This window comes from Podarcis vaucheri (genome assembly GCF_965113315.1).
Source record: "Podarcis vaucheri genome assembly, chromosome: 8".
NCBI classification, from domain to species: Eukaryota; Metazoa; Chordata; class Lepidosauria; order Squamata; family Lacertidae; genus Podarcis; species Podarcis vaucheri.
The window spans coordinates 71,266,401-71,337,395 of record NC_138766.1 but is presented as its reverse complement, the minus strand read 5'-3'; the positions used below and the strand labels follow the sequence as shown (position 1 = coordinate 71,337,395).

Below are 70,995 nucleotides of genomic sequence, written 5' to 3'. Positions count from 1 at the left end.
TAAAAAAGTTAGGAAAAGAAACCTTCCAGATTTATTGAACATGTTTTCTGTACCCCCTCCCCCTGACAAAAAAGGAAAAGCTGCTCTCTTCTCTTTTTTTGCCCTTTTTTTTTTTTTTTGGCTTTGCATGTCACACCCAAACTCCAGTGCTAAATTACAGCTGTTAGAAAGGAATCTTTGTTATTCAGCTTTGCCCCCATACTGTGCCTGAACTATTAGCATTTCCATTTCTGTACCCTGACGTGTGCCATGCCGCAGTCTGCAGCCTCCCCACTCCCAAATTTTCAAAGGCACCGCACAGCTTTGGGCTCATGGCTTCCATTAAAGAAAATCAGCAGGAGACAGAAAAATAAAATTCCAGGCTCCTCCGCCCCTCACTGCCTACAAGAAGCCCACAGGGAAATAACAGGAAATTCTCCTGTTAGAGATGCCCTGACACTCTTTCGCTGCTGAGTCAGATACTTGATTCCCTTTCCACTAAGATGCTCCCATCTTCTGCCATGACCACCAGAAAAGGGACATAATACTAAGAAGGCCCCAAGTGACTCTCAGAGGGTTGTAGCTGATGCCGGCAGACCCACTAAAACTAATGGCCATGATGACCTTGGGTTCATTCATTTCAATGGGTCTACTCTGAGTAGGACCAGCACTGGCTAGTCCCAACCCTAGGCCACATGCACACCACACATTTAAAGTGTGTGTGCAAACCCTAATTATTATTTTTTAAATCATGGGAACTGTAGCTTATCCCTCAGAGCTACAATTCCCAGCACTGTTAGCAAACTAAAGCTCCCAGGGTTTTTTCATTTGGGAGGGCTGCTTTAAATGTATGGTGTGTACAGCTCTCGTCTCCTTCCCCCCGGCAATCAAGTTAGGACCCCAAATCTGTTTTTTAATGGAGGGTTTCCTTGTCCTTATCTGCCCCCCACCCTGGTCCCTTTAGGCCACGGGTGTCAAACACAAGACCCGTGGGCCGAATCCGGCCCGCCAGACCTCGTCATGTGGCCCGTGTAGCTACCGCCGGCCGCCAGCCTTCACTTTTTATTCTCGCTTTTTTTTTTTTTTACACAAGAAAGCCGCCTCTTCAGCGCATGCACGGCAGCCTAAAAGCCAGAGAACGTCTGCCCTCTAGCAGCGCCGGCCGTTCTACACAGGAAACCTCCACTTTACATGCATTCATGTAAAGTCCTACAGATACAACAGGCCCTTTGAGGGTGACCAAACTGCTGATGCGGCCCCCGATAAATTTGAGTTTGACACCCCTGCTTTAGGCTGAGGTCTAGTCTGAGGCCACACAACACTGAAGGCTGGTTTGAGTGGACTCTACGACTTCAGACTGCAGGTGTGTGTGAGGTTATATTTTTGAACGCTTCCCCATATATAAGCTCTCTCAACAAGCAGAAATCTGCCACATCAAGGAGGAAGTCTCTGGCCCAGCCCTCTCCTCAGGGTGCTGCTTGTTGTTTAAACTGACAGGAAGTTGTTAGGTTTTTTAAGAGAGCCCTCAGAAATTGCATTTGCAGCCCCACCCACAATCTGAAGTAGTGCAGTTAGAGCCTTAGGAACCTGCTGTGTGCGTTTGCCCCACATGAGCAAGCAATCTGGCTCCACCACTGCCTTTTCATTTCATTTCATTTTTAACTTCTCCAATCACTCGATTCTGAGGCCCTGGCTCTCCGAGCCAAATGATAGTTTAATTGCACTCGATTGCACCCACTCATTTTACCACCACCGTCTGGAGCAGAGTGCCAGCACACATTTTAGTGGTGGAGAAGAACGAATACCACCATGCGTTAACATGCTTTAAAAATTTCAGAACCCTTTTTTGAGGAGAGGACTGTGTTTTCAGAATGCAGTCAGTGGAGGTGGGAACAATACTCACATTTTTCAAAAAGCGACAGCCACCATTAGGGCAGCTCTCCACTGAGGAAAATAAACAAGAGGACCCAAAACCACCCAAACCCTCCAAGTGTCTATTAAATAAGACACCCCTATTTTCATCAGAGAAATATTGGAGGGTATGCATGACAAGGCTGGCTGAACATATTTTGAAGGGACATAATGCAATTACCATCTGAAGCAGAGGCAGGGAGATCTTACGCCATTAATTCCAGAGTTTGGAGAAGGTAGGGGGAAGCTCTGGCCCTCCAGTTGCTGCTGAACTGTTGGGTCCCATCAGCCCCAGCAATTGCAGCTGGTGGCTAGAATGGATGGGAGTTGGAGGAACAACCTGGTCCACACCTGGTCTAAAGTTACCTCGCTGCACAACCAACCCAACAGTGACATCTGCACAGAAAGCTTAATTCCAGAAATGTGTTGGCAAAAAGCTTCCGTTCCTCACTGACGAGAGGAAACCACTCACTTTGTTCTCACTGGTACTATTTTTATTTGATGGCCATGTCTTTAAAATAAGAGGTGAGGTCATAGAAATGAGTGATGAAGCTAAATGGCCGTGGTCAAAAGTGTGTGTGTGACATTTATTTATTTGTTTTTACAGACTGATCAGCCAAAAGCTATCGAAGCAGTGTGCCATAAGGTAAAGCACGAAAGATACAGACACTCAGAATTGTAAAACTACTTGTACAATTACATAGTCAACATTCCGTAAAATAACTGGGTCATGTTTCAGGGAAAAGCCTGAAACAAAAACTTATTTAGCAGCTGCCTAAATATCAAGATATGAGGTGCTTGTCTCATTTGTGTTGGCGACTGATTCCAGAGCGCTGGAGCCCTCTGTTTTTAGAAAGACCAGACAATACCTACAGGAGATTCCCTCTCCCAACTTTATGCCACATGCAGCAGTACTACATTATAGCTTACAGCTTACAGCTATATTTTTTCATGAGGCTAAGGGTTAGGGAGCTGATCCTCTCTGGTGCTCCCGTTCCATTACTCGCTTGTGCTTCTCTATCCAATCAGCATCTTCTTTTCCTCCCCTCAAGTCATGCATACTCCCACCTGAAGCTGAGTGACCGGCATCTCAGGAAGGATGTGATGGTTGGTGACATCCTGTCAGCTCTATAGCCATGCTTTCGCATCAAAACCAGCAGCAATAATCTTCAGCCTCAGTCGCTGTGCATCTATTGCCTTCATCATTCATATATATATGTGTAGATATGTATGCTGGATGGTTTACAAACTTATTTTAAAAATTAAAAATGCAATCATATTTTTTTTAATAGTATAAATCAAAGCAGCACAAAATATCTCATTCTAAAAGCCAGAATAAGGACCAGCAGTATACACTCACTATAAAAACCAGCAAGAGGGAAAGAAATTCATGCAAGAATTGATAAAAGCGCACACACAAATATTTGTTATTAAAAGTAAAAGGGCTGGTGTATACAAAGACACACAACCCAGCAAAAAAAACAGTGGAGCTGCTCTTTAATTCTGAATTAAATGTCAGTCTGACCCTGCTCCAGGGTCACAGTCACAACTTGTGACCCACCAAGCCAAACATGGTCCCGCTATGGTCCTCTAGGGGTTGATGTTTTGGGGGTTTTTTGCCTGCCAGGAATTGCAATAGTGGGTCCCATCAAACACCTAGCAAGCTGGAATATTTGACTGTCAGGCTGTATTGGGTTTGATGGATCACAAGTTGCTTCAGCACAACAACTTGCCTGCCTACTAGTTTTTTTGTGTGAGAGAGTTTTCCCTTTTGGCAGATACATCTGCGGAATGCCTAAACTGCTTTAAATTCTCCTGGGTCTATCTGTCTATAACACTCGCTTCTTGCATTTCCTCCAGAGGAGGCTCAAAGAGGCCTGGGCGAGGTTTTCGTTTATCTTCACAGCGAACTTCTGAGGCAGGGCGGACTGAGCTACAGGGGTGTGCTGAAAATCGCCAAGGAAGTTTCATAGTGAAGATTTTGTACCCTCCTTTCCTTGAGTGGAAATCTATCCATTACACCCAGAAGAGGTTCAGGGGGTAGTAGTGAGAGCTGTTGGAAGAGGATGTTAAGGATGTGGACTACTACTAATGTATAATTTTTTAAAAGCCAAAAAAGTTCCTACATATCTACTTCAGTCTAAGTGTGCTGGTCCCGGGGGATAAAGGTACTAATACCGTATCCGAAGTTCAGTCCAGAGTCACTAGCCGGGTAGACGAACACTAGATGAGACGCGAGGTCCGAAACAGGGAGCCGGGTGGGGGAGCAGGAACGCTGGTAGGGCAGCAGCAGGAAGCCAGGCGGGTAACAGGAACACTGGTAGAGCAGAAGCAGGGAGCCAGGCGGGTAACAGGAACACTGGTAGAGCAGAAGCAGGGAGCCAGGCGGGGAACAGGAACACTGGTGGGTCAGCAGCGGGCAGCTGGGCGAGGAACAGGAACACCGGAGAGTCAGGAGCAGGAAGCCGGGCGAGGAACAGGCACACTGGGAGTGCAGATCTAGGTCTGGGTAAAGCAGGTACTCCACAACGACGTTGCTCCCGCAACCTGGGACCGGGCTGCCTGACCTTTATCTTCTTCTAAGGCCGGGGGCGGTCCCGGCCCCCAGGAGCCCCGCCTCTCCTGGCCTTAAGGCGAGCACTCCTCCTGGGAGAGACCAGTTCCCTTCGCCTCTCTGTCCTAAGCCTCTGCAGTTCAGGAGAGGCCGAAGGGTTACTGGGCCCCGGGGGAGGCTCACCTGTAGCCACTGAGTCCTCCAGCACCTCTGGGGCCAGAATGGTCTCACCTGGTGCCTGCCCCTGAGGATCTGGCACAGGTGCAGGCTCCTCAGCATCTAGGCCTTGCCCCAGTTCAGCCGGCCCTGGAGGCGGGGACTCCTGTGCCGGCTGGGATTCCTCCGGTTCACTCTCAGACTCGGAATCCCAGGCCATCACACTAAGGCACAGATGCAGAACCGGCGGCCCTGCAGATGTTGTTGGGACTACCAACTCTCCTCATCCCTGGCTACTGAACTGGTTTGCACGTCTCTTCCCTCACTTGCTGGGCACAACATCCAGTGAAGGTTTGCATGCGTGAAAATACCACAGGCAGAATTGCTTTTCAGAAGAGTCATTTCAATTCACACATTTGGCTGTGAATCATCAGTTCATGTGAAACTGAATGGTACAAGTGAACCCGCACTTTGAGTGTCAAGGTGCCCACTGGAATCGTTAAGCACAAGACTGACACTCTGTTGGGTGACAGCCACATAATTGCTGGTTTCGATGAGATACACAGTCATACCTCATGTTATGTCTGCTTCATGTTATGTTCTTTCAGGTTACATCCCGCGGCGACCCAGAAGTACCAAAAAGGGTTACCTCTAGGTTTCGCCGCTCACGCATGCGCAGAAGCGCAAAATGATGTCACACGCTTGTGCAGAAGCGATGAATCACAACCCGCATGTGCGTAGACACACCTCTGTGGGTTGTGCTCGTTTCATGTTGCGAATGGGCCTCCGGAACGGATCCCGTTCGCAACCAGAGGTACCACTGTATAGGGACTACAGATAGAATAATCTGTCAGTTTTGGTTATCTAAGTTTCTTCTTCCAATCTTAAATTCAGCTCTCCACCTTTCTGCAGCAATTTGCAATTTTTAAAAAATCCAAATTAAATTGACTGGCAATGAGAATTTCTCCAAGTAAACACATGTGTGTATGCAGTTTTGACCAAAGTACACATTTTTGCAAGAAATTTCCCCTAACATAATGTGCTTTTGTATGCTATTTTCACTAAAATACTCATTTTTACGCACACTTTCCGCTAATAAGTGCATTTTTGTAAACACTGGTTGGTTGGTGAACTGCATCGCAAAATTCAGATAAGAGCAAAGTTCAAACGATGGCTGCGTTTCAGCTCTCACATTGTTTCAGAAACCACAAACTTGATAAATTTGCCTTTAAATGTGAACCGAATCGAATTTCTCACCCATCACTAATTGGGACTAACAGGGTTGTATCAAATGCTGCCACTGTGCAATTCTGCTTGCTCAGTGGAGCTTCCCTTTTCTCCCCCTCCCCAAGTGTTATGGGGGCCTTCTGAAACAGGTGGGGGGCACAGAGAACAGGGGGGGAGAGGGAGGGGATTCCTGTTGTCTGAGCAGAATGCCTCTTGCATTGCACTGCATACAACCCAACGTGCAACTGCAGTTGCTCTCTAGTTCACTTAGAAAAATTTCCCACTTAACAACCTAACTCACAATCCTTTCCTAGCCATAACATCCTTTTGTTATATAACTAAAGTTTTTTTTTAAAAAAAGAAAGGAATACATGTTAATGATTTATTTGTTTTACATTTGCGCACTGCCCACATAACTCAGGTCTCTGGACGGTTTACAGACAGTTAAAAATACAAAAACCCAATCCAAAATTTAAGCAATTAAAAAACCCCACTAAAGCCAATTAAATTGGGAAACAATTACCACACAGCAGAAGAGGGGGAGGAGGGATATTAGCTTTGCATAGCCAAACAGCAATGCTATTATCTCATCAGCATAGCACAGGCTGAGGCAGAATTATAAATAGCAGCAGCAGTAATGCTTGGGAGTTGCAACTTGGCAGTGCCGCTGCCGGCCACTTCGCTCTGGCTCTTGTTCAAGGAGCTGAAAAAAAGGGCTGGGATCACACCAGCCAGCCGGCCGGCCAGCCAGCCAGCCAGCAACGGAAAATATCCATCAGTTCATTGATTCTCTTGCTCCTGTCGCATGGGATGCAGACTGGCGAGCATCACACCTAAAACGAACAATCCGACTGACTGGGGATCAGTTAATATACTTGTTCTACTGCATTGCTTTCTAAAGAAAGCATAAGGAAGATGGGGACGGGGAACACAAACTGCCAAGGGCAAGAGCAGGAGTGGGGGACCTGTAGCCTTCCAGATGCAGTTGAACTCCAACTCCCATCAGCCCCAGCCAGCAGATACATTTGTTGTGGGTGATGGGATTCGAAGTCCAAAGACGTCTGAGAGGCCACAGGTCCCCCACCTCTGGATTAGATAAATCTGTCTGCAGATCCATGAAAGGACTCCCTGGGCATAATGAGACCTTTTACCATCAGCAGGCCTCTCAGTCTATCTGCAGCTCCTATCCTATCCTGGAGGCAAGAGCCAGAAACCAAAGCTGGGCCGCCAATGTTCTTTGTACATTGTTCCATTTTGTCTGCACTTTGATTCTTGTAAGCTGGTTTCGAACTGAAAAGGGAGGGGATCAACATAAGAAGGGCCCATGCACCCTAAACAATACATACAGGAGGCGAAAGGTATATATCATTGTCAAATTGATTAGTCCCTAAAGCTCCATCTCATTTGCCCAAAGTTATTGAACTTTTTTCCCCCAAAATCTCCAACAAAAAAAAATTTTTTTGAGCTTTTTTTAAGGAAAATTGCCAAGAAATCAACACTTCCAATATGGGCTTCCACTTTTGATATGGGCTTTCCTAAACATTTTAACCAGTTAAAGGAATTTCCGCCCAGACACTGTTTTCAACAGATGAATCCCAGATATATCTGGGAAATTCCAGACGTGTGGTAGCCTAGACCATGGGTAGGCAAACTAAGGCCCGGGGGCCGGATCCGTCCCAATCGCCTTTTAAATCTGGCCCACAGACGGTCCAGGAATCAGCGTGTTTTTACATAAGTAGAATGTGTTCTTTTATTTAAAATGCATCTCTGGGTTATTTGTGGGGCATAGGAATTTGTTCATTTTTTTCTTCTTCTTCAAAATATAGTCCGGCCCTCCACAAGGTCTGAGGGACAGTGGACCGGTCCCCTGCTGAAAAGTTTGCTGACCCCTGCCCTAGACTCTATTCCTGCGCTGGAGTGTCAGGAATAAGACTGCAGAGATTCCTATTCAGCCATGCAGCTCACTGGGTAACCTTGGGCCGGTCACATTCTCTCAGCCTAACCTACCTCACAAAGCTGTTGTAAGAATATGATGTGTGTCTACTGGGGGGGGGGGAGAGAGAGCAGAACCTTGTATGTGGCCTCAAGCTCTTTCAGTGAAAGATACAAATGTAATAAATAAATGCTGGCTTTTTGTAATGGCAGACCCTCCAAGTGTCCCTATTTTCGAGGGACAGTCCCAGATTCACAGAAGTCATCTTAGTTTAATGTTTTATTATGTTTTTATAGATAGCTGGACCATAAACAAGGCTGATCACCAAAGAATTGATGCTTTTGAATTTTGGTGCTGGAGGAGACTCTTGAGAGTCCCATGGACTGCAAGAAGAACAAACTTCTCCATTCTTAAGGAAATCAGCCCTGAGTGCTCACTAGAAGGACAGATCCTGAAGCTGAGGCTCCAATACTTTGGCCACCACATGAGAAGAGAAGACTCCCTGGAAAAGATCCTGATGTTGGGAAAGATGGAGGGCACAAGGAGAAGGGGACGACAGAGGACGAGATGGTTGGACAGTGTTCTCGAGGCTACCAGCATGAGTTTGACCAAGCTGCAGGAGGCAGTGGATGCCAGGAGTGCCTGGCATGCTCTGGTCCATGGGGTCACAAAGAGTCAGACACGACTAAACAACTAAACAACAACAACATGTTTTTATACAGTGGTACCTCTGAATGTGAACAGGATCTGTTCTGAAGCCCCGTTCGCATCCTGAAGCGAACGCAACCCGCGTCTGCGCGTCTGCAGGTTGCGATCTGCCGCTTCCGGGCATGCGTGTGATGTCATTTTGAGTGTCTGCGCATGTGCAAACGGTGAAACCCGGAAGTAACACGTTCCGTTATTTCCGGGTCGCCACGGAGCGTAACCTGAAAACACTCAACCTGAAGCATATTTAACCCGAGGTGTGACTGTACATGTTGGAAGCTGCTCAAAGTGGCTGGGGCAACCCAGTCAGATAGTAAGAGAGAGAGAGAGAGAGAGAGAAGGAGGAGGAGGAGGAGGAGGAGGAGGAAGAGTAATAAAATTATTTATTGCTATTATTATTATTATTGAATAGGATGCCCCTATTTTCATTGGAGAAATGTTGGAAGGTATGTCATATTTGGTTTATTTCTGTGTATATAATAAAAATGCCAGGATGTCGTCGTGTAGCTCCCATTGGAGGATTTGTGGTGCTGCATCACAGTCCTGGATTTGCACAAAGCCAGGGGGGAAAAAGCAAAGACAGGTTAAACAGCAGCAGAGACTAAGACATTGACAGTGGCGTAGCGTGGGGGGTGCAAGGGGGGCCGGCCGCACAGGGCGCAACATCTGGGGGTTAGGGTTAGGGGGCGCAAATCCACGGGTTAGGGGGCACAAATTACTTGCCTTGCCCCGGGTGCTGACAACCCACGCTACGCCACTGGACATTGAATTGAGAAGGAGGGAGCGATGAGAGGGGAAAGTGGTGGTTTAAAACTATGGCAGAGTAAAGCAGGGGTGGGGGAAATTGAGAGGAAAATAGCTGTTTTAAACAACAGCAGAGGTCTGAGTAAAGCAGCACACATATCAGTCTGTTTCCTTAGCTGCAGAGGAAAGGGTGTGTCACTCTCCAAACTTTGAAAGCTCACCCATTCAAATACTCAAGAGAGATCTGCCGACTATTGCCTAACCATTAGCTCCAGTTGAGAAAGCATCTATCAACCAACCTAGACCATTCATCAGTAGTTTGCATAACGAAATGAATAGTTTGCCAACAGCCGTAACAGGATCTAGATGGGGTGGTGCAGAGCCCTACATGGAAGCGCAGGGAAAGAGGCAGCGCATCAAACAACAAAGCGCCCCCACTTTTATTGCTAAATTCAGGCTAAGTGATCCTGTGAGGTTAGGCTAACAATAGCTGTCCCCAAGTCACCCTGAGTTTTTCATGGCACTACAGTTCATGAGGGATGCGGGTGGTGCCGTGGGTTAAAGCACAGAGCCTAGGACTTGCCGATTAGAAGGTCAGCGGTTCGAATCCCCGCAGCGGGGTGAGCTCCCGTTGCTCGGTCCCTGCTCCTGCCAACCTAGCAGTTCGAAAGCATGTCAAAGTGCAAGTAGATAAATAGGTACCGCTCCGGCAGGAAGGTAAATGGCGTGTCCGTGCGCTGCTCTGGTTCGCCAGAAGTGGCTTAGTCATGCTGGCCACATGACCCGGAAGCTGTAAACCAACTACCTCAGCCAATAAAGCGAGATGAGCGCCGCAACCCCAGAGTCGGCCATGACTGGACCTAATGGTCAGGGTTCCCTTTACCTTTACTTTTTACAGTTCATGAATGCTAGGAGCTTGTGTTTGTCTGCTGCAAATCTTTGATGTTTTGTGGTAGAGCAGGGATTTTAACTCAGAATTCTCTACTCCAAATCCAGCGTTCTGGCTATTCCACACACCGGTTGCCACATGCTTCCTTGCTTGATTTAACAGGATGGTCCAGACTAAAAGCCTGTTTTTACTGTCACTTGTAAAAATGTTAAAGTTTCCCTGCTGGAAGGGAAAGGGACAACAAGATACACTCTTCAGAATGTCACAGTTAGATAAGCAGTAGGCAAGAGGTTAAAATCTAAGGGGTTCTTTATGGGAGCCACCTGTATAAATGCATTAAGAAAACAAGCTGTTGGATGTTTTTATGATGGACTTTGGCCCCTAGAATGAAGAGCCCTGCTATTGCTTTGATCAGAGGCCTAAATAAATCTGGCTGATATATTTTTTTACAAGTTTTTACAAATTATTTTTCTCTGATAAGCACTTGAGATGTTCACCCAGTCTACTTATTTACCGTATTTCTCGCTCTATAAGACGCACCAGACCACAAGACGCACCTAGTTTTTGGAGGAGGAAAACAAGAAAAAAAAAAATCTGAATCTCAGAAGCCAGAACAGCAAGAGGGATCTCTGCGCAGTGAAAGCAGCAATCCCTCTTGCTGTTCTGGCTTCTGGGATAGCTGCGCAGCCTGCATTCGCTCCATAAGACGCACACACATTTCCCCTTACTTTTTAGGAGGGAAAAAGTGAGTCATATAGAGCAAAAATTACGGTATTTATTTTTATTTCATAAAAATATTCCACGAGTGTAAAAACCTCGAAGCGTCTAACAGAGGGAATGAAACAATAAAATTAGCAGTAAAAACAGTTAAAAGCAACGATTTAAAACATTTTTTTAAAAAATCAGCAGTAAACTAAAAACGAATTAAAACACACACCAGCATTCTACGTATCTGGGGAGGATTGTCTAAACAAAAATGTTTTTAGCAGGCACTGAAAACAGTACAGCAAAGGCATCTGCTTTCTGTCATTAGGAGGGGAGTTCCAAAGTTTACATGCTGCCACATGAAAAGATTGCTTTGTCTCAAATGCAGAATGGGTATTACGTGGCACCTCTAATGGTCTGTCATACTCTTGCAAAAATAAAAAATAAAAATTGGAAGATGGTGTCCCAGATTTTGGCTTCAAAATTTTGCCAGGTATGCCCCCAGAGAATGCTTTTTCCTAGGTCACACACATACTCCAAATCTCTGAAAATGATGGAAGTAGGAAGAGGGCCCCCTCTGCTGATCTGAAGATTTTGCTTTGTCTCTGCACTGGATTTACATCTTTTTACTTGTAAAAGTGTGGAGTCCTGCAATTCAGGGGGTGAGGGGAAAACCCTACAGCTATCAAGACATTTTTGAAGACTTGCCCCAGTTCCTTTCTGGTCTGTATGGTGTGCCCTGCAGAAGAAAATTGCACAGGTACAGTATTTCTTCAAGCCAATGCAGAAAAGGCAGCCAACCCAGTGACTTAATGGCTCTAAATAGCCTTTGGCTTGAAATGCAGTAGTTAACTTTGGCAGCTAGTCAAGAAAAACATAGCCCAATAAGAAGAATATTTTAGCAGGCTGCTTAGGGAGAGGGTTTTTCCAAAATGCAAGCAGAACGCTCTGGTTTCATCAACAGGAGGAAAGAGGACTGCCTGTCGATATGTACAGAGCAGAGCAGTCGATAAAAAAAAAACATGGAGAAGGTTCCTAATCAATTTTTTAAACAAAATAAATTACAGGGGACGTCACACAAAGAGCAGAGCACGATTCTAGAGGCCCACTAGTCTCTGCACCCGAATGTATGGGAAATGTAATGTTTCTACAGAAGTGCTTAATGTTCAAGGCATTACTCGGTGAATTATGCAGTCCTCACAGATCCCCCTGTGGGACTGGCAACAAGAGAACAGTCTGAGAATTCGAGGAATGACAACATTTTATTTTGCTGCTTTTCTTCTTTGTGTTCATCAGCTCTGAACTAGAGGGCTGCTCTCTGGTGGCCAAGTGAGGGATGTGCAACGTTAACCGGGGGGGGCTGTGCGCTGGGAAGGAGGTTTGGTTTTTAACTTCCTCTTAGCCTCACCACAGAAAGCTAAAGGCCTGCAAGCAGCCAGAGACTGGGTTTGTTACCTCATATAAAATGCCTTCTTTTGCAGATCCTAGCACAGTGCCCCTTTCCGCTCTTAGAATCCTCCTTTCGGCCTCCTCGTTCCTCCACAAACCCTCCAATGTGGACAGCTGAATGCAAAATAGGTCAGGGCTTCTGCACCTTTCGTTGTTTTCTTCATAACTATTAAAGGTGCAGAAGCCCCTGTCATCTTTTTCACTTGACCCCCTACCTGGAAATACACGTGGCTCTGTCCTCGTTATCACTATGTTTTAAAAGAAAACCACCTTTTTGACATTTCTATTTCAGCCCGAATGTTACTAACTGCGGTGCCACAGATTAATTGGTACAATTCGTTTCCAAGGATTGTTGTCATAATTAAACACATCCTGCATTTTTAAACATGCTTTTGGTAAATCTGCAACCCCAATAAAGAAGAAACGCTAGAACTTGCTTCATTCTCACAGGCCACTTATATGTTAATTTAACATGCTGGAATAGCACTAATTATTACAGCCTCCTGAATGTGTGGACCATACAGTGTGAATGCTCGTTCAGTGTCATGTGCGAACAGGTCTTTTATCTCCTCCTTTCTGAGGATCCTGGTATATCTGCCCCACTTCTACATGATTCTTCCTACCCAGGGGTGCCAACTTAAATAAAATATTGGGGGGCCACACCCCACATAATCTCTCACAAAACACAGCATGCACACACCATTTGAATGGCAAGGCCCATCAACTTGGGGAGTGGCAGCCCCCTCAAATATTTTATTGGGGCCCCAAAAAGACCTCAGCCCCTAGGAGTTGGCTCCTATGTTCCTACCCCTCTCTTAGGGCTAGCCTTACCAATAGGTAACAAAAGGCAGCTCTCTGAGGGGTGAGGGAAGACGTGTCGAATGACACAGCCCACTCCATACCTCCAAAGCTAGGCTGCTGCTCTGAGGTATTGTGGAGGATGCTGTCCTGTTGCCAGGATTTTAAGGAAGGTCCTATCTGCACTATGCGTACATTTAATGCAGTGGCATGCCAGTCATGGCTTCCCCCAATGAATCCTGGGAACTGTAGTTTGCTAAGGGGTGATGGGAGTTGTTAAGAGACCTCAATTCCCTTTCAGTGAGCTACAATTCCCAGAGTTCCATGGGAAGAGGGATTTATCGTTAAACCACTCTGGGAATTGTTGCTGTCCGAGTGAGGCATCATAGGCCAGACACAAAAGGAAAAGGGAATGGGGAGGGAAGCAAGCATTCTGGCTATGCACCCAGCATACATTCCCCCTCTTCAAAGCATTCCAAGAACTGTCATTTACCCTTCACAGAGCTACAGTTCCCAGCATGCTTAAACTACAGTTCACATGGTAGACTCTGCTTTAAACGTATGGTATAAGCAGCTGACGAGTAAAGTCCTTTGGGCATTAGAGAAGCAAATTCCCTGCAGCGGCTGCTTCTCTGGCCAGCGCATTGGACTAGGCTGGTTTTTCCCTTGTCTACTATGTTCTCGGTGGGAGGCAGGGGGGCAGCTTAAGAGGTGCATGACTCACTTGCCTGCTTAACTTTTTCACCATGACACTTTGTCAGCCGAAACTCCCTGGGGGTTCATAGAGTGCATTACAGTAATCCACTCTAGGTGGGTTAACACTGAACTGAAAGTTTCATCTTGAAACCACCCCAACCCCCCACAAAAAAGCCCCAGGATTTTGGGGACCAAAGGGAGGGGGAAAATGTTGAATATTTCATGGGTAAGAGGTAGAAAAACCTGAGAAACATACAGGGGTGTTATTGAGGCAGCTTTTCTTTTAAAGGGTCGCTTGGCGGCTGCTCCGAGCAGCGACAGCCATACTTATCAGCAGTCCAGCCATGTTCTCCCCCAAAGCCTTGTGTACAGTGACACTCCTCATCCATTCCTGATTTAAAGGCTGTAAAGTTGTGCAAGCAGAAGGTTTCACTAACTGAGTAATTCCAAGCCAATTCAGCATGATGCTGCAATGCTGTAGTTTCTGTAACGTTGCATCACTGTAATAAAATTTCAGGTGCTGATGCAACATTGCAAGGCTATACTGTACATGATGCATACATGAAATGTGAACACATGAAGTGCTGTCTCATTCTGTTGGCCCATCTAACCTAGTCCTGCCTGCTCCAGTTGGCTCCGTTGTCCATTTTTCGGGCAGTGGTCCTTCCCAGTCCAGCTTCCTGAAATTCCTTAGCTAGAGATGTGACGGACTGAACTGGAGACCTTCTGAAGAGCAAATCTGTTTGCTGATAACCATGAAGATTTTCACAGCAAACCATCAAGCCCTACAGCAAACACCTACATGTTTAAGCCTGGGAATTCTCCCTTCCATATTGAGATTTCCTTCCTTCTGTTGACATCCTTCCCTCTTCTGATGAAGCAACAGACATTAGCACACCATCTACACACAAGCAGCCAACAGGCTGCAGCTACAGGGCAAGGCATTTCTTAAATCGGTGGTGGTAGGAAACTCACAGCCCCACAGGCCTGATTAGGCTACACTGGCTCCCAGTACGTTTCTGAGCACAGTTCAAAGTGTTGGTGCTGACCTTTAAAGCCCTAAACGCCCTCGGTCCAGTATACTTAAAGGAGCGTCTCCACCTCCATCGTTCTGCCCGCACACTGAGGTCCAGCGCCGAGGGCCTTCTGGTGGTTCTCTTGCTACGAGAAGCCAAGTTCCAGGGAACCAGGCAAAGGGCCTTCTCGGTAGTGGCACCCACCCTGTGGAACACCCTCCCACCAGATGTCAAAGAGAAAAATAGCAACCAAACTTTTAGAAGACATCTGAAGGCAGCCCTGTTTAGGGAAGCTTTTAATGTTTAATAGGTTATTGTATTTTAGTATTCTGTTGGAATCCGCCCAGAGTGGCTGGGGAAAGCCGCCCAGAGTGGCTGGGGTATAAATAAATTATTATTATTATTATTATTATTATTATTATTATTATTATTATTAGGCTTCCCAGGCCTCCTCATTTGGCCCTCAAGACAATTTTGGCAAAGCCACGCCTACCTGCCCTACTTCTGACATCAATATGGTGTCACCTGACATCATATATGCCACCGTATACTATCAGTGGCAGGGGTGCCAACTTGAATAAAATACTGTATTGTGGGGGCTACATAATTGATCACATGATCCAGTGCCCATCAACTTTGTGGGGCCTCCCCCCCAAAAAAAAATATTTTATTGTGGGAGCCAAAGCTTCCATGGCCCTAGGAGTTGGCTCCTATGATCAGTGGTGCCAGCAAAGCACTGTGTCTGATTTGAAGCCTGGCAGACAAAACCAAGTCATCTGACATCAGGAGATTGGCGGGGGGCAGGGGGGGGCTCGCCAGCCTGACTCAGTTCCCCAGTCCTGTCTTAAATTAAGTGTAGAGAAAAAGTTGAAAACAATACTGAGGTCCTCTTGTAGCTTGTGATTGGTGTGCATCCTTCTTCCCCAGACAGGGACTTCCTTCAGGGGAGCAGTGGCATTTGTTTACCTCAGATCTTTGCCATGACACACCTGTCACTGTTCACCTTCCAAAATTTAATGCTACTTTGCTACTTCTGTGATCGCAGTGTGTGGGGGCGGAGGGGAACCCACTTTGTTCTAACATAACATGGAAGCTGGCTCCTTTCTTTAAAAAAAAGAACGCCTGGACATGTCAGTGACTGTCGCTGCTTGCCGGCTCACTTTACAAAGACTGGCTTTGAAGTACTCTCACAAATCGAAAGAGCTATGTCTTTTAAATGAGAAAGTACGAACTGAACCAAAAAAGGAATGATCAAAACCTTTTGTCCTCACAGCCTGCTGGCAGCTTCTCGAGGGATGTGGTGTCAGCCTAGCGTACCCAGCAGAACACTTGTTCATTGCAGGAAAACTTCATGGAAATATTGTTTGCATTCCGTTGCAAAAGGAGTTTCTTCGATAGAAATGGTTTGCTGGGGTCAGCTATGAGATAAAACCTCTGGTATGGTGCCCTCTGGTGGGTCCTCTCCTATGTCAATCAGCGGACATGAATGCACGCACCACGTGGGCCTTCTTGCCAGCAAGCAGCCACAGTAGCAGCCCCATCAGTACTGTGGCATTTTGGAGTTACCTTTTACATTTCCCACAATGCCCTGGAGTGACGCTACATTGGGGAAAGACTCCAGAATATTGTAGGAAAGGTAAATGGTGCCGTACTCCTCCGAGTTTCACAAAAAAGGGCCCCCATCAGCAATGGGCCTAGGCAGCTGCCCAGAAATGCCTATTGCGGTTTCTGATCTTGATGTGGAATTGCAGGTAAGCGAACTTTCTCTTAATCTAACCTCCGGTCAGTGTGGGAAGACAGGAGATTGCCTAATCTGACAAGGCAGTGGATGAGACACCAGCCACCTTAGCACCAGAGCAGAGGGCTAACATTTCAGATTTAAAAGTATAGTGGACAATGAGTAAGGAAAAATAAAAATGAAATGTTGGTTGCTGTGCCAGCATTTGCCTCTGCCACCTCCAAATGGGATGTAGATCCTGAAATGTTGCCCAGAAAGGATTGTGACTTTGAGCTGATGAACATGAGCAAACACGTCAAATGACCAAGCTATTGTTATCAGCTGCGGGCAACAAGGAATTTGGTGACGTACACCTGCTGAAGTATTATTTATTTACTGAGTTTATATCTCGCCTTCCCTCCTTCGAGGAGCCCAGGGAGGCAAATAGATACACAAGTTAAAAAGTTTTGTATTCACGCAGTTAATATCATGGCTAGTTTACCCTTTCCTTTTGTCCAGACGGGAGATATACTTCATTACTTTCTTACACTTGGTTCCTGTGGAATTATTGCCTTTTCTTTGTTCTATGCGCCATTATAAACCAACTTGTTTGCTTCCAACCTGACTGTTTAGACGTTATGCAAAGTGGGAATTGTCTTATTTGTTGCAAAAGGACTTCCTTGCATCCTTTCCCAGCTCAGCTGAAGAACTGGAAAAATACACACCCATATATTTCACCACAAGGGCAAAGAGTGATTTTCCCACCTCCGAAAAAGAGAGAAAGAATTCACACTATGTCCTTTGTTTCATAATATTCCTTCTTTAAAATTTACTTGGAGTTTGTACTGCCAAAGAGTATTACAGAACTATATGTCCAAACCGAGTAAAACATGGAGTGCTATCAAGAGCACACTATATCAGTCTGAAGAAATTGGCACTCCCTTGTGAAAGCTACGTGTTCCTTTCTTATCTTGCTGGTACAGATCTCAGGCTTTTTAGTTTCCACAATGACATTTAAGTACATGTCACAGCCCTGTGGATAGTTTAGAAACAGGGTGGGGGAAACAGGGCAAGAAGGATTCTGATGTACTGGAGTTCAAGAACAAGGCAATTTTGCCACACATGAACACCAGAATTTGCTGTTACTAAAGTATAACAGTATGTGGAATTCTTAAATAACAAAACTTATTTTTGAAGACAGGGGACAGAGAATCTACCATACCCAATTCGCAGGACTCCAGGTGGTTTACAGTATGCTTCAAAAAAATTACCATGTTTGTCCACCAACTTATGATACCACCATCCTTTTCATTGGACATACAGCCCTCCCCAGGTACTGACTGCCAGACCCAAACTAAAAAGTCTGGCAATGCTTCCATAAGATGCTCAACTCTGGCAAGCCTCTAAGGTTTCCATAACTGCGGGGTGCTCCCAATAATACTTCTCTGTGTATCCTCAACATTTGGGCAGCTCACGGGTGGCACGGTGAGATGTCTGGGCCACAGATGAGGAAGCTAGCCATTTTAGCATATTAGGCATTTAATGCTTTATAGAATACCGCCAGCACACTGATCAGACAAAGACAGAGAACAAGAACAGAACAGAACAGCACAAAACCCATGTGCTTGTAGCAGCCAAACTCTAGGGCCACATTCTGCACTAAAGGTAAAGGGACCCCTGACCATAAGATCCAGTCATGGCCGACTCTGGGGTTGCGGCACTCATCTCGCTTTATTGGCCGAGGGAGCCGGCGTACAGCTTCCGGGTCATGTGGCCAGCATGACTACGCCGCTTCTGGCGAACCAGAGCAGCGCACGGAAACGCCGTTTACCTTCCCGCCGGAGCGGCACCTATTTATCTACTTGCACTTTGATGTGCTTTTGAGCTGCTAGGTTGGCAGGAGCAGGGACCGAGCAACGGGAGCTCACCCCGTCACAGGGATTCGAACCGCCGACCTTCTGATCGGCAAGTCCTAGGCTCTGTGGTTTAACCCACAGCGCCACTTGCGTCCCTCACATTCTGCACTAGCTGCAGCTTTTAAACCAGGGGTTGCCAATGTGATACCTGGAGGCAGCAGTGTGCCTGCCGGAACTTTCTATGGTGCCTGCAAATTGTTGCTGGCATCTGCCTCAAGAGAAAATGGAGAAGTGCGGTTTTGGAGGCAAGATCAAGCTGTTGGACAGTTGCAGTACCTGCTGTGGCTGTAGATACCAATGTGGGAGAGACATGTTTTGTTGCAGCTGGGACAGAGGAAGGCATCTGGTTGTGCTGCTGCAGATGCACCGTGACATTTCTTATCTCTGCGCTCTTCCCAGCAGTCATTTCTCCTCTGTTCACTCCTATGGGTACACAACTTGACTGCCAGTCTCTAGGCACTTCAGTTGTCTGCAAGGGATTCCCACACGGTAGGGTTGATGTTGCCAGCCTTTACATTATGTTTGCAGACATATTTGTAGCTTACAGCTGGTCTGCCAATTGACCAGGTACCTGAAGCCAGCTCCCCATAGAGCAGGGGTCAGCAGCCTTTTTCAGCCGTGGGCCAGTCCACCGTCCCTCAGACCATGTGGTGGGCTGGACTAATTTTTTTTTGGGGGGGGGGGATGAACGAATTCCTATGCCCTACAAATAACCCAGAGATGCATTTTAAATAAAAGGGCACATTCTACTCATGTAAAAACACGCTGATTCCCAGACCGTCTGTGGGCCGGATTGAGAAGGCGATTGGGCCGCATCCGGCCCCCGGCCTTAGGTTGCCTACCCCTGCCATAGAGCATGTCTTTGGGGATCCTGCCATCTTCCATTCTGTGGACATGATCATGCCAGCGTAAACGTCACTGAGACAGGCTTCAGTAAATCTCCCCTCAAAAATCTGTAGTGAACAAGAGACTGTTTATTCTTGCTGTTCAGCTCCTCTTTGCACAGGCTCAGCCTCTCCTACATTGAATATGTCCCCTTAAACATGCCCACATTTCATTGGTTGCCAGGATCAGACACCCTTCCACCTCTTCTGAACAGAGTAGAAATGCAAAGAGCTTCTCTCTACAAATGATGGTGACTGATGTAGTTGCTTTTTCCTGCATCAATTGGGGCTGGGATGCTCACAGCATTTTGTGCTCATCTCTTTTTCTGTTCTTGTAGATATGGCCGCCATTTTGTTCATACCCCATGGCAGCCATTTTGTGGCTGCCACCCATTAAGCCTTCTCAAAAACCCAAATTTGTCCACTGGTCCAAAGAGATTTGCCACCTCTTATCTAAACATTCATGAAGGGTAGCACAATGTAGGAGTTCCCAGGACAGAAGGTAGATAAGCTCTCCATAAATTTCCTAGCTTTTGTCCAGGGTCTCAATATGGCATTCTTTGTACTATGAACACATAAACTTATTTTAAATCAAAATGATCTGAAATGTTCTTCAGTTAAATTGCTACCCACATAACACAATTATACATTTTGAGAGAAAGGGAGAATAAAATCTAAACTCCTACCCTTTAAATATGCTTCATTTTAGGTGCAGAAATGTGAGATAACTAAGCCAAGCAACACTGTCATGCTGCCTGCATGAACTGCACAAAATGTTCAGATCTATTACTTCTTTTCTTCTCCCCCTTCCTGACTAGTGGGATCCTCATGTGCTTGCTGTAGATCTGTGACAAAAGTCTAATAGAAAAGCGAAGATAAAGCCTGGACTTTTCAAGGTGAGACAAAACGACTCATGACCCACATCTTCAGAACCGCAGTTAATGGCGATAATGAACACTCCGTGGGACAGCAAGCATTTGAAACTGGATCAATTGCTAAGCAAACTGAACAGCCTAGCAAAAGGGGAAAAAAAATGTGAGCATAATACTGCAGAATCTTCAATAGCACAAAAGAAATCCACACGCTTTGACAGCAACCAAACAAGTTTCTGGATAATGAAATTGAACATTTGCAGATCTTATCAGTGCAGAAAATGGATTATTTGGTGCAGTGGGGAGGGGGCCTCTTCAGATTTTAATTAACTAAACAATTTGATTTGATTTGAAAAGCCTTATTGAAAATGGACATGAAGGTAGATAACAAAACAATGTTTCAATATTTATTTGCTAGGTTCAAATAGGCTGCTCGCTATCCTTAGTTTGTTGCAGCCCTGCTACAAACACTAAGATCATAAAATTGTAGAGTTGGAAGAGACCCTGAGGGTCATCTTGTTCAACCCCCTGCAATGCTGGACTACACATACACACGTTTGCAAAATGTGTACATCGGATCTAACTTAGATGTGAGGGAGGGCTACTCTTATTACTAAATGGAACTTATGGGTGAAGGGGAGTAAAACTCATCTCCATCCTGCCTTACCACCCTGTGCTGCACAGCTTTGATTACCCCCCACTCCCCACAAGCTCGGCTCTGGTGCCAGAAATGAATTGGTTTTGGGGGTAGAGTCTTCAATAAGCAGAGCTATGGGGAGATGTGGGGAGATAATCTACAAGCATATGTTTAGCAAGCACGAGTCCATCTGTTTGGGCTCTCAGAAGCAGGGCCAGGTGAAGGCCTTTAGAGTCTATATATATATATATATATATTTCAAAATATAAACAATAATAAACCATAAAATAAAAAAAAATCTTTCAAATGAAACAAAACCTACAGCAGGGTGGAAAATAATGTTGATGTTGTATACTTCCACTTTATATTTCAAATGCTGAGTTTGCAGTTTCTGCCAGGTTTTACTAAAGATTACTTAATCACTTCACTGAGTAGCGGGTTTGCAGCCGTGGTGAGCCACGGATCACAGTTCCACCAGACTGGCCACTACTCGTTATTGACAACCCATTTAGTGTGGTAAGTGCCCTTCTCTATACTATAATTAGCGTGATGGTTAATTCAGCTCTGGATTAACTATGAAAGTCCCACTGTGCCTAGCGTTCATAACTGGGTCTAGTGCATGGTGGTGAAAGCAGCAAAAAGAGCCTGCTTTGCTGCTTCCTTCATGTATTTGAGTAATCACCCAGCAGAGCTCTTCAAAGTGGTGTATAGGCTATTCACACCTGTCTTAGTGGAGAAATCTTAGAACACCTCAGAGACCTTCTGTGAGTAGCTTGCTGGACACTTTGAGGACAAAGTTGCTTGTCTCCATAGTAAGCTGGATGCCGCAACTGATGCAGTTCCAACTGAAGACTCCAATGATCCAACAAGCCATGCTTTGTTGGCATCAGTTGCAGTTTTTGCAACCTGCTGACGATGAGTAGGTGCCCTTCTTGACTGGGTTACCTGGTTGACACCAGAGGTGGTGAATATGTCTTTGCATGGGGTGATGGTGGCAGGGGCATGTGCCTGCCACTTATAAATACCTCCACTTACAGACTATTCAAGGAACCACAGAAACCTGCTTGTGTTTATTGTTGAAAGTGTCTTGCATTCCAGTGCTAGTTCTTGTTTCTGCTGGACCTTGATTTTTCCTGCTAGACTAGACTTCCTGCTTTGACCTTACTTGCACCCTAGGGTTACAGCTTCCATCTGCAGTTCAGAGTTTGCAAAGACTTCTCCACAGCACCACCTAACTTTGTTCTATTAAAGACCACTGAAAACAAAAACAAAAAAACCCTTCATTTTCCTTCTGTTAATTTTCTGTGGCATGAATTGCTAGTTGCCATGGTGAAGAGTTATCATCATTAGAAGAGAAAGTGTGATCTGCGATTTGCTAAGATGTTAAAAAAAAACAAAAAACCCTTGGAAATTCTGCTGCTATATCAGACAGAATCTGGATGGATAAAATCATAAACCATAACTGGTTATTTTGCTTGACGAAGCCAAATGAAAGAGAAATCCTTGCTTTCAGCATGCTACTGTAGAACCTCAGAGACACAAGCCAATTTAATGTGTCATCACTGCATTGCTTCCTCTTGCCACTGACTCCAGATGGAGCCCAAGAGGGGCTGAGGGAAGATACAAGTGGGTGAGGCAGAGCACAAGGAGAGTTAGGGGGAGAATGTGCGTCTCTGGAAAACCTTTCAATTATTTAGGGGTGAGGAACCTGTGGCCTTCCAAATGTTGGGACTCTCTCCCTTCAGCCACCATGGACAATGGTCAGGGATGGTGAGAGTCGGGAGTCAAAAAACATCTGCTGGGCTCCCAGCTCCAGGCCCGTGGCCTAGTTCCTGCACTTTATTGCAATTAAGCCAAAGTACATGTAATTAAAATCACCACATATTCTTCTCCTGCCTTCTCAGCTTCTATTTCCCCACTCCCTCTCTTGTTTCCCTGTGACTGTTTTACAGACTGTAAGCCCCTCAGGGAAAAGACCTGCCACACCTGTTCTTTGTAAAGTGCCGTGTATAATACTTTATAATAATATACTGGATCAACCCTTTTTGCTTACTATGAAGTACCTACTAACACGCTCCCCACTTCTCCAAGTAGCGAGATGTTCTAGAGGAAGCTAAATATCCTTTGGAAGCAGTGTATGGCACATTTGCAATATTTGGGCTTATTTACAGGAATATAAACAGCAGAGGTGGAGACGAACTGTAGAAGGCCCTGCACTCCCCAGAAAAAATGCAGGATGGCACAATGAGGATGCAATGGAGGTAACAAAGTATGCCTTCTTTGCACCACAACTTAAGAAGAATATTGACAAACTGGCACGTGTGCAGAGGAGGGTCTGGAAATCAAGCCTTATGAGGAACTGTTGAGGGAGCTGGGTATGTTTAGCCTGGATAAGAGGCAATTGAGTTATGGTAGCCATCTTCAAATATTTAAAGGGCTGTCACATGGAAGATGGAACAAGTTTTCTCCTGCTACAGAGGGTAAGACCCAAGCCAATAGTGTTAAGTTACAAGAAAGGAGATGCTGAACTTTATGACAGTCCATAGCTGTCAACTTTCAGTTTTGAAAATAAGGGATCAGCAGCATAGCTGTCAGCTTTCAGATTTGAAAATAAGGGATCAGCAGCCTCACCTGTCCCGGAGACAGTCTACGGGATATCTAACAATCCGGGATAGCAGCGGGAAGCAGTGGGAAACGGCACTGAAATAAGGGAATTTCCCGCAAAAGGAAGGTTGACAGTCAGAGCTGTTTGAGAGTGGAATGGACTCCCTCAAGAGGTTGTGGAGATTTTAAAGAAGAGGTTGGATGGCAGACTGCCATGGATGTTTTAGCTGAGATTCCTGCATTGAAAGAGGTTAGACTAGGTGATCCTTGGGGTCACTTCCCAATTTACAATTCTGTGATTTTATGATTCAGTGAGAAGAAGAAACAGAAGTAACTGGCAAACAGGACTGATGACTTCAGCAGTTTCTTCAGGATCAGTGCTCACTAATTTAAATAGTAACGAGAGGCAGAAGGCAAAGTTCAAGCCAGAGGAGGAAAAGGTGAATGAGGCTTCCTGATGCAAGAGAAATGATGAAGGAAAAGCAAGCTCAGAGGATGTAAGTTCTTCACATGATACAGAAATAATGTTTGACAAGTGGGAGGCAACACAAATCTCATTAACACCACAAACACAGGTTCATATTGTTGCATTTATTTATTTAAAACATTTAACTCCCTCCATTTAAAAAGAAAAAATCAAGGCATCTGAAAAATAAAGGAATATACAAACAGTATAAAAAATACAAAAAGTTAATTAAAAAAAAAACAACACTGAAAAGGACCATTGTTGAAAAGAAAGAGGTGGAAGCCCAGCAGATGAAAACAATGAGAATAGCAGTTTAACACAGCAAGTCTTCAGTGAAGATTCTCAACCATTAAAAGCCAAAAGCCATGCTGGAAAGGAAAGTTTCTGCATTGCCAAAGAAGAACATAAGGAAAGGGGTGAAGTGGACTTTTCTAGGCAGAGTGTTCCTAGCACTGCTTTCTTTGTCCCTCATCCCAGTCAGACATGAATTTTGGGCTTTCCGTGTTACTACATCTGGAATAACAAAATAACTCCTAGTTCACAGTGAGACTGCAAGTCGAGCAGGCTGTCTTGAAAGGCTGGTTGCCTCTCACTAAAGGTTTTTAAACAGAGGCTGGACAGTCACCTAGCATGAATCCTGGCATAGTGGGTCCCCTGTATTGGCAGGGGGTTGGAATAAATGACCTCTGAGGTTCCTTCCAACTTGATAGTTTTAAATGGGATTTACTGCTTGTGTACTCTTGCCAAGCTGCCTTGCAGGTTCTGTTGTTGGGACAGGAAGAGCAGAATAGACATACAGTATTTTAATAATGAAGGAATTGGGCTTTTAGTGCTGTGGCATCTACCCTTTAGAATTCCCTCCCGTTTAACATTAGACAGGCAGTGGAGCTCTTTCTCAGCCGGCATATGCACAGGAATTGTTTTCAGATGTTGTAATTGTTTTATTGTTTATGTGTTTGCTATCCTGGGCTTTTGTGGGAAGAAAGGTGGGGTACAAACTAATAATAATAATAATAATAATAAATTAAACAAGCATTTAAATAAATGTTTTGTGGCAGCAAAGTTGCTTAGGCCCCTCAGCCTGCTCCTAGTTGAAGGTGGAGGTAAAGGGGGAGGTGGGACATGTAAAAAATGCTGCATTTCCCTTCATACCTCAAAAGTCTTCCCTCTGCTTTGGGGGATCTGCTTCTGCTTGACTGCCTCCTGTTTTGGCACCCAGCAACCAGAAGCAGCATGCCCAATTTATTCACAACCTCCACCTTGCCCATAAGCATGCGCTACAAGAGTGGGCAGGAATTCTCCTGCTCTCTACAAGAGCCATGCAAATCTGAAAGTTTGTATCTCCCTAGATGAGCCTGCCTGGGCTTTGAGATCTTCTGGGCGAGACTCTCTCTCGGCCCAGTCACCTTCACATGCACACTTGTTAAGGATATGAGAAAGGGCCTTCTCGGCTACTGCTCCCAGACTGTGGAACTCCTCTCCACAAGAGGCTAGGCTGGCCCCCTCTGTTTTTCTTTCACTAGCTGATGACTATTTTATTTAGGACAGGCCTATGGCCACTAAAAGGCTATCGTGGCAGAATATTCTGAGTGTGGGTGATGTACATTTCCTTTTTGGTTTATTTTTAGATGGTTTTAGAATCAGTGTTGTTTTAATAGAGAACTGATTTGTGCGTGCTTTTAAATATTTATACTGATCGGTGTGATTTTAGCTTTAATACATCTAGTTTATAATTTCACGTTTTTTAATTCATGTTGTGAGCTATCCTGGGTCTTGTCCTGGTAGAAAGTCAGGATATGAAATAAGAAAGTAGAATTATGCTGAAGCCAAACAGATCAAGGTTTGGTCAGCGGCTAGATGGGAGCTCTCTGTTATTGTACCATATTGAATTCTTGGGATACAAATGTAATGAATTAATAGGTGTTCATCCAGTGTCTCATCCAGCCATAATGTCAGGATCCCATCACAAGCATCTGTTGGTGATGGTAAACTTCAGATACACAGAATTTCCTACTTCAGGGCAGAAAGATTTGGAGCTGATATTGGGGATGAGGGGCAGAAACAACCACAGCCCTGCCCTGTTCAACCCCCAGCAAGCAGGAATATGCACCTGTCCCATATGGAGATTGAAACTGCATGAACAGTTTTTTATTCTGAATTTTAACTGCTGCAAAGTCATTTTGGTAGCCAACCTTAGCTGAAAAGCTTAACTATGACAGCAACAAGGACAAATGATCTACATTTTAATGGTGGAAACAATGTCAGAGTCTAAACTATTAAGAGTAAGATTCCCACCTCGAGTTTACTTTTCAAGCTTGCAAAAATCTATCATTTGCCCGATAATAAATGTTGGAAATGTAAAGAAACTGAAGGTACATTCTTTCACCTTTGGTGGATGTGCCCAAGGATTAAGGCTTTCTGGGAGATGATTTATAATGAAATGAAAAAGGTATTTAAATATACCTTTCTGAAAAAACCAGAGGCCTTTCTCCTGGGCATGGTTGGCCAACTGGTGTTAAAGAAGGATAGAACTTTCTTTATGTATGCTGCAACAGCAACAAGGATACTTATTGCAAAATATTGGAAGACACAAGATTTACCCACTCTGGAAGAATGGCAGATGAAGGTGATGGACTACATGGAACTGGCGGAAATGACTGGCAGAATCTGAGACCAGGGAGAAGAGTCGGTGGAAGAAGATTGGAAGAAACTTAAAGATTTACAGAAATACTGCAAAATTATGAATGTTAGAATGATGTTGGATTGAAGTTAAGTCGTTTTTAGCAGCAATATTATAAAGGAATATGTAAAAATGGATTGTTAACAGGTGATAACCTAAAGTTATAATATATTAAGATAAAAGATTAAGATAAAATCAAAGAGGGAAAGGATTTGCTGAATTAACTAATTGAACTGGAATACAAAAAAGGGAGGTGTGAGGAGGTCAGGGAAACAAGCAAATGAAAGATAAGATATGGAAAGACTGATTTGTTTTTAACTGTTTTTACTTTGTATTTTTATTTTTGTATTTTTGTATTTTTTCTTTTACTTTTTCCTCTTATTTTTGTAATATGCTGAAATTTTAATAAATATCTTGGGGGGGGGAAGGGTTTACTTTTTTACCAGCAGCACAGTAAACAACCACCAGTTCTTCCCTCTCCCTACCAACTAAACAATTCTTTCTGTTAAAAAACACACACGCCCATCTCTGCGCATGCGTTCATGAAACCTGACTGTCATGCGCCCGTCTGAAGCGTTCTTTACGAAAACGCTTGCTATTCGTAGACCTGTAATAGCCTGCCACTCCCCTTGCGCATGCGTTTTGTACAAAGGTTAATGGCCTGCTTTTTAACCGCAAGGAAGCCAGCAGCGCATGCGCTCCTTCTTTCCTCCTTACTGCTGCCCTCCCCACCGCCACAATAGTCCTGTGATCTAGCCGCCTATTCTCTCGTGCGTCTTCCAACTGCCCATGCGCAACCTATTGCCCAACCCCGGGCACCTTTTCGTAAGCCATGGCGTCAGACGCAACCGCCACGCGCTTCTGCTCCGCCCCTTTCGTCCTTCCCTTTTTCTCCCTTTTGTGGCGGCGCGTGCGCGCCGAGCCCTTTCAGTGCGTGGCGAGCTGTATGGTAGAGGCGGCTGGGGGCGGGGCTTGTATATATAGTGCGCGGCCGGGGCGGCGGCCTCCCCCTTGTCCCCCGGCCGCTGAAGGTGCTGTTGTGCGTAGTGTGTGTGCTCCGGCCTTCCCCGGGCACACCAGCTCCGCCGCACCATTTATTACTAAAAGAAAAAAAACCTTTAAAAATCCAAAAAAAATCTTAAAAGCCCGAAAAAACCATTAAAAAAAAACCCCCTCGACTACCACCCGCCCCTATCTGAAACCGGCCGGTTTGGTATAAAATAACCCGGTGAAGCGAAGCGAAGTCCCAGACCCGGCGCAGCCGAGAGGAGACCCGCCCAAGCCACTACCAAGAGCAGCAGGAAGAAGAAAAAGAGCCGCCGCCGCCGCTTCCAGGAGCAGCAGCAGCAGCAGCAACCCGCTCCTCCTCCCGCCGGCAGCAACGAGCGCTCGAGCGGCCCGCCAACCGTCGCCAACCGCCTCCGCGGAGCCGTTGAGTTTCGAACCCGGCGGCCCGTCGCGGCCTACTCGGCGCTCGCGAGTCTGCCCTGCCTCCTCGCCCCCCCTCCCCGTCCCCCCGCCAGCATGAACCCCAGCGCCCCCAGCTACCCGATGGCCTCGCTCTACGTGGGGGACCTGCACCCCGATGTCACCGAGGCCATGCTCTACGAGAAGTTCAGCCCCGCCGGGCCCATCCTCTCCATCCGCGTCTGCAGGGACATGATCACCCGGCGCTCCCTGGGCTACGCCTATGTCAACTTCCAGCAGCCCGCCGACGGTGAGGAATGGGGAGAAGCGGGGGGGACGGGACGTGGGGAGGGCAGAGAAGCTGCCGTAGCTGGTCGGGCGATTGATTCCCTTCTCTTATTTTACCCCCCTCATTTCGAGGAGCGGGCACATGGGGAAGGAGCGGGTGGGACGGGGACACGTGCGGGGAGGCATTTCCAGGGACTTTCCGGGCGGAATTTGCCCGGTCTTGGGGGTGGGGGCTTGGGGGAGGCTGCCCTCCCGGCCTGCGGCTTCCTGTTCCCGGAGCCATATTCTCGCACCCCCACGAGGGCCGCCGCGCATTCCCCCTCTTCCGCTTCTCCCCGCCTCCTCCACGCGAGTCATCCCCGGAGCATCCATTTTACGGATTGAAGGCGGCCCCTCGGAGAGCCCTGGGCCTGCCTCGCGGCGGCGCTTCCCCCTCAGTCCTTTCTCTCAGAGCCCCCTTCTCCCCGACCCCGCAAGGACTCGCCCTCCTTCACGTGAAATTATCGAACATTTCTGTCCAGAGGGGGAAATAACTGAGGGGGGTGGTGGTGAGAGAAACACTCGTGTGAGGCCAGCTTTTGCCGCCGCTCGACCCCACCGCGTTGTGGAGGAGCCGGGAGAGGCCTCGTGGCGGGGAGGAGCCCCCGCGGCGCACGAGCGGGAGGGAGAAAAGGAGGCCTCGTCATCGGCTGGGCCTGCTTTTTTGCCGCGGGGCCTCCTTCCGCGAAAAGGCCTGGGTCGGCATCTCGGAACCGGCCCTAGTTTCTCGGATCACGAGGCAGGGCCCTTAAGGGGGGGGGGGAGTCAGCGACCAGGGCGGGCCTGTCGCCTCGCTTCCGCCGGCTCAATGAGGAAGTCCGAGATGAGAGGCGCCTTGAAGGAAATGCCTGGATAATTAGGGCCTTAAATGGCGACGGAGGAACGGGCGCAAGTGGGTCGTGTGCCCGCGCGAAATAAAACTAGGGCAAGCCACGCTTAATTAGAAGTTTCCGAATTGGGCTACTTGATGCCCTCTGGTCGCGGGTACTAATTTATCAACCTTGCATGTAATGAAAAATCCATCAAATTGATGTATGGGGAGGGGGGGAGTCGATTGTCCACAGACGGGACAGGAAGTTGCAACACCTATCCCTCTTGCTGGCAAACGGAGTTTTAAGAGGCCAATATTGTTGACCATTGCTGGTTGATGATGGGAAGGTGAGCCTTTGCTCAGTCAAGACACCAGAAACGGGAAGGGAGTGGGGTCTTTAAGACGCTCTTTCCAAAGCCCATCTGCTAGTCTTACCTTAAGGCTGACACTTTGAGAGCAGGTGGCCTGCAGTGATGCGTAGAGAAGATTTTTTTTTAAATATACCTTTGATGACTTGAACCAGTTTAGTTTCTATTAAATGTCAGACGGTTGTGATAATTTTTTGTGGACACATTGGTCCTACACCAAATAGTGTCTGTCTTGACAGCCTATTGCCAAGTTGTATTAGAGCTCTTATCTAAGTGAGAAAAATGGGAGAGTGCGTACTTTGGTCCTAAGTTTACACACTTGACAAGAGTAAGCCAATTCACATACATGCATCTAAACTGACCAGAAGTGAGCTTACCTGTAGGTATTTTTCTCTAAAGTATTTTATTATTTTTTTCTACCAGCTTCAAAATAATTTGTCCTTTCTTCTTCTGGGTGATCCATTCAACCAGAGTTCTAGTAAACTCAGTGTAAGAAGTATTCTACTGAGATGGAGCAGCATGTTTTCTCTTTGTGTAGACTCTAGTAAAAAAAAAATGACATTTGTAAATTCTTCAAGTGATGTGAAGAAGCATGTTTTCAATGACCAATGTTTCTGAGTTCACAGAAAACTTGTTTAAGCCAAATAAACCTCCTTTGGAGGGGAGAGCTCTTCAACAATTGTCACTTTATTCCAATATAAATGCTAGAAGGAACAAGAATAGGACACTGTCTAATAATTTGAATAAGCAATCCGGGGGGGGGGGTTACACTTTTATAGTGATACACACTTAAAGCAGTGTTGCAAACAGGATCACAAGGAATAGCCACCCATGCTTTGCTCTTTGCTGAATTCTAGCTCCTTATCCCTTCATTACGGGATGTAGGCATGGAAAGGGGCTGTGCTACAGCAGTGCTGTGCTGAGCTGGCAGTTCTCACAGTGCAATCTGTGCCTAGAGAGAGGCAAGCAGAGCTGTTGTCTCAGCGCTGCTTTGTACAAAACAGAGATGACAGCCTTGGCTGGCTCCGTGTCCTAAGGTGTACAGAAAGCTTTGCAGAGCCATTACCTTCGCATCCCTCTCTCCACCAGAGGAATAGCCAACTGTCAGAGACTGGCTATTTTTTCTAGTGGGTTGTTAGCTGGGGCTTGCTATCCGAGTTGAAGATTCTGCCTCTTTACAGAGCAATAAGCTTCTTAGGCAGAAATGCAACTTTTAGCTGGGAGTCTCCACTCAAGCTTTTTCAATCTGCACAGGTATTAGGTGGCACTGCTTGGCTAACTGAATTCATAGCTTGGGTAGTTTGCCATTCAGATGCTTACCTAGAGACAGTTGATTTACAGGATCATATCCAGGAATCATGACATAGGATTTGTGATTTAACTGCTTGCAGTAATTGTGGAAGGTCAGGAAATACAGGGAAAAGGTTGTAACAGCATGGACTTCTACAGATAGCTCCTCTTTAAATCTTAGCACAGCCAGTTCCTAAGGCTGCCAAAAGCTCCTGGTAATGCTTGAATGAGCTGCTGGGCAGAAAAGCAGCTTGGGAGTATGAGAAATGGTGGGTCTTCTCCAGTTGTTTCATTGCTCCCTAATTTCATTGCTCACTGAAGGGGCGCTGGGCAGAGAGGGGGAGATTTTTTTTCTTCTTGTTCTCCCCCCTCTAAAACAAAGTGCGTCCTATTGTCCGGTGCATCCTGTGGTGCGAAAAATACGGTAGTTTTCCTGTTCAAGTGACAGTTTGCCCCTTCCTTGCCAGGTTAATTTCTGAGTTTGGGTGGGGGGGGGTCAATGCATGCATGCATCTGATACATAACCCTATTGCTTGTTGGCAATCCTCATGCCATTAACAGACTTGGGAAGTAGCATTATACTGAATAGGACCATAGGGTGGTGCTGTCTACATTGACTAGCAGCAACTCACGCTGGGGCCATTCCCAGTTATAGCTGGGGCTTGAACCTGGGAATTTCTGTTTTCTATGGCTTTTCATCATAGTATTCTGTCTCAGGAACATTCTCATGGATAAGTTGAAATGTTGAGCTTCCACTCTGAAAAGTGCAGTATCATTTGGGATTGGGAGAAGTAACACACTTGAGGGTTGAGGATTTCTCTGCTAACATCATTTTGGCACCATGCAACAGAACCGCAGAAAGCCTAGAGGCACAAGAATAGAAAAAGAGGTTTGATGGCAGTGTGTATGGGACTGTGCTAAAATAGTGCTGAAATTCACATTGGTTTGAAATACATTTAAAAGTGAAAGCTTGCGGGAGAGAGGTTCTATTGTACAACCAAAAATCCTTGCACTAGCAAAACTGCTTTACTGAATATTGCCCATTATCTTCTCCTTGGAATGCTTACCCTGGGTCCAATTTTTACTCCGTCCATTGGAATTGTACTGCCTTTCCTGAACATCGCAAATTAGAACAGTGTTTGATTTTGGTGGTGATCCAGAAGGCAAGATAATGTACTGTATATTGTAAGTGGGTGCAAAGACATTAACAATTAATTTTCTTAGTGATATCTGTGTGATATTTGTGTCGCCTTAAAGATTTACATAATTTAACACTTTCTAACTTCTTTTGCAGCTGAGAGAGCCTTAGATACTATGAATTTTGATGTCATTAAAGGCAAGCCAGTGCGTATCATGTGGTCTCAGCGTGATCCATCTCTACGTAAGAGTGGTGTCGGAAACATCTTCATTAAAAACTTGGATAAGTCAATTGATAATAAAGCTTTGTATGATACATTTTCTGCTTTTGGAAACATCCTCTCTTGTAAGGTGAGTTGAAAGGAAAAAGAACCTAGAACAGTGATTCAGCCTTGAAATTAGCATAATTACATTCCAGTCATCTGACGTATCTTAATCATTTTCATAGGTTGTATGTGATGAAAATGGATCCAAAGGCTATGGGTTTGTACACTTCGAGACACAAGAAGCTGCAGAAAGAGCTATTGAAAAAATGAATGGAATGCTGCTTAATGATCGTAAAGTGTGAGTTTCCTTATCGCTTAAAAAAATTTTTTTTAATGCCAAAATGGGTTTAGAAGAGAGATTTTATCAATTATAGTTTCTTGCTTCTAGTGTTGGTTCAGTAATTGGAAATACATGTTCAGAAAACAAAAGGGAGGGAATTATTTCATTCATTGCACAGGAACTGTGAGAGCGACAGTATGTCACAATTGGGGGCAGTCATAGCACATTGCCATGTTTTTTCTGGCTGGGGAAGCACAGCAGAGTAGTATGGCTGCCCCATTCTGAACAATCTGTCTTCCATGACAGATAGAGAGGCTGGGAGTAGCTTACTCTGCTGTTTCCCTTACCGGGGGAATATTGCAGTGTGCTATGGCAGCAGCTCGCTTGCCAGGAGCTGACACAGGGTATGGGTAAGCACCAGGCTTTGACTATATAAAGTACCTCCTTAATGGAAAGAAAATAATGCCCTGAATCTTGTCAACTTTAAGCAACTTTTCACCTTGCTTTTTTAACTAGGTTTGTTGGAAGGTTTAAATCTCGTAAAGAACGTGAAGCAGAGCTTGGAGCTCGTGCCAAGGAGTTCACTAATGTTTACATCAAGAATTTTGGAGAGGACATGGATGATGAGAGACTTAAGGAACTCTTTGGCAAGTTTGGTAATGTCATTTCCTTTCCATGTATTTGAAAATGATTTAGGACCCAACTGCAGCTTGCCTACCCCAACTCCTGATAATAACCTGCTTTATACAGAGTCGGGATATTATGGTATTAACCTTTTAGCTGTAGATGGCAGGAAATGAGACAGACACCATCTGCAACCACTTGTTTGTGCCCTTCTGGAGTGCAGATTCCTGCCATTGATTTCAACCTATATGTGTTAGGTTGGCAGCACTATTGAACCAACCAGAGCTTCCACTTAAGGATTTGAAACCAAGGTTCCAAACTGGCTTCAGATCCTTGGAAATCTGAAGGTCTTGGCAATGTAACATGTAAGCTCTGATAAGGCCGAAAACAATAGTTTGCTCTCAAGAACAGAAGTATTAAGGAGAATATGTGTGATAACACAGCTGCTTGTTTGTTGTCATCTTAACAATTGGTAAGTTGAATAAAACAAGAAAAAACATTCCATTCTTCTATACTGAAAATAGCCAATACCAAAAGCAAGTTTACTGTTGGGTTAGTAATAATTGTAAATTACAGTCTGTTAAGTCCATGATTGCAATGTTAATTTTCTTCAATGAGTTAATATTGTAGTATGTCCAAGAAATCAAGGCATTCATTATAAAATGAGATCAACAAGGCCAACCAGAGTCTGACATGGCCATGTAATTTGTCAGACTACTAATTTATAACTAGTTGGGAAATTAGTCTCCCAAATGGGTTGCCTTGGCTACAGTTGTCAGTTTATAAATATTCTAAGTTATAAAGTGCTGTCTGCTGAAAACAAGCCTTTTTAGAGAATTAATTTGAATCGTTGGTCATTTGTGCTGTATTTTATTATTTAAAGCTTTTATTATACACTGCCATGATACCTTTTAATGATGTGGTATATTAAGATTATTATAAAGAAAATGTAAAATAAAATTTTTGTACTTTTTAGGGCCTGCCTTAAGTGTGAAAGTTATGACTGATGAGAGTGGGAAATCCAAAGGCTTTGGCTTTGTCAGTTTTGAAAGACATGAGGATGCTCAGAAAGTAAGTCTATACATTTTATAAGAATTTGTCAAGTGTTGTGAGTGGTCACTAATTAACTAAAACGAATGGTTTTGGACACTCTTATTTAGTGTAACCTGATCTAAAACAGAAGGTGCCTAATTTTAATTTTTATATATCTTTATATTAATTGATTCTCTTATAGATAGTAGGTTTTCTAAAATAGGTCTAATAGTGATCCAAGGAATATTAATCTGTCCTCTAAATCAAGCGAGGGAGCCTTTGGCCCATGGACTAAATTTGGTTTGCCAAGTTTCCTCATTTGACCGAACAGACCTTTCCCAAACTGCCCATCTACCCCACACCTGGTGTCAAATGTGATGTCAGGTGTAGGATAGGTGGAGACTGAGCTGGATCCAGTGATTGGAAAGCAGGACTGAACTGCCTTTGTTTCTCTGGAACCTGCTGATTCCCCTGAACCTAACAAAAAGCTGGATGGAACTCCATGTGCATCAGCAGGTCCGACCAATCTACTCACTCATTTGGGTCAAATTTGGGCATTATGACATCAGATGATAGATAAATAGTCCCGCCCACCTGTCAGAGTTGGCTAACAAGGGTGAGTGAGGTGCAGATCTGGCCTGCTGGACCAAAACATCTCCCCAGTCCTGCTGTAAAATCTGTTGCCAAGTTTACTTCTTCATATAGTGTTCTTACAGTGTGTTATTCCCTCTCATGTGCTAGGAAAATAGAACCACACTGCCTCAGTCTGTACCACCTAGTTTGTGTGTTTTTAGTTTCCTTGTGTTTTTTTTACTTGCTCTAGCTTTTTGATTAGGGAACCTGACTTAATGCTATGTGGAATCAACTATGACAAACAAGTTAAAGTACCTTTTTTATTTGTGAAGGCTGTAGATGAGATGAACGGAAAGGAACTCAATGGAAAACAAATATATGTTGGTCGAGCTCAGAAAAAAGTAGAAAGACAAACAGAGCTAAAGCGCAAATTTGAACAAATGAAGCAGGACAGGATCACCAGATACCAGGTAGGATTTTAACTGAATATTTGGGGGAGGAAAGGTTTATTGGTGTGGGGGGTGGTTCTTGTTTTTATTAAGCATTTTGTGGTTTTTATATGCTATTTTATGTTGTGAACTGCCCTGAAGTCTACAGGTGAGGAGTGGTATACAAATTAAATAAATACCAAAAAAAATAAAATTATTTTCACTGGGTTATATGTTCTGCATACTGATCACTTCACCTACTCAATATTTCAGGGTGTAAACCTTTATGTGAAAAACCTCGATGATGGAATTGATGATGAGCGCCTACGCAAAGAATTTTCACCATTTGGTACTATCACTAGTGCAAAGGTAAATGGCATTTTAATCGGCTTTTAGAGTGACTTTCGGGAGAGCAACTATCAAGAATTGTTTTTAGTGGTACTTTAAAATTACAAGCTCATTGCATCTACTTGAAAGTAGATGCAATACAGTAGGTACAATAAATTCTATATATACATACAGATTTGTCTGCTGCAGAACAAAAGCTACGCTGTTAGACTTTCAAAAGCTGTTGATCGGCATTTATTTTAAAACTTCAGAGAAATGAATGTAGAGCCAGGTTTCACTGTTGTGAACAAAAAGGCACATTCTGTCTACAGGAGGCTTTTGATTATTCCACTGTGGAAAAGTGGAAAGTGAGTTTTGTTGATTCTTCCCTCCTCTCTCAGCACCATATCCTAAACCTTAACCCTCCAAAGCGGGGGATTTTGAGGGGGATGGGGGAATCTGCAAAAGTTCCCTTAATTCTGCTGAGAGAGGCATCCCCTGAATGAAAATTCCTAGGTATGCTTCTGGCAGCAAAAAGAAACCTAACACATGATTAATTAGTTAGATTATGTTCAGTCACAAGCTGCAATAGAATATAATGAAATAACATTGTTCAGTGTTCTCTATGTTGCATTTTTACGGTTGCATTTTTATTTTATTTTTACAGGTTATGATGGAAGGGGGCCGCAGTAAAGGATTTGGGTTTGTCTGCTTTTCTTCACCAGAAGAAGCAACCAAAGCAGTCACAGAAATGAATGGTAGAATTGTGGCCACCAAACCACTTTATGTAGCCTTAGCCCAACGTAAAGAAGAACGCCAAGCTCACCTCACCAACCAGTACATGCAGAGAATGGCAAGTGTGAGAGCAGTGCCGAATCCAGTCATCAACCCGTACCAGCCAGCGCCTCCTTCAGGTTATGTCATGGCAGCTATTCCACAGGTATGACTTACACTGTGTTCCCTATTACATTTACTCTTATATTTACTGAGTACAAACGCATACGGTTGCAGTGGACTTACTAGACACATGGTGTGTATTAAATGAGCTTTGAGTGTAAAGATTGAAAAAGCCCAGATTCTTCTTCTATAATAAAGAATAATGAGGCATTTTAATTTGAATGGAATAACTGTTAATTTCCTAATGCATTTTTTTCTGGTACAGCAAAGCACTGAAGCTGACGAATGAAACAAATACATTATTATTTTTTGACAGATGCAAAACCGTGCTGCATACTATCCTACTAGCCAAATTGCTCAGCTCAGACAAAGTCCTCGCTGGACTACTCAGGGTGCCAGACCTCATCGTAAGTGACTTGCTTTTCTTAAGGATGGGGGGGGGGTTGGATTTGACCAAAGCTTGATTTGTGTTGGTTCAGAAATGCATACTTACCGTGAATTAATTTCAAATGCAGCTTTCCAGAACATGCCAAGTGCCATCCGCCCAGCAGCTCCCAGACCACCATTCAGTACCATGAGGCCAGCTTCATCACAGGTTCCACGAGTAATGTCAACACAGCGTGTTGGTGAGTTCTGGAGATCAGTTAATTTAAGTATACTGGCTTGATTTGGCATGCTATTAATTGTCTGAAAATTGAAATGTAATGTGTTTTTAAAAGAGTGTCTTAAGGTAGACTGTGAAAGGAGGTCTGCCAAAACAGTTTGAATAGAATATGCTGCTTGGCCTGAAAACAGTCTTTTTTTTCCCAGCAAACACATCAACACAGACAATGGGTCCACGTCCAGCTGCTGCTGCCGCCGCTGCTACTCCAGCCGTACGCACGGTTCCTCAGTACAAGTATGCAGCAGGTGTTCGCAATCCTCAACAACACCTTAATACACAACCTCAGGTTGCTATGCAGCAGGTAGGCGTAACAGTTACAGCATTTTTGTATGGGGTCAGTTATATTAATAACCTGAGCGCTTGCAGAGTTGGACATGCCCAAGCCTATTTAAACAATAGGGTTAGGTGGACTTGTATGGGGTTAGAAATAATTTTTCTGAGTGACATTCATGCGAATGTAACTTGGAACGTACTACGCAAATGATGTACTCCATTTTAATCCTGTTAAATCTTTTCAAATTCTAGCCTGCTGTCCATGTCCAAGGTCAAGAACCTTTGACTGCTTCCATGTTGGCTTCTGCCCCTCCACAGGAACAAAAGCAGATGCTGGGTAAGTCCGTATTTGGCGGAGAGGTGGGGCTCATGTGGTAAGAGTTGGGGTGTCCGTGAATGGGGGAGGACAGATAGCAGCAGCACCATTTGACATGTCTTCCTGAGAAGCCCAAAAAGTTAGGGCTGAGTCCAGTGACCCATGAGGGCTGGCGAAGTAGCTGCTGCTGCTGCTGCTTCCTCCAAATAGTTGTGCAGTAGCACACACAGTGATAGGTGGACTGTTCAGCAGTTCCTATTTTTCCACTTCTGCACAAGCAGAAATCATCTTTGGTTATAGTTTTGTTTTTCTTATGTATTTATCCCAGTGTAAGTGTGCTTTTGAATCCAACCCTGCAGGGCCAGGATTTCTAGAAATGTGGCTCCTACTGGGATTGCTTAGGAAAAGTGGGTCCACTACTGAGGGCCCAGTTAACTCTGAAGGGAAGTTGTGCAGAGAAAAGGGGGGATGGGAGTGGGAGAAAGAATAAATCTGAAGAGTTTAGAAGCTGGGTGAGTGAACTCCCTGAGTGTGTTAGGGTGGAAGAAGGTATAATTGGAGAAAGGGATGTGATTTCATAACCTTACAAATTGTTGATTTGATAATGGGCATCTACTATTAGGATCTGTGTTTTAACCATAAATGTCTGCTTGGCTAATTATTATAGTTTTCCAGTTCTAGTAACTTAGTTGGGTTTATTCTTTTAAAAAAACTAATGCCATTCTGCTAAAGGGGTAAAAAAATACTGATATGTAGATGGCTAACGTATTCATTTTGAGGCATGTTAAAAGGAAATCTATTTGGAATAGTATTAAGAGGCAAATATAAACCTTGCAAACTTGTCAACTGTTTTCTAGGAGAACGTCTTTTCCCTCTTATTCACGCCATGCACCCTACTCTGGCGGGTAAAATCACTGGTATGTTGTTAGAGATTGACAATTCTGAACTCCTCCATATGCTTGAGTCTCCTGAATCTCTCCGTTCGAAGGTAGGTAGATTCTTTTGTCAGCGGTATTTTTTTCCTTTAAGTGCAGCTTATCTTGTAAACTAGCTTGCCTTTACAGTAATGTTAATAACATTGTTTTTATCTTAACTAGGTTGATGAAGCTGTAGCCGTACTGCAAGCCCACCAAGCTAAGGAAGCTGCTCAAAAAGCAGTTAACAATCCAGCGGGTGTTCCAAGTGTCTAATGTAAGTATTCTGGAGAAATGGCTTCAAATGCAGGTATAGATGCACCTGTGTGTGTGAAATCATCTGTGACAGTCGTAGGGACTGGTAACTTAGCAAATGGAAAAGATGTTAGCTGAATTTTTGCCCTTGTGCAGCGTTATTGACTATAGGTTGGGCGATATCCATACCGAGTGTAAACCACTAAAATCCATGAACCTTAAGTCTGTTGATTTCAGCGGGCCTCGAGTACGACATTTTGGCAATTATCCTGGTGACACTTCACACCATACTGTACAAAAAATCAGGACTGTGGAAGTTACCTAGCATGCAAAAAAGAAGTAAAGGAATTTATTTCCGTTATTTTTCATATCTTTGTCCAAGTAACTTTGGTGCAAAAATGCAATTCTAATGCATGATGTCTGTGGGCTGACAGTTTTATCAGTTCCCTCTTGATAAAAAGATGAAGCAAGCTCATGGCATGTACCATATTACACCTGATCCCGGTCAGAGTATGCGGTTTGGTTTTAGTAATATTTAATATAATACAAATTGTTTTTCTAAAGGAAATATATTTCAGTATTAATATTTTAATTCTTTTGGTTACAGAAGATCCGGGACTACGCATTATAATTTCGCTTCACCGAAGAAAAATATCTAAACATGGAAAAACTACTAAATATTGAGAAAAACATTGCAAAATATAAAATAAATAAAAAAAGGAAAGGAAACTTTGAAGCTTATGTACACAACAAATGCCAGGACTAGCAAAACTGTTGGTCCTAGATTACCTATTGATTTAAAATACAAAAAAATAGCAAAAGTTAAAAAAACAAATTAATGTTTTATAAACCCAGGAAAAGAATTTTCAGCACAGTACAAAAATTTAAAGCATTCCTTTCTTTAATTTTGTAATTTACTGTGGAAAACGCTCAGAATATCACTACTGTTGTAGTTAACAGTAGGAATTGATAGCTGAGCAAAGAACCATAATTTGGATTATAAGATTCTTGCTTTAATAAAAATTCCTTAAACACTGATCTAATTGTGATTTTATTTCTACACTTCTAATGAGATGTCAACAATAGAGTTTGGATGTAGATACACAGCAAAATTCAGTTGTGGATGAGATTAACCTACATTGAGCCACCTGTTGATGGGGTATCTGTAAGAACTAAAATGGATGAACAACTGGATTCATCTCTTGTAGCTTAAAATTCTTGGCAGCATTTTCTAGAGCTAAATATGCAAAGTTTTTTTATTGTAGTGAAATTTAAATATAAATAATGTGTTTTTATGTATCTTTCTGTTGAGCTGGGGGCAAAATGAAGTTAATTAAATATGAATAGACTTGGATTAAGCTTGGAAATCAAAATGCATAATTTTAATGGTACAAAGGCCCAACAAAAAGGAGCAGAGTAGCTTTGGGGAGTAGGCGGACAAGATATGTTAACAATCAGTAATGGAGTGAATAGAACCGTGCTTGCGTTTTGTTGCAAATCAACATGGTCCAGCTGTCATATATTACTATTGGGTATGCAGTTTACATGTATGCTTCAGGACCCACATGCAATCCTGACACTCAGTTCTAGGGATCTTTTGATAGAGATTGACACACTCCAGTGTTCATCACCTATAAAATTAACAGGCAGCAGAAATTAGAAGGGAATTAAGCTTATTGTCTCAAGGGAAGTAGCACATTTACTAAAAAAAATATTAAGCAATAAAGCAGCACACTAAATATAGTCTGATCTTAGCAGAGTTAAAACCAGTACAAGTAATTGTTAGAAACATTCCTAGGAACACATGAGAAAAAACAATGTGGTCAGGGAAAGGGAGTGGAATTGAATGGGGTGGAAGGAGGTTTGGCTGAAGGGCAGAAAGTGGTATTGCAAGAGAAAAATGGATGCTGATAAGAACTGGTTGCTTTTAAAAAGAATTAAGAGTTTGCGGAGTAAGGTGTTGGCATATATGGCAGGCATGGCCAAACATGGCCCTCCAGGGGACTACAATTCCCATCATCCCTGACCACTGTTCCAGTTGTAGTCCCAAAGCAGCTGGAGGGCCAAGTTTGGCCGTGCCTGGCATATGGAGTTAAAATGCTGGCAATTCTGAATCACTGCTAGGAAGCTTGGAGGTTTCTCTGCCCTTCGCTTGCAGGTATATCTCTACAATGCAAGCTGAGTTGCAACCCAACTCTTGTAAAATAAGAAAGGTCTGGTTAGTAGGCTTTGGGGAAAGTTTTTAGCTGAAAATCAAAGGCTTTGGGGCAATGGTTGAAAGTAATGAGGTTAGGGAGATCTGAGATTTTGAGGTGAGAAAACAGGAATGAATGAGCACAACAAGGAAAAGAAAAGGAGTCTCTCCAAGAAAGGATCTGATTGAGTTTCAGACAAGTTGCGGATGTTGGACAGCTGGACCTGAGAGCAAGTGTAATACAATAAGCCTGTAACTTGCACACATTCAGCTTTATGTGCTTGTCCCAAAAATAAAAAGGGTGTGGGGGGGGATGACCTTTGTTCCAATGGTGGGTGGGACTGCCAGCGTGTTTTGACCATGTGCAATTTTGGCTTTAGGTGCGATCCCTGCAACATAACCCTCGCATAACTTAGGGGCTTACTGTACCTTATTCTGCAAGGCTGGGGTTGAGTGTGTTGGAGGTGAGAGTACCTATTGAACAAGAAAGGGGAGGCGCTTACAGGAAAGTTCATTGGTGCAGATGATATATTTTGATATCTGAAACTAGTGCTTATCTGTTAGTCGTTTTAAAAAACCCAACCCTAATAACAGGATGAGGAAGGAGTGATGTTTGGTGACCCTATTATGTGCTGTTCCTGAAGGAGTGTGACACAAAGGATTTCCAAGGGGGGGAGAGACAGGATTCATTTGGCTCCTTGACATAAATGCAGTCCTGCACGTGACTGACCTCTACAGACATTACTTTAGTTGCTACCACATGCCAGGATGGTTTTTCTGACCCACCACCTCAATTTTCAAGGTTCAGGAGCGAGTTCCATTGCTGAAATAGCCAGTGTGACACCGTCCATGCCTAAGAGGGAGATATTGATAGGTTTGAGAGGGAGGCCCCAAGGCTTGCAGATTAATAGGGGACCCTGCAAAAAAAAGAGCCCAGTGACGGCTGGGCGTGGTGAGGAATGATCAAATACAAAAGGGCTGCTCATTTCAGCAGCACAGTATGTAGTTAGCAGATTGAGAAGAAGATATATAACACTGAAACCTAAAATGGACTTCTAAGTGTTTACAGGGATAAAAACCATTTGCACAAACATTACAGTATAAATGTCCGTAATTAAAATACACAGGATAAGTGCATGCTCTTAGAATTCTAGACAGTAGGCATGGACATTTTATCCTTCAATAATGGCTAACAATGCCATCAATGCAGACCACATTTGTTAGGAAGCAATCCCCATTGAGCTCAAATGAACTTAAATCCCAGGTAAGTGCACACAAAATATATAGATTTTGAACTGGAGAGGGGGAGCATCTCAAAATGACTTAAAATCAACTGTAAGGGAAAGGACTATCTGAGGTTCCATTGTACTGTAATATACCATTCGTCCTGTAGTGATGAGTGATCACCAAAGAAGGAAAAAGTTTTTGCAACACTATCTTCTATACAACCTGTTAGAACATGTACCTTAATAACTTCAAGTTTGGTCCATTTTGCTGTAGGGTTCTATCCTGCGTCTTTTCCCCCTGTGTATATATTGACATCTGAATGAGTACAATTACTGTTTAGAGCAAGCTCAGGATCAGGATTCCATTTGGGCACAGGCTACCGTTAGAGAACTGTAGGGAGTAGAATGGTTGCAGTTAAACCCTGGGTTTTTGGCTTGTGCTGCTGTAAAAGCCAATCCCAGTTAGAGGCGAATGCCCCCCACTTTGCCCCACTTCCCAGTGCCATGCAAATAAAATAAGGCTGCTTTTCTGGTGAACATTCAATGTTTTCTAGATCAGTTTGCAGGGCTCGGGTAAACCATGGATATGAGATCGTTTCCTAGCTTAAGAGTAGCTGGCTCACAGGAGTATTCTTGTAAGTCATTTGTATGTCAAGGAACAAGGGTGCTGATCAAGCCTTCAGAATAATTCCTTTGAATTAGTCACATGAACAAACACACAATGTAGTGCAAATTTGAAGGTCCCAGGGTTGGCACGCAGGGCCTTGTACGAGAGTCTATCTGCCACTGGGTGGTGCTATCCCAGAAATTTCCATATAGGTATATTTGGGATTTTAAAAAAATAACTGCTGCTTTGTCACCTGTATGCTTCTACACTTGAGATTGTGCTTTTTAATTTATAGCGCAGAACTATCCCGAGCTGTCAGGAAGATCCTTGACAAGATCTACCTACACATGAAACCCTTGCTCAATTTTGAATCTGTCTGAGCTGAGCTCATTTCATATTCTTGCACTATTGTATGACATGGGCGGTTTGCACTATGCAATGGTATCTGTGGTTTTCCTTTCTCCTTTGTTTTCTTCCATCACCAAGGTGTGAGAATGCTGAGCTGAGAAAGAATTATGTAGCCTTGCTTGTTGCAAGTAGAAATCAGACTTTGAGGCCAATGGATATGGTTTGGCAGGGAGTTCAGATAAGAAAATGTGCCAAGACTTGGCCCTTGGGCTGGCTGGGAGCCGTGCATAATTTGCAGGGCAGATTGCTCGATCCAAAGAATGGAGTATAAGGAAAATAGCCAGCGATAGTATTCAACAAATGCTTGTGTAAGCAATAGTAGAACAGTTCATGCAATGTTGGAATAGGCAAAGCTCTGGCAGCTCTCCTGCTTCCCCTTGCACATGATTTTCAGAAACGCAATAATATATTTTGGATTTAGGCTGTGCACACACTATATATTTAAGGTGCATTCTTTGCCTCTAAAAATTCTGATCATTGTCGTTTGCAGGGAACTTGCAATTCTGTGAGGCGTAAACTAAGACACCCAGAATTCATTGAGGGAAATGTGTGTATACACAGCCTTAGTTTCCCTTTTGTCATACAACACTTAATTAAAAAAAATAAAATAAATATTTTTTAAAAATAAGTCCCTCTGTGATTCAGACACTGACATATAGAAAGGCTCCTCTGGATCCAACCCAGAGTGCTTTAAATCCAGTATATAAATCCTGCTAATAAACAGAAGTGACTAACAGTGTTTCTCTTCAGAAATACTTCTTTCTCCAATTATACCTTAGTTAGGATTTTGAAACAGGAGAGGATGGACTTACAATGTAAAGGTGGGGAAATTTTCTTAAGGTTTTAAGTTTAAGGCTGACAGGAGGGGGGGGGGACAACAGAGGGGGATGTTTGAAGAACTAAGACACATTTTTTAAGATAATAGTTTTGAATTCTACTTGGTCCAGCAAACCATAATTTGCTTTGCGGCTTTTAAAAAAATATGTCCTATTCATGTCCCATTATCTCTGCAGTCACATACACTATATGAGTTCTTGGCTTGCACCCCAGTGTAGATGCTGTTTATTGGCGCATCGCATTGCAAAAGCAATGAATGCACATTAAGATGAATGATAGAAACATAGAATCTAGTCCAACACCCTGCAAGGCAGGAATATGCAGCTGCCCCATACAGAGATCGAACTCTCAACCTTTGCATTATCAGCACCATGCTGTAACTAACAAGATGCATCTTCAGTTGCTGTGCATTCAGTGAGGCTTCTGATTCAACTCTCAAGTCCTTCACCATTCAAGGTGGTGTTGCCTTTTCTACTTTAAAGAATCTTTTGCACGAGGGAGAAACTGGGTTCAGAAATCCGCACAAGGACATGCAATTCTCCATGCGCAACCCCCTTCTTACTAAACTCCTAGTCAAGGAAGCGAGAGAACATGTAACCTTACATCAGCCATCTGCAAACCTGGCAGCATGTGAGTCCATGCTGCTCGGGGGCAGGTCTTTTAAAATAGAGATTTGTGGCATATAACACGGGTTCCTCCATCTATCCCTGTCCTTTCCTCTGGTTTGGTACCTAGTATGGCAAGGCAGTATGCCCACATTACAGAGTTATGTTGATGTATCAGCCTCACTTTCATTTAAAAAAATATTTTTTATTGTTTTCTGTTACAACAGCAAACACCAACAAACGGAACACTTGTGTTCTCGCATTCACAATATCAAATCAAGACAACCTTGCATTAAGGTTTTCTCCTTGTCTATGAATGTCTTGTTTTTTACACAGAGCATGTGAAAAATCTGCTGCAGCTCCCCTCACTGCTGCTTGTGTGTAACAGTCAGCATTTTCTTTTCTGGGTGTTATCCTGCTTGCTCAGCGGTTCTCTTCTGTCTCGTGTCTTTACTAACGTACATTTCATTCCTAAGTAAAAACTTGTGCCTGAGTTTGCTTATTTCCTCCTTCCTCCCAATCCATTTTCCTTTGCCATCTAACACTGTAGCCCTGAGGGTAGGCTCTTTTTAAAAATATATATCTGTAAGCCACTTTGGGAACCATTTTTAGTGGGATACATCTTTAAATAAATAGATTTTTCTAAGGCTCGTATTAGCCCAACTGGAAGAGAGCTTGACCCACTTACTAGTATGTGCACTTACACCAATTATGCTTGCTTTACTAGTCGTCCAGTTCTTTGACCACGGTGCATAATTTTTAAGAGATATGCTAGAGTTAAACTATACCTGGAAGTTTCATTTGCATATAGTGGAGGCCGGTCCACTGGGGGCAAGTGGGGCACTGCCCCACCCACCTCAGTCTGGATTCAGCCAGCCTGCCATCTTACTTACAACCAATGGGGGGGGGGTCTGCTTGTCATTGGCTCTGGCTCCACCAACTGTTGGTCTTCCAACTTTCTGCCCTAACACTGCCATTGGGCACACCAGCCCACAACTACATGCATAATTTGGAAGCTCTTCTCCCTAATCCCAGATATTCTGGATTAATCCTTGTTCTTTGTAAAACAGCCCTTTGTCTACACACTCAGAGGCAGTGAGAGGTTCTGTTTCCCACCTCCTTGCCCACTCTCCACAAATTGTGAAATGGTTTCAGGTAATTGAAAGCTGCGCTGAAAATAAACTAGCATTAGTCTATCGGTCTCATTTTACAACCTGCTGGGCATTTCTTCCATGTACTAAAGGGATGGGGAAATGTAGCCAACTCAAATTAAACCGGCTGAACAATGATAATTTAAGAACTGTTCAAAAATAGAGAGCTGCATCAGTCTGAAGGATGTCATTGTAATTAGAGAACAACACACTCTAACTCTTTTACAGTGGTACACTGCAGCAAAAAGACAAGAGTAACAAAATCTACCTGAAATTCTGCACCAAGAAGGTTTCATTCAAAAACCAAAACAAATTATGCATATTTCTCATATAGAATCATAGAATGGGAAGGGATCATAGCGTTGGAAGGGACCACAAGCACCTTCTAGTCTAGCCTTAATTTACATTGTTTGTTTATAAAGTATTTCTGTACCACCATATAATAAAATATCAGGGTGGTTGGTGTTCAACGATAAAGTGTAAAGCACCATAAAAAATAATGCAATGTAGCTTTTTTCATTCAGATAGCTGCACTATCTGGTCCAATTGGACCTTGGAAGTTAGAAATCCTGCTGAGTCTCTAATTATGGCAGTTTCACCAGGAATTCCTCATAAACTTGGAAGCCTAGCTGCTGAGCCTCTTGAGTTTTGTACCCAATGCTGCATTCCGCATTTCTTATGACTGCATGGAACTGCAGAATATACAGAGACCTAAGCTGAGGAATTAACTAAGGTTGTGTATGTGCTGCTATTTCAGTGTGCTCTCACTGAAGGGGTCTGAAGCCATGTGGCAGAGTTGGGTACTATGAGGCTCTGTGAGAGGCAACCCCCCCCCCAGCCCTTGTGCTGCCTTCCCAATGGCAGGGAAGGGGGTAGAAAGGCTCTGGCAGAGTGCTAGAGCCCTCCCACCCCATTCCCAAAGCTGGAAAAGCACTAACTAGGCTTTGGAAAGGAGGCAGAAGACCTCTAGGACCCTGTCAGAGCCCTTACACCTCCTTCCCAAAGCTGTGCACTTCCTGGGCTTTGAGATGGTGCTGCCTCAGCTCAGTGCATGTGCACCAGTCGCCCAGCCTTATGTCCACCTCTGGGTTAGCCGCAATGCATAGTTTCTTGAGAAACACTGCTGTTTGATGTGTCCCTCCTCAAACCAGCTTCCATCTGATGTGAAAATGTCAGTTCGGCTGAGGTGCGTACATTTGAGGTAGCCACTGTGCATGTGTAGATCACAGCTGCAGGAACAGAAGTTGCTTTGGAGGTGGGTTCAGGTGTGGGGAAAGCAAATGGGTAATATGCACCAGGCGAAGACATTCCCAACCCCTCTCTGGTGTTGAGTGGAGGGAAATGACCTTGCTGTGTTTCAAACCGCTAATGTGCACATAGCCTAACAAGTAAAGAAGGAGACATCTCATTTGCTTCCAGGCTGAATGTAGTTTAAAATTCAGAAAGAAATACAGAATTTTAGAGGAAGGAAAATTTTCAATACTTACAAGGTGAGAGAAAAAAAAAAGCATGTCCTAACAATGCCTGTGTGATTGGCATTGTACCCCACCGTGCATCAAATAGAGATCAAACCCGGACAGGCAATGAGGGTGTGTACAACGTCCAACAACTCTCTCTATATATACATATATCACAAAACTGCACGGCCTGCTTGGACAAGTAATGGAATGTGGTTAAGCAAGGGGGGGGGAAGAGTCTTACATCCTCATCACAAACAATGGCATAAGCTATATTCACAAAGTCTCAGGGATGCCACTCCTGCAACCACAATCCATGTTTCATTTAACAAATATTATGGACATGTACTGCAGCTGGTGAAGGGTTCAATGGTTGTGTTTTACAGCCCTTTAACAGCCACCTTACACAGAAATTAAAATGGTCACTTCATCCACTATGGATGCTCAGGACGACAACAGCATGTTCAGGACAGCAGACAGAAGAATAAATGGTGGAAGAACATCAATTCAGGGGGGAAATTTAAAACAACAGAAATGTATGCAGTGAAGTGGTTTATTAGGCCAAATGCATGTTGACAAAACTCTTCAGGGGCACATCGTGAAACAAAATGGTAGACAGAAGAAGGATCAATATCCAGCTGAAAACAGGATACAGAAAGTACACTGGTGTCACGTCTGTCTACAATTTTGTCTCATGCTTCCCCTGAAGAAGTCCTTTCTCAAGATGTGTTGGGCATAGTAAACCACCTCCCTGTGTACCAGAGTCTCAACTCTCTTTTTTTGTTCCCTTGCTGAATTTCCGTCATGCAGCTTTTTAAGACCCAGGAACAAAAGGTGATAACCTTACTATCTCTATATAATCTAAATGAGCCTAGGAATGTAAGAAGCTGCCTTATACTGACAGCACAGACTGTTATTGGTCCTTGCACCTCATTACTAGTTTCCCAGAAGTCAAGGCTGACCCAAGACATTTTACTGCCCAAGGGAAACTTTGCTGTGGGACTCCAACTCTCATCAAGTCTGCCTGGTCAGGGATGATTAAACTTATATTCTAAAATATCTGGAGGGTCACAGGATCCATTCCCAAGGCTGGAATGTTAGATGAGAGAGAAGAGCAATTCTCAGCATAAAATCCCCACTCAGCCATGAAGCTCTCTAGGTGTACTTTGAAAAAGAAAATTCCCCCAGGACTTTATTATGAAGTTAAAATAACAGTTCAGTAAGAAAATGAAATGGTAATTCCCCCCTTTATTTTATCTCATATTTTTCTCTGCTTGTCCTTGTGCCAGTCACTGAGTGCTTTCAGACAACTTGCTTACTGCGCATTCATCCTTGTGTGCAGAGATTAGATGATGTTGGCTGTTTAATGACCATTCATGCTGATTTGGTTGCGGGGTCAATAGATGATGTTGCATCAAAACAAGCGCTAATCCACATTTCCCGTTGCTTTCATTGCAAAAAAAGTCCAATTTTGGTGGTGCAGGTTTGTTGTGCAAGACCTCCTCCCAACCCAATTTGTGTGTCCTGAATTTGCTGGTATCTGATTGAATTCCACCCAGAAATAGGGACAGACTTGAAGCACCCACTGTTTCTCAACTGGACCTGCCGCAGACACAAGGCTCCTGGTGTGAGTATAAAATGGAGGGGGCAGAACCACAGCGCCATGCCTTGAGCAGGTTCTGTCCCCGCATGGGACTCCTGCATTGAACTAGACGATACTCAGTGTCCCTCCCAATTCTAAAATTCTATGATTCTATGAGCAACTCACAGGGCTGGATTAAGACCTTTAGAGGCCCATAGCACTTAAAAGATTTTGGTGCCCCCATGTAGATCTAAATTCAAATATAAACAATAATAAACTGTAAAATATTGTCTTCTGCAATTACTTTATAAAGTTCAGCACGACTGAATCTTGTTTTTGCTGCACTGAACCTATGACGCACATATTGTGGGAGCCTTTTTCTGTGGAACCTGTTCAGCTGTACCACATGGTCTGTGGAAATTTTCCGGCATAAATTTTCCCCTTCCCTTGATGCTCTAAGCACGTGCTTCATTATTTTGCTTAATGCTGTGGTTCCCAACGTGGGGCACACACACCACAGGGGAGCAATTTGATTTTTAAGGGGGGCAATTCAAGAATTGAGTTATTAACAGTTAATGGCCTTTTAGGCTTCCTCCACGTGAATAATTCACTTTTTGAATAATAAAAATTACAGTTTATGTCACCGGGGGGGGGGGGCATCAGGATTTTAGAGATGCTTAGGTGGGGCATGGCCACAAAAAGGTTGGGAACCACTGGCTTAATGGCTAACGCAGCCCTGGCACCTTGGAGGAAAGGCAGGATATAAATGTACTAAATGGGTAAAAAGGATACCGGTAGATCAGCAAATTCTTTTGTGGGAGGCTTCATACAATGAGGCAGTGGTGGATTTATGTGTAAGCTAAACAAGCTACAGCTTAAGGCCCCACTCTCTTGGGGGCCCCCAAAAAAATTAAAGGAAAAAAATGGATGTACATTTCCAAAATATAAGATAAAAAAACAAATAAAATAAAACCTACATACAGCAACAGTGTTTTGTGTTGTGTAGGCTCCTATGATGTAATGGGCCCCGCCTGCTAGCCTGCTCCCAAAAATATTCAACGCAAAAAACAGTGACAATTTGTTGTTGACAAAGGACAGCTGGGCATAGAAAGGGTCCGTTACCTTCAGTAGCTTAAGGTAAAGGCAAAGGGACTCCTGACTGCTAGGTCTAGTCGCGGACGACTCTGGGGTTGCGGCGCTCATCTCGCTTTATTGGCCAAGGGAGCCAGCGTACAGCTTCCGGGTCATGTGGCCAGCATGACTAAGCCGCTTCTGGCAAACCAGAGCAGTGCACGAAAACGCCGTTTTCCTTCCCACTGGGAAGTAGTATTTATCTACTTGCACTTTGACATGCTTTCGAATTGCTAGGTTGGCAGGAGCTGGGACCAAGCAACGGGAGCTCATCCCGTTGTGGGAATTCGAACCTCCGACCTTCTGATAAGCAAGTAGCTTAGGGCTACTGACCTTCTGATCAGTAGCTTAGGGCCTCACCAAACCTAAATTCGGCCTTGCAACGAGGGGGGCATCGCTTGCTCAGGCTATTCTCCTCCCCCCCCCTAAAATTCAATATACACCGTGCACTGTAGTACCTTATCTGCCACATGGTGGGAAATGCACCTTTTGGGTAGTGGTGAGGGCTCCCTACCGGGTTTGTCTTTCTCAAGGAGCGAAGCCAAGCCAGCCAAGAGATTTCCCTGGCGCGCCCGCCCCACGACCTCCACCTGCTGCTGCTGCTGTTGCTACGCCTCGCCTGGCCTACTGCTGCTCCCCGCCCTCCGGAGGGAGGAGACAGCCGCGTCCCGGCTCCGCCATCACGTGGGGAAAACAAATGCTCCCGCGGCCGCCCTGCCCCATTAGCACAGCCTGGCCAGGCACGCGGCGGGGTCTGGGCTGGCGAGGCGGCGCGCGCGCGCCTGCTCTCCGCCTCCACCATGAAGATGCACTTCAGCATCCCTCTCTCCGAAGAGCTGCTGGAGAAGTTTGGCGGCCGCTATGTGGTGAAGTAGCCAGGAGGAAGCGGGAGGGAGGGAGGGATGGAGGGCGGATGGGCGACCGTAGTAGCCGCGCTGGAGGCGAGGAAGGCGGGTTAGAAAGAGGCGCGCGCCTGTGTGTGTGTGTGTGGAAGTAGCGAGGCGGCGGAAACCCGCCGCGTCTGCACCACACGCTGCAAGCGCCACTTTGCCCGCAAGTTGGCAGGAGCCGCGCCTTTTTTTTTTGCGCGCTGAAGGGACGCAAACCGAGGAGGGCGAGAGGCGCGCACCTGACGCGGGTTAAGAACCGCCTTGCATCATTCGCCTTTCCCTCCAGGGCTGCTTGTTGTGGGGCGCGGTGGGGAGGGTCTGAGAGGGGGAGATGGAAGGGGGGGTGGTTTCCACAGGGAAGGAGAGCGTGGATTTGGCTTCCCGTCGCAAGCAATTGGTTGAGGGATCCGTCCGCGTCGTGTGGCGCTGAGCTTGGGGGATGCTTTATGCGCAGCTGAGGTGGGGGAAATGGGGCGTGTGTGTACGCGAGGGGAGGAGGCGGAGGGTTGCGTGGCGTGGGGGGTCGGGGTGGGTGGGATGCACAGCCTCTGTGTGAAAGGAATGAGGAGGTTGGGAGTGGGGAGTGATTGCCAGAGGCAAATAACTTGCAAGGAGGGTGGGCTTTGAGGGAGTCAAGATTTGGGGGGGGGGGGGTCTGTGCCTGGATGGCACAGATTTGTACTGATGCGCCAGGAAAGAGGATCATTTGAGAGAGTAGAATGTGCTTGGCAGGTGGTTTCACGGGATTGGGGGAAGTGTGTGTGTAAGAAAGAGAAGGAGGGGGGCTCAGACTATACAACGGCCAAAAGAAGGGAAATATAAAATGCTGCTGTGCCCTGCTTCTGCGAAGATTCTCGCCCTATATTTGAAGAAATTACGGTTGCCCTTGTTCATTCGTATTAAGCACCCCATTGCAATACCCGAAATGATCTGGAGCGACCAGCCTTTTAAAATAAGAAATATCTGGCAAGCCTAGGGTAGGCAGAGAGCTGCATATACTCCCTTTAATGTGCTCTCAAAGTGCATTATTTCCCCAAAAGAATCCTGGGAGCTGTAGTTGGTTGATGTTGCTGGGGATTGCAGCTCTGTTAAGGGGTTCTTTGGGGGACGCAATGTACTTTAAATGTACTTTGGGAAGGCATGGGAATGAATAGCAGTGTGATGGGAATTGTGAGTTGATTGTAGGGTGAGGAGGCATGGTGGGTGTGCCGTCATATAGGAGGATGCCCTGGTCTGGGGAATTTGCAGGATCTGCATGAGAAGAATTGTGGGGCTCTATGCAAGAAAGTTTGAAATGCAGATAATAGGAAGTGATAAATTCCCCTAACTCTCCCAATATGATTTATTTAGAGAATCTGTGTATTTTCAGCTGTACTCTGTGTATCTCGAAGGCTTCCTTTTCTGCAAGGTGCGTTACAGTCAGTTGCACCACTGGAATGAACAGGTAAGATGTTCCGGTTCACTGGTTACCTTCACCTTTCGCTTATTGCTTCTCCTTTTTCATGTTCTGCCAGAAAACATTTCGGAGGATATGTTTTACATGGAAGTGGGGTACATTCTACAGCGGGGGAAGGTCAGACTCCAGCCCTTGTTGAATCTACTTTGTATTTTACTAGAGTCCTGAGATCTGCCAGCTGGAGCAAGGTACAAAAGATTTGCACTTAGAACGAAAGAATATGGTGCCTCTCAGCTACTGCTGAGTACAGGGTTTTTTCTGAGTTCCAGAACTGAGATTCACTCAGTTTTCCCACGTAAAAATCAATCCCTGGTTATTCCAAGTTTTGTTCATTTCTGCAGTCTTTATTTTTTTTAAGTGTTCATTTTGTTATTGCTATAGCTATGCAATTGGGAGTCAGAAATCATTGTGGTCTATCACAAATCACCCAGATATCTTCCAGTAGATCATGACCTGCCTTCCGCCCATCCCTGTTCTCTGACATTCATTGATTTGTGAGTGGGGAGTGTCACCTAAATTTAGGAACGTATGGGTCTAATGTTTAGGTTCGATAGGTAGCTATGTAAATGTTCCCTTTATCCAGAGCGCTCGATATCCATCAGAATTTTTACACAAATGAATGAGATTATCTGCATGATAGCAGTTTCCTTTCAAATGAAACTTTGTGTGTACTTATGCCTCAAAAGTGTTTAATTACATTTCTGCTCTCCCTTCATGCACTTGGGGAACATTCCCCAAGAATATTCTCAGAATTAGAAATAGATAACTAGTTTGGCCTTTCCAAGTACAAAGGTCAAGGACAGTAAATATTAAGCAGTATGCAGCCAATACTTCTTAAGATCAAATAATACCAGCACATGTGCAGTGCTAATTGCTCCAATGAAAAGGTGGGTGGTGGGCAGGAGTTATAAATATGTGCATGGAAGAGCTTTGCTGCAGAGGGGGAAATCCCCTATCCCCAAAATGGTTTAAAAATTGAGTGATTATGGGAGGAGAGATAGAAACAGAAAATATAATGATTAGTTTCCACTAAGTGTCCATAACAGTTGCACAACCACATTACACGCTAAATATCAGTGCTGGTACTAGTTGAGGACGGAGGAATGTTTGTATTCAGTGTCAAAACTCAGGGCCCTGACAAGGTAAATTCATAGCGTCAGTACGCATTGCATATCTGCTTTGCAGCTTTAAGTGATTGGATACTATTTCCCCCTGGGAACTGTAGTTCTGTAAAGGGGCAAGGGATTTCTGATTTGCAGCAGCTTGTCCGAACTACAGTTCCCAGGATCCCAGGAGAAGCTCTGACAGTTATACAGGTAGGAAACCTATAAAGGTTTTTTTGTAATTGGATATGCCCTCTGTGTTCTAGTAGTTTATTTTGTAATTCACTGGCAAAGTTGAATTTTATAAGGCTAGTTATCACTTTTAGGGTTTAGATAAGTGAGGTATATGCAAGAATAAACTACCTTACTGTAGTTTATATGAGAGGGTATAGATATGTAATGGGCATTGTCCTTTGTGTGTGTTTCATTTTAATAACTTCTTTTCACACAAACAGCTACAGAAATATGTTCCAAAATATAGCTCTGTTTAGTTGCTTTATTACTCTCTGTCATTGTTTTAAAGGGTCTTGCTAATCATTTCTGCCATTGTTAATTTTAATTATTTTGGGTCATTGGGTCGAATCCAAAGTAGCGCTAAGAGATCCTCCTTCTGTGCCCCTCAACCTGTTCTGGGGGTTCCCCAAAGCCTCTGGAGCAGATTTGGAAAGGGTGTGGGGTGCATGTGGGAATGGGAGAGGAGGAGAAAGTCCTATTGCACAAGTGTAAATCCTTGCGCTGACGGGATGCATTAGTTGAATACTGCCCATTGCCTTTATTGCAATATTACAATCGAGATGACTTGTCTGGGCTATATCCCCAAAGGTGGCATATAAATAATTTTCATAATAAATATCTGAAGCAAAACATTTACAGTCGCACCTCAGAAGTCGAACACCTCGTGAGTTGAACATTTTGGCTCCTGAACGCCGCAAACCCAGAAGTTCTGGTTTGCGAATGTTCTTTGGAACCTGAACGATTGGCTGCAAGAGCTTTCTGCATCTTGATTTCTGAACGTTTTGGAAGTCGAACGAACTTCCGGAACGGATTCCATTCAACTTCCAAGGTATGACTGTAATTTAAGATAATAGGCAGCATCCTACTTCAACTGACTAAATATTGGCAGAGCTTAGGGACATGGTGGTTTTGAATAGAATGTAAGGATAGAGAGGAAAGTTCCACTTAGATTAGATCCATAGAAATTAATGGACCTAATCATAGCCATTAACTTCATTTAGTATACTCTTGAGTAGAACTTACATTGCATGCATCACAATATGTCCAGTGTTTCGACCAGAGTGACTTCAATGATATAACATGGACTGAACTGTGGTGGATCTCTCAGGCTTAATGTCAGGGTGGCGGGTATATGTTTCAGGGCGAGTCAAAGTAAAAAGGCAAGGCATGTAGAGTTGAAGTACAGTGGTACCTCGGGTTACATACGCTTCAGGTTACATACGCTTCAGGTTACAGACTCTGCTAACCAAGAAATAGTACCTCGGGTTAAGAACTTTGCTTCAGGGTGAGAACAGAAATCGTGCTCCGGTGGCACGGTGGCAGCAGGAGGCCCCATTAGCTAAAGTGGTGCTTCAGGTTAAGAACAGTTTCAGGTTAAGAACGGACCTCCGGAATGAATTAAGTACTTAACCTGAGGTACCAGTGTAAAGTTTATTTTTTCTCTCATTCCTCTCTGCTGATTTTTTGCTTACTTAAGGCTTAAAGTTCATTCTTTTAATCCCAACTGGCATTAGTGAATATCCAAAAGCTATGAAAGGAGAACTGAGTAACATTGAAAAGAACAGGTTTCTCTCATTTTTCAGGTGCCTTTAACAGGTGGGAACACCTTGTAACCAACAATATGAAATAAATAATGTCAAATACCTTCCCTGGGCATGACAGACAATGGCCTGTCAGTGTTTATCTGTCAGAAAAATCAGATTGTGTTAGCCACCAGACCCAGCTTCAGTGTTCTTGTCAGAAAGATGCTATCACTGATACAGATTCTTAGCGTACCCTCATCAGAAAGATCCAGGTAACCATATTGCATAATGTCCACGAACATTATTACAACAGCCTTCTTCCATTTGAACCATGTGAGGCATGCTGCTGTAGTAGTAGTAGTAGTAATAATAATAATAATAATAATAATAAATAATTAATAATAATTTATTATTTATACCCCGCCCATCTGGCTGGGCCTCCCCAGCCACTCTGGGCAGCTTCCATAAAAACCAAAAATACAGTAAAAGTAATACTCTGCCTCTAGTAAAAGCTTCCAGAGTGGCCCTCTATACACTGGTTGCAAAAACAAACAAAAAAATCAGGAAAAAGGAGTTAGATACAATCACTATAAATTATAGTGATTTGGAGGTTTAATTTGAAATCAAGCTGGATTTGCGTTCCTCTTTTGCATCATGGATGTTGGGTCATATTATGATCTGTATTGTTTTAATTGGTACGGTTGCTAAGGGGTTGTCATGGCCTTTGGCTAGAAGAGTAAACTGGTATTGATTGATTGAAATGGAGAACCATAACAGTGAATCACTAGTAAGTGTATGGTAATGTGGAACACCAGGCATAAGTTACAAGTTTACTAAAATTAGTAGTCCCTGACAAGTTTTACATGCAACAGCTTATTATTAAACCACCCTGTAAGAGTTGGATATATTCTGAACTGAAAGGAAGAAAGAAAACATGAAATGCATCTGATTATCCTGGAGATTTCCATTAAAAGGGTTCAGTAAAAATCGTACATATATCATGATAAAAAGAGCAATGCGTAAGAAGATGAGTTGTCGATTCTCCCTCTCCAGATTCACAGGAACATTTAAGTTGACAATAGGGGACGTACAGCCCCTTGTATTTCAAGAATATAAGAATTGCTTTGTTCTTCCAGTCCAGCAAGTCTGTCGTTCTTGTCTCTAACAAGGAAAGTGCTCTATCCAGTTGCCCTGTCTTTTCAGTTAAGGCGGATCTTTGGGAAAGGTGTGCCTGCGTTCCCTCCAAAATTCTACCTGGCAATGACGAAGTCAATGGCTGATGAAAGGAGAGCTCAACTGGAACAATATCTACAGAATGGTACAGCAAATCCTTAATATACACACACACACACATCAATAGTGGTTCATGACACATGGTGCAAATGTAAATTTTATACATGATTTCATTGGATCATAAACTGTTAGATGGTATCTCATCTGTTCTCATGGGCTGAGCATGTTTATTTAGCCCCAAACTATTTATTACAGATGCTGCACTATCTTGTTCTATAAAACCTCCACTAAATAAAGGCTGCACAGTATTGTTATTTCCTCATATTAGCCAATGGCCTTCAGGCCAACTTTCCAAAAGCACCACCACTACAATTCAAATTGATACACACACACACACACACATATATATATATGTGTGTGTGTATATATATGTATATATGTATGTATAAAATGAGTTGCATCTGATGCGGTGCACAAGAAAGAGGATCCCCCTGTTTTTTCCTCACCCATTATAGTCATCAGTTAAGTAAGGATTCAGGAAAACAGATTTAATTTATGTATTGGGTTTTTTATGTTTAGATCCCATCTTTTTCTCCAAGCTCAAGGTGGCATAAATGAAAGGGTGAGGAGAAAATGTGGTCATCTAAAGCATCACTGTGTATATTGATTTGTAAGACTTCTCATCAGGAGTTTATGAAATGTGATGATCATTACTCCTGAAAGCCACTCTACACAATGCTTTCTGGATCCTCCAATGTGCTATTAAAAAAATCCACATTCAGTTATACAAACTTAATAATTATTTTCTACCATGTTTGTCTTGAATATGCATGTACTTTCTTCTATATTGTTAGTTTCCCTTTCAGTCATAAAATGACTGAAAGCTTACATATATAGATAATCCTTTAAGCTGTCAGTCCTGATTTTTGTCCTTTTGTTTTTCAGTGTCAATTGATCCTAGTATTACGAACAGCGATGTCTTTATTAGTTTCTTTAGGAAACTGCAGCAGGTAAACTCTAGTCTTTCACAGAAAACCTATTGGAAAAAGTGCTTGCCTTGTGCTCTCTGCACCTTATTCTGTCTTAAAACGAACTGAAAAATCAGCTTGTTTTTAGAAAGTAACAAATGAGCCCTGGGACAAAATACCATAGTGTGAACTTCTCTTTGATAGGATGCCATGACCATATCCAGGGGACTCCGTTCCATTCGTCCTTCCCTCTGAGTTTTCCTTCATCTCCTTCCCCCTTCCAACAATTGGCCACCATTCCATGCCCAATGAGCATGCTCAGTTCTCTTTGCAATGTTTTGGCTCCACCCCCTTCCCCTTAGGGCCCACCCCCCACTTTCTTTCTTTTCTTTTGTACTTCTGCAAACCTTAAGGGTTCCCTCAAGGCTGCTCCTGCCTCCTCCTCACGCTTGGATGGTGGTGTTTTGGCCTGGACTTGGAGTTTGATATTAGTGTGCAGGATAAATAGATCCTTACTTCTTAACTTTGCCTACTTTGCTGCATTAGCTACCAAGTTGGCAATAGTTGCAATTTGATATAAGCTGATCTGTTTAAAAGCTAATGCTATTCTCATGCCCTTAATGTTTTTAGATTTGTTTGTTTTTTAAGTGTGGCAAAAGGGTTTGCTTTACTTACTTACTTACCGTCACTAGATGATTCCCAGAATACTCTCTGAGCACTTTTTTTAAAAAGAAAGCATGTTCCTTGGGACTTGGCTTCAAGAAAATAGCTTTGGGTTATGTTGGGACAAGAAACGATAAATGTGTTGATGTGAAAATGTCAACATCTCTTTATCTTGTAATGGTGGCGACAGCTGCAGTCTGGCACGTACTTCCAGAATGTTGCAACTTGAACTTCTAGCCTCTCTGCCTATATTCTTCTTAGTAGAAACAGTGTAAATACAGTGTATGATCATGGAGGTGCAGTGTCCTAAGGCCTTGCAAGTTTGGAATGATAGCAGAGTTTAGTTTCAGTAATTTTATCAATGTGGGATGTTGGTGGCGCTGTGGGTTAAACCACAGAGCCTGAGCTCCCGTTGCTTAGTCCCTGCTCCTGCCAACCTAGCAGTTCGAAAGCACGGCAAAGTGCAAGTAGATAAATAGGTACCGCTCTGGTGGGAAGGTAAATGGCGTTTCCGTGCGCTGCTCTGGTTCGCCAGAAGTGGCATAGTCCTGCTGGCCGCATGACCTGGAAGCTGTACGCCGGCTCCCTCAGCCAATAAAGCGAGATGAGTGACGCAACCCCAGAGTCAGTCACGACTGGACCTAATGGTCAGGGGTCCCTTTACCTTTAATTTTATCAATATTTTCTGGCCTTCAGTTAAAATCATACCATTTAAGTAACACAGACAGCAAGGACATTTAAATGATGTGACAAGAGTTTGTTTTATTAGTATGGAATAAGCTTTCGTGGACTAGAGCCCACTTCAATCAGATGCATGAAGTGTTATATTCAGGGCAGCTCCAGATCACCTACTTATTAAGTATTGATCTTGGTTTGCTTCTACAAAACTTAAAATTCAGTCCAGTCTTCATTCAGCATTCATTCCGATTTGCTTGCAAGCTGTCCTTGTGTTTTCTGGTTAATAATTTTTTCATTCCGTACATTCAATGCATTTCCCTGTCACTTTCCAAACTGCAAAAAGCCAGGTGGTGGTTGTTTTTTAAACTGCATTTGTTGCATAACAGAGAACTGCAGCCCTCCAGATGTCATTGGGAATACAATACCAACTATATCCCTAACCGTAGGTCATGTTGGCCAGGACTGATGGGATTTGGAGTCAAATAACATCTGGAGATCCATAGTTCCTCATTCCTGCTCTAAGGGGACAGTCATTTAATCTCCTTTAAGTGTACAAACCCAAAGTTTTGGTATGCACTTGAATTGATTACATAAGTGATAGCATAAGTCCACTAAGATTTAATTAAATGTAGTAGGAGATGAAAACAGTGTCCTTGCCTCGTTCATGTCCAAACAGATAGAATCAAATTTCATTATTGGTTTCAGCTTAGCAGTTTTGTACTGGAGCACTACCCTCCAACACACTTTAATATTCTGTAGGAGAGGGCACATTTCAGGCCTGCAGCAGTGTACCCATGTTGTATATGGTTTCCAAATAAAGTAACTCTCTGGTTTTTACTACTTTCCAGTGGCGTAGCGTGGGTTGTCAGCACCCGGGGCAAGGCAAGTAATTTGCGCCCCCTAACCCGTGGATTTGCGCCCCCTAACCCTAACCCCCAGATGTTGCGGCCAGTGCGGCCGGGCCCCCCTGCACCCCCCACGCTATGCCACTGCTACTTTCATTTCTCTGTGTAGTTCATTAACATCACAAATGCCAGGTTGTACGTTACTCAAGCTGTTCGCATGCCCAACCCAGAGCTTTTGTCCAGGAATGTGATCCGTGCATGAGAAGAGCCCATGCAATAGAATGCCTAGCTAGCATTCCTTCCACCAAATACCTGTGGGCTGGCTGGTGCTGTATTATTATTATGCCAAACACATAGCCTAAATCTCAATATGTCATTTTTTTTCAATAGGAGAGATGATTTATGGGAAGGATCATAAATTATGTGTGAACAGCAAGTGTCCATTGCATTTCACTATGTACTTGAAAGTACATTTATGAAACAGCAATTGAAGGCTAAGTAAACATTGTCCAAGCATGAAAGATTCTAAGCAAATAGCTTTCAATAGAGATGTTCTGATACTCAGTGCTGTTTTCTTGCAAAACATTTTATAGAGGATCTAGGGCCTTTCTGCAATGGCCTGTAAACAAGAGGAGCTGTAAAACAGCTGAGCAAACCTTTTCCTCCCCTCTAAAATTTCTACTGGTACAGCATGACCCAAGAACATCGTCTAATTTATTTGTTTTAAGTTGCTGCATAAATGTAGTGGCAATATTTAGCACATGATTTCCCTCCTAGGATTCTTCAATATTAACACTTGCATGAAAAATCCTTGTAAGTGAGACTGTACAGTAGAAGTGACTATTGGTGTGAATTTGATGGTATAGTGGAAGGGCGAAACAGGAATATACTGTGATATTCTAAGCACAGAGCTTGGTGAAGAGGTTTGCTGGTGAAATGGGCTGTGAACATGGCAACACAGATTCAAGCATTCCTCATTTCATGTGCCCACTCTGTATGGGCTGAGGACATCTTTGGCAGTGAAACGGGGCTCTCTTCCTTCAACATCTCCAAGACCGTAGAATGGTGAGGTACTTAGAATCACAGAGTCACAGAATTGCGCTGTTGGAATGGACCATGAGGGTCATCTAGCCCAACGTCCTGCAACATAGGACTCTTTTGCCCAGTGTGGGACTCAAACCCACAACCCAGAGATTAAGAGTCTCATGTTCTATAGACACATGCATTGGATTGAATTCATGGCATTTTGCATTCAAAACGTGCTCTACCACTGAGCTACAGCCCATTCCTCATGAGCAGAGCAAACTCAGGGAGATAAGCAGTGGATGGTGGAAGACTCGGACCCCATTTTTGTTAGAAATTGGACACCATTGTCACAGTTTTGAGTTTAAGCATCAACTGAATCTGCTGTCATCATTTCTGGTTTAACACCAAGTGCACTTTGCCACAGGTTAATTCAAGTTCTGCCCACAATGGGGAGAAGGGGAAAATGAATAATCCAGCAGTAACTGGCTTGGAGATTAACCCTCTTAACACTTGCAAAAAAGTAAGGTTCTTTTTTAGCAGTGTGCTAAATGCTTTTTTAGTGGATGCGTGAGGGTCGTGATGATGCCGCCTTGTTGGCTAGACCTGAATAGGACTAGCATTAGATACAACCCTTTGGTACAGACTAAGGCTGTAATCCAAGCACATCTTGTAGAAAGTAAACTACTTTGAAAGCAATGAGATAGGTGAAGGAGAAGCTGCCACCTTTCACTCCTTAATGCTCATAATTCGTTCTAAAAATAGTTGTTACTTCTTCTCATCATGAAGAGAGATAAGAAGTTTGTGTGTGTGTTTTTAACTAAATGCCTAGGGTCCACAACTATATTTTATTGCAGCGCTGTTGCTTGATTTAAGGTATAACTTTAATCAATTAGTTATAATTAATCAAATCTGCATAAACTTGTATATGAGCAGCTGCAATTCAGAAGAAAATAGTGTTTTTCAGAAGGTTGCATTGCTGTGTCACAGCGAACCATAACAGAAGAGATATTCCCTCTGCTCTCAGAAGGGCTTGGAACTATAAGCATTTAGATTAAAAATAAACAGTTTAATTGGTGCACTTCTTTAATTGATAAAAAAAAATCAATTTTACATAATTAATCAACTAAGTGCTGCAGCCTTCAACATCTGCTTTTTTAATCTTACCAAAGCCAGTTGCCCATTTTTACTATTTTGGGGATCAAAAACAGGGATAGAAAACATGTTGCCCTTCAGATATTTTGGACTACAACTCCCTTCAGCCCTGACCACTGACCATCCATTTCTGACCTAGTTTGCTTAACGATTCACCCTTGTTTTTTTCCTGAAGTGAAGAAGCTGAAATCTTCGCTTTCAGATGCAAGGACCACATATATAGGCACTCCAATCCTATGTTTTCATGTCTTGCAGGATACATTTAAAATCCAAACCCAACAATCTTTTCTGGATGTTTATCTTGCTGATGGACGGTATCTCAGAATTGATATTCAGACATCAGATACTGCTGAAAGAGTGCTAGAGGCAAGTAATTTTTAAATGTTCTTTACAGTATCTCGTATGAACCAATTCACAAGCATGTTAAGTGATACGTTGCTGTTGTGTCTGTCCAGATATATCAAGCAAAGTACTAGCTTAAAAAGACACTTATTTCTTGGTGGCCAAGCCCAAACAAAATGGAGCAATTTGGACTGAACCAGGGATTTCTGGCAGAAAGAACCAGTAGATAGAATCAGTGAGGCAGATATGTAAGAGCCTTTTAAAACTCATTTTTCATGATGAACGGTTATGAAGAATGTGAAAACTTGCAATATTTCTGTTTCATTTCTCTAAACCTCTGTGGGGAAACAGAAACAGATTTATTTGTTGCATTTTTCTAATCTACCCTGATACAAAAGCCATTTCAAAATATTGTCTTAAACAACGTGACTCATGGGAAAATGGGAAAATACCTCTCTTCTCTCCCCACCCCCCTTCCAGGTTGTATCATACAAGATTGAGCTTTCAAGAGAATTAATAGGCTATTTCAGCTTGTTCCTTATTCAAGATCACAACAATGGGGAGCTGTCTGGTAAGAGGTGCATTGTTTGGTATACTAGACATTGCATTCACATTCCTTTCTATTTGTGCAATGTGGGAAAGCTTTATGGGTGACGGCTATGTAGAAGCAACGTTCTGACTGAACTCTGGTTTTTCCTCTTTGTTTTTGGTTGACTTTAAAACCTAAAGCAAAACCTATATGTTGCATGGAGAGAAACCTTTTATCGTATCATAAAAATGCAAGAACTTTTGGTTTGCTTTTGCTGGAAAAATATCCCATTTATTTCTCTCCTTTTTAAGTTGGAAGAGGCTGGGGTTACTTCACAAGTTGTCTGTTTCGCAAGCACATATTAAAATGCATTGCATGAAGGAGACAAATGTGTGCTTTAAAAGATGTATATTTAAAAAGTCAACTTTTTCCAAAAATTACCTTCCCCCTTTCTTACCCCTCACTTCTAGTATTGAAAAAACTGGCAGAATTTGAACTTCCCTATGTGAGTCTTCAGAGCATGAAAGAATCGCCTTGTAAGATTGGGATCAGAAAGTGGTAAGCAAGAATGATGAAGAAGCAGATTTAGCAAGATGCATTAAAGTGTATATATATGTTGGAGGAAGGGCAGAAATACAGTATTTCAGTAGTAGCTCTCATTGTAGATATTTCACTGGATCAGTGGCTTTGTTTTGTTTAAACTTTCCATTTCCCTCTCCCTGTTGGACAGGTACATGGACCCATCCCTTGATAAAATGCTTATGAATTGCAGAACTTCAGTGAACTTACTTTATATACAGGTACGCAGGTGGGACTGTGGGTAAAACCTCAGCGCCTAGGGCTTGCCGATCGCATGGTCGGTGGTTCGAATCCCCACGGCGGGGTGAGCTCCCGTCTTTCGGTCCCAGCTCCTGCCCACCTAGCAGTTCGAAAGCACCCTTACGTGCAAGTAGATAAATAGGTACCACTTTATAGCGGGAAGGTAAACGGCATTTCCGTGTGCTGCTCTGGTGCTGGCTCGCCAGAGCAGCTTCGTCACGCTGGCCACGTGACCTGGAAGTGTCCTCAGACAGCGCTGGCCCCCGACCTCTTAAGTGAGATGGGCGCACAACCCTAGAGTCGGACACGACTGGCCCGTACAGGCAGGGGTACCTTTACCTTTACCTAAGGTTTTTTCATGTGCAGGCGAGTTCCTTCTAGAAAAGCACTACTCCTGAAATACTATTATGAAAAGAAACTGACTTCTTGTTGTGTTTAAAAGTAGGCTTTCATGAACAAGCAGAGCTTCTTAACTCCCATCCATCAACGCTACCTGATGTATAATAACAAATAGGTGTTCCCAAAGAGTAGGCTGGCCCAACTAGATGTAAGAGTCATAGATCTGGGTTTAAAACACATCACAGGGGGTTGTTCATAGCAAAAGGTCTGTAAATATTCCTCATAGATTACTTCCTCGTGGGTTCTTTCTCTCCCTCCCAGGCATTAGGATATTATTGAAACTGATGTGAGCCTGGCTGGGAGGAAATGTAGGAATTTAAGAAACTTTCTTATACCAAGCCATGTAGCTCAGTATGACCAGCACTGACTGGCAGCTGCTCTACAGTTTTTCAGGCAGGAATTCATCCTAGCCCTGCCTGGAGGACACTGGATTGAACCTATGACCTTTGGCATGCAAAACATGTGCTCTACCACTGAGCTACAGCCCATTGCTCATGAGGAGAGCAACCTCAAGGAGATGGGCAGTGGGTGGCGGAAGACTCGAAGCACTCATCACCTGTGTGTACCCCATTTGTTGTTTAAAACCGTACAGTTGTCACAGATCTGAGTTTAAGCATCAGCTGAATCTGCTGCCATCATCTATGGTTTAACCCCAAGTGAACTTTGCCACAGGTCACTCCAAGTTCTGCCCATAATGTGGGGAAGGGAGGAAATTGGTAATCCAGCAGTAACTGGTTTAGAGATTAGCACTCTAATACTTGCCCCCCCCCCAAAAAAAGGTAAGGGTTTTTAGCACCATCGTAAATGCTTGCTTAATAGTTGTGTGAGAGTCGTGATATGCCACCATGTTGGGTTGAAATTAAATAAATTGGTGCTTGGCTCCCTCTTATTGCAATGCATGTTACAGCTGGGTTTTATATATATATATATATATCACAGTTCTATCATGAGAGCTATTTGAGCTGCAGTAATGCAGACAGTTGAACTAGCAACTGGGTAGCTGCTTGCAGCCTAGTAGCACCTGGTGGGCATGGTGGGACTCTAGGGTTGCAGGATGCTATTGCATAATTTCTTTGCAAAGTCATGTTGATTGTGCTGTTTCAGAGAACTGTTCTCCACCATTCTTGTACCCCTTCTGCCATGTCAGAGGGACCTGATCCCACATGGATCAGCAGGACTGGCAATTTGAGGAGCTCATTGGTCTGGTGGTTTGGCTGCTGGACTCTTAAGTCAGGGAGAACAATGCATCGGGGACTTTAATTCATACCTTTTTTCTCCTTTTAAGGTTCTGCAGGAAATGGAGAAGAACTGGATCAAGCCTACAGACGGACAGATGCAGAAGCTTCAAATGCTGCAGAAAGCACCTAACAAAATGAAGGTAACACAGTGTTCTAACCTTTTCAGGGTGCATGCTGTGGCGCAAAGACACCAGAGAGAGCATCTGCTTATAAAGGCTTGCTGTGCCAAGGATTTTTTTATTTTATTCTGTAAGCAGAAGACTCTTCTATCCTCTCCTTGTGTCCCATCCCACCCCAGTTTGCTCAAGCTGGAGCCTAACAGAGTGGTTTATCAGGGGTCTCAGGGAGAGATGAGGATGGGAAACACTCTTTCTATTAATCCAAGCCCAGCTGCACAAAAAAATAGTCCCCATTTCACAAAATTTGTCCAGGTGTGTTAGATTCTGCTGACGCTGTTAGTGAAAATTAGCTGAGGCCCATCTAAAGTTTGGATGATCATTAACTTCCCATGCATATTACAGATCATGTGCTAGGAGGGAAGGAAGATGAGCTGTCTTGCCTGAATCAAAGCTATTGCAAAGGTTGCTCTCTGGCAAACCCAGACTGGCTTTTCCTTTAAGCTCTTCCTGCAGAGCCAGGAGATGAAATGTGAGATTAGCCTAGAGAGGGGAAAGAGCAGACTAGAGACTCAGACCCCTTCTCCCTTCCCTTCTGATCTTTCAACCCCAGCATACTCTATATTGGCACCTCCAGCTCTGCCTCCATAGAATGCCTGCTGCGGTATTTAATTATTTCATGGGTGAAAATGCAGTTTGTTATAAGCATACAAAGAGAGGCAACAGAGAAATAAGAAGTCAGTTTTGCGGAATTTCCTGTAGCATTTGTACAATGACAAACTTCTAGACATGCAAAGCGGGAGTATAGCCTGCAGATCACTTGCTACGAGATTAAAACAACTCCTATAGAGTGCTCCAGATTTAAGTGGATGAGGCCTGGAGACTTGTTGCAATCAACACTGCTCATGTGGAGTTTTTCTCACACAAGTGGGCTTCCCCTTCCTCCTCTTCTCCCTGTGCACCTCAAAATGCGCTCTGGGGGATCTTCCAACCCCCTGGAGCAGATTTTGAGGGTGCACAGCTGGCTACAAAAGTTCCATAGTGCTAGCAGAACAGCAGTGTTGAGTTCTGCCTTTCTTATCAAGTTCCAGTTTCTTTAAGCTACTCTTGTGCCCGAAGACTTTGGAAAGGGATTACTGGTAAAAGCTAATAATGTCAGGTATTCCATCTGCACTGCCATACACATTTTTTTCCAGTGTGTTAATCATCCCCACCTGACATTGACATGTATATTCTCAAATGAGCACTGGGATAATTCCTGCATTGATTTTATATGTGAGACGTGGCCCGCAGTATGTTTGAGGGGGCGGGGGCCTATCCAGATAACAACAGAGTCCTTGGCTTTTGGTCCCTTGCTGAAGTTGCTAGCCCTCAGTACCTTCCTGCATCATGTGGTACAGTATATAACCCACTGTTGTCCTCCAGTTTCTGTTTCTCTTGCACAGTTTTTAGAGCTGGCTCAGGAGGTCCAGCACTACGGATACATTAAGCTCGCTCCTTGCTCCTGTGACTATCCTGAAGCAGGCTGTACTGCTGCTATTCATGTGGGAAATAATGAGATTAGCTGCTGCATAAAGTTGCCTAGCAACCAGATCAAAGAGGTCAGCTTCAAGATCAACAGGGTGAGGTGCTGGCAGGTCACATTTCTAGTAAGTACCTTGTGAGCAACTTCACTACTTAACCACATTGTTTAATGCTAACTTTCTTGTACTGGATTTCCTTTAAACTTGAGTCTCATGACATGAGGGGGGAAAAATCCCTAAATGAGAGGCCCTGCCCTGTAAGCAATAACACAAATTCTTAATTTAGATTGCCTTTATGCACCTTTCTTGCTGCACATACACATGTTAGGAAGAAGTTGCTCATTGTTAACATTCTGTGTTCCAAATATCATCAACGGTAGACCAAGTTGATACTTCTGCAGTCTTGCCTCGCCTCAGATTCCTCTAAGCACGCTCCTCTGACCTAGGAGAAAGTGAAGGCTGCATATAGAAAACAAGGGATGAAAGTTCTGCTGAGAGTGAACCCATTGAAGTTAGTGGGCATTTCTAACTTGCATACAACAATTTTAGTGGGTCTTCTCTAAAAAAAAAAACAACATTGGAGATATCCTCTGAATACTAGTGTAGTTTAGTGACTAGGCATCAGTATAGACTGGAGGACCTCTTGACTAATATTACTGCATCGGGTTTTTTTTAAACTACCTAGGGATCTGTTACAGGCCAAGGCCTTGACCAATTCCTGGAGCTCAGGTTTGAGTACAACGATTCTGATACCTGGAGATGGATTGCCTTTAACACAAAGCAGGTTTGTATTACATAAGACAAACCTAATGTACATAAAAGGAGAAGCCCGAAGAGTGAACAACCATGTACTGTGTGCCTGCTGAAATTGCAGCACCAAAGTTCAGAGGGGATCATTTTTTAGCAGTTAGAGACCACCTTTGAAGGTGCGTTTCCCAATGGAGGAAATCCCTAGTCCATCTGATCCCAGTGGCGCTTTCTGCCCAGGGAGCCCTGCTTGCAGTGGATTAATCTGGAGCCCACTTCAAGCTCCTGACCATTTATTTGTAGCCATATCCATACCTCCCTCACACCTGGCATCACATATGACATCAGGTATGGCAGGTGGGTGTGGTTTGTGGGTAATAATAGCCTTACAGGGCAAATTGGTACTCGTATAAGGCCTAATTAGGTGTGTGGGCCAGAAGTTCCCCACCTCTGACCTAACCCTTGCAGGCAACAGCTCAACAAGGCCTTACCCGGACATCTTCCTCCATTTTGCTAATGTCAGGGGTTGAAGTTGGGACACTATAGATGCAAAGGATGTGCTTTTACAGCTAAGCTGTGTTCATCCCCCTGCTTTCTTCCACCTAATATTAAATATAAAGGAAAAAAAGTTGCCTTACAGTGGTGCCTCGCAAGACGAAAAGAATTCGTTCCGCGAGTCTTTTCGTCTTGCGATGTTTTTCGTCTTGCGAGGCATGGTCCGTCGCAACTGCGCCTCTTCAAGCGGCTTTTAAAAAAAAGCGCAAGACGTTTTCGTCTTGCGAAGCAAGACCATAGGGAAATTCGTCTAGCGAAGCAACACAAAAACGGAAAACCCTTTCGTCTAGCGAGTTTTTCGTCTTGTGAGGCACCACTGTATATCTGTTACTTATGGATGACAATTCACAAGAGAAAATATCCCCCAGGTGTTACTGTTATATGTTTAGGTTCACATCAGGAAAGGCTTGTTCAGGTTTACTTTCATATGTAAGTCCTGAGTAAATTGAATGATATGGCTAGTGGACTGCAATCGGATAGATTAAGCTGGGAGTAAAAAAAAATTCGAACTACAGAGCAAGGCTGATGTACTCTGGAAAGCAGCAATTCTGCATACAAAGTATTTTGTTACTTAAAATCTAAATGCAATACTTATCCCACGTCTAGGCATTTCTCCTAAGCAGCTGCTTAAAAAAGATAATATCGGAGCAGCTGATGACAGCAACCAAAGGTGATCAAGAAATGGTGAGCAACGTTTGACAATCGAGTTTGCCTGACTGTTGATGTGAGGTTTTTGGCTCCATTGCTCCTGCACGGTGGAGGCTGGGTGATTAGACCAACTGGGACATTGCCTCACCAAACTCAGCCAGCCCCTACTGGCCTTACAGCCAATCAGAAAGTGGCTCTGCCTTTTGTTGGCTTGGGCCTGCTGTTGGTGCCCCTGCCTTTTGTCTTGCCAGCCTTGGTGGGCAATACTGGCTCCAGAGATCCTCACTTGACCCACCCTATGGCTGAAATCATATACAGGCTTAAGAGCAAATCCTACTGAGTTCAGTGGAACTAGAAAGTACTTCCAAGTAAACATGCATATGGAATCAAGATGCATACTTTCCGTTTTGTAAACGGGAGGCCAAGGAACCTAGTGAGAGGGAAGTTTGCTCAACATTTGAACATCAACCTATAGAACGACACATCCTCTTGGGTAAGGTTTATAAACCATATTCAGGGCAACTTTAGCAATGGTTTCTTTTTTCAGTAGGGGTGAGTATTGCCTGGTATCTGTAGATTCTAGGCTCACCACAGAAATTGGTTCATTGCTTAAGGGAAAAGACCAAAAACAAACCCATTGCTTTCATTCACTTCTCCACATATAAATGCCACTGGTGCTTGATATCAATGGAAATCATGTTCACAAGTTCAAAGAGAAATGTGATTAAAATTGCTGATACTATAGTGTATTTGCCAGTGTCTCCCCTGTGTGAATACACTTGAGTTACATGTTGCCTGCCTCTGTGTGTTTATCTTTCTGCCTAGCAATGATCTTTACATTTTATCAATCTGTTTTAGCAGATTGAACTTCCTGAACCTGGTAAAGCTAAGAAACCAAGCATCCACCCAAGTCAGGTTTGTGAATTAAATGACATAAACTTGGGTGGAGACCTGAGAGGGGCTGGGATGGGAAAGGAGATGACTAGGGTCCCTAATGCAAGTTGCTGTTCTCTCCTCCTAACCTTGCCACACACACACAACCTGTAATAAGGGGATGGTGACGCTGACATGCCTTTCCTGGTGGTTGTGAGGATTACTGAGCTTATTATCGGAAGTGCTTTGTACACATCATAGTGCTATATAAACAGTCACTATCACTGCGTCATAGAAGCTGCCACAGCTTATGTCAGTTCAATACAATTGCTGCAGTACTATAACTATAATACCTATTGGACAGCCTTCTGTAACCTGGTGCCTCCAGATGTTTTGGACTATGACTCACGTCTGCCCCAGCGAGTATAGGCTGCCAAAACATCTGCAGGCACTAGGCTGGAGAAAGCAGGATCAGAAATCTTGATAGTTGCTGGCTTTCACAAACCTTTTCTTTCCTGTTACCTATCATTAGCATAGCTGCTGGTGGTATTCCCCAACACACAGTTAGGTGGTGTTCTACTGGTGTGTGTTTCATGCATTATTGACTAGAGGGTTTTTTTGATCTCTTGGTTTAACATATCGTGTATTTGATTCTGTGCAGATATTTCATTCTGGTTTTAAGCCAAGGAAAAAACCGAACGCTAGTAGGCCAAATGAGGGTGACTGCGTGTTTGAGAAAATACGCGAAGAAGACTTGTGACCTGCACTTCAGCTACTGCTGCTGCCTCTGGGGTTTTTTCTTTAAATGAGGAATAGCAAACTTATCACAGCAGTTGTCCTCTGTTTAATAGCAGTCTACATTTTCTAACTCCTCATGTGTTTTTGTTCTTGAGGTTTTTTTTTAAAAAAAACATCAGCTGCTCCTGGGAACCAGAATTTGTTATAACGGGGAAGACTGTAAATATTTTGCACATATATTTCATTTTATTATAAAAAATGTACAGGACCTTTAAAAAAAATGGGAAACATTGCATATCTTGGATCAAAGTAACACCTTTTAAAGTATTTGACATTAAGCTGTTAATCTTTGGCCTCTGGAATGTTTACCATTGTTCTGTTCCACAGGATACAAACTGTCTCCCCAGAGGTCTTCAGCTTAATGATAAATTACACAGTGCCACTGAATTTGTGGTAAGGTCTTCCTATGTACAAAGTACATCATCTTACAATGATCCCTACTTCCCTCCAGTACCTTTTTAAATGCAGACATGTCTTAGATTATCTCCACCCATTCCTGCCTCCAAACTGTGCACTGACCACTGGAATAATTACCCTCAGGACTGTTAGGAATGCTCCAGTTTTAATTACTCCAACATAATACAATTTTGGTCTCTTTTTGTTGTTGTTAACCTACTATGTTTTGTATGAATGTTTTTTTAAAAAAATATGCAAGGTGGGAGATAACTTGTGGTGAACAACCTGTGATTATGTTAAATATAAGCACTGTGAA

At 43.7% G+C, this 70,995-nt stretch overlaps 2 protein-coding genes and 1 long non-coding RNA gene across 8 annotated transcripts; 2 read left to right on the top strand and 1 right to left on the bottom strand.

Moving 5' to 3' along the window:
* The first annotated feature begins 27,529 nt into the window (after positions 1–27,529).
* PABPC1 (poly(A) binding protein cytoplasmic 1) lies at positions 27,530–39,765 on the top strand. 2 transcript variants are annotated; one of them, XM_082235657.1, is made up of 15 exons: positions 27,530–28,255; positions 32,036–32,229; positions 32,327–32,442; positions 32,941–33,080; positions 34,025–34,119; positions 34,986–35,123; positions 35,355–35,450; positions 36,076–36,348; positions 36,622–36,712; positions 36,821–36,931; positions 37,116–37,270; positions 37,495–37,579; positions 38,416–38,546; positions 38,656–38,749; positions 39,338–39,765. In XM_082235657.1, exons 1-14 carry the CDS (start codon positions 28,063–28,065, stop codon positions 38,746–38,748), a joined length of 1,911 nt encoding a protein of 636 aa, XP_082091783.1. In that variant the 5' UTR covers positions 27,530–28,062; the 3' UTR covers position 38,749; positions 39,338–39,765. The 2 variants fall into 2 exon arrangements, with proteins under 2 accessions (XP_082091783.1, XP_082091782.1); XM_082235656.1 differs by having other exon boundaries at positions 39,335–39,765.
* On the bottom strand, positions 39,563–50,525 carry LOC309539670. 2 transcript variants are annotated; one of them, XR_014222935.1, is made up of 2 exons: positions 50,384–50,525; positions 39,563–42,538 (listed from the first exon to the last, which is right to left on the bottom strand). It is a non-coding gene; the product is annotated as an uncharacterized lncRNA (long non-coding RNA). The 2 variants fall into 2 exon arrangements; XR_014222936.1 differs by having other exon boundaries at positions 50,440–50,525.
* An 87-nt stretch (positions 50,526–50,612) lies between these two features.
* Positions 50,613–70,652, top strand: SNX31 (sorting nexin 31). Of its 4 annotated transcripts, none has more exons than XM_082235780.1 (14): positions 50,613–50,791; positions 52,185–52,259; positions 56,335–56,449; positions 57,310–57,374; positions 61,952–62,062; positions 62,519–62,609; positions 63,038–63,125; positions 63,298–63,367; positions 65,071–65,163; positions 66,585–66,788; positions 67,348–67,446; positions 68,571–68,648; positions 69,474–69,527; positions 70,147–70,652. In XM_082235780.1, exons 1-14 carry the CDS (start codon positions 50,726–50,728, stop codon positions 70,243–70,245), a joined length of 1,308 nt encoding a protein of 435 aa, XP_082091906.1. In that variant the 5' UTR covers positions 50,613–50,725; the 3' UTR covers positions 70,246–70,652. The 4 variants fall into 4 exon arrangements, with proteins under 4 accessions (XP_082091906.1, XP_082091905.1, XP_082091907.1 ...); XM_082235779.1 differs by having other exon boundaries at positions 69,471–69,527; XM_082235781.1 differs by lacking the exon at positions 50,613–50,791 and adding an exon at positions 50,846–51,063 and having other exon boundaries at positions 69,471–69,527.
* The last annotated feature ends 343 nt before the right edge of the window (positions 70,653–70,995 follow it).

Excerpts from the sequence above, each read along its gene's own strand:
- PABPC1 (XM_082235657.1), top strand. The coding sequence starts at position 28,063 with ATGAACCCCAGCGCCCCCAGCTACCCGATGGCCTCGCTCTACGTGGGG. Across the intron at positions 32,443-32,940 it reads CTGCTTAATGATCGTAAAGT|GTTTGTTGGAAGGTTTAAAT; the intron begins GTGAGTTTCCTT and ends TTTTTTAACTAG. Across the intron at positions 36,932-37,115 it reads AATGTCAACACAGCGTGTTG|CAAACACATCAACACAGACA; the intron begins GTGAGTTCTGGA and ends TTTTTTTCCCAG.
- SNX31 (XM_082235779.1), top strand. The coding sequence starts at position 50,726 with ATGAAGATGCACTTCAGCATCCCTCTCTCCGAAGAGCTGCTGGAGAAG. Across the intron at positions 63,368-65,070 it reads TGAACTTACTTTATATACAG|GTTCTGCAGGAAATGGAGAA; the intron begins GTACGCAGGTGG and ends TCTCCTTTTAAG. Across the intron at positions 69,528-70,146 it reads CAAGCATCCACCCAAGTCAG|ATATTTCATTCTGGTTTTAA; the intron begins GTTTGTGAATTA and ends GATTCTGTGCAG.